At 35.8% G+C, this 58,828-nt stretch overlaps 3 protein-coding genes across 12 annotated transcripts; 1 reads left to right on the top strand and 2 right to left on the bottom strand.

Moving 5' to 3' along the window:
• Positions 1-19,760: 19,760 nt before the first annotated feature.
• On the top strand, positions 19,761-33,497 carry LOC112706493 (phosphatidylinositol 4-kinase alpha 1). Its single transcript, XM_025757823.3, has 26 exons — positions 19,761-20,974; positions 21,140-21,481; positions 21,590-21,751; positions 22,096-22,266; positions 22,399-22,557; positions 22,656-22,783; positions 23,054-23,360; positions 23,471-23,639; positions 23,905-24,122; positions 24,703-24,861; positions 24,959-25,141; positions 25,708-26,250; positions 26,359-26,718; positions 27,497-27,711; positions 28,471-28,636; positions 28,808-28,944; positions 29,049-29,199; positions 29,542-29,808; positions 30,178-30,255; positions 30,461-30,505; positions 30,753-30,925; positions 31,012-31,207; positions 31,649-31,789; positions 32,261-32,469; positions 32,709-32,870; positions 32,966-33,497. The coding sequence occupies exons 1-26, from the start codon at positions 20,075-20,077 to the stop codon at positions 33,222-33,224; spliced, it is 6,000 nt and encodes a 1,999-aa protein (XP_025613608.1). The 5' UTR covers positions 19,761-20,074; the 3' UTR covers positions 33,225-33,497.
• Positions 33,498-33,873: 376 nt separating this feature from the next.
• LOC112706492 (polyol transporter 5) lies at positions 33,874-36,160 on the bottom strand. Its single transcript, XM_025757822.3, has 2 exons — positions 35,807-36,160; positions 33,874-35,625 (listed from the first exon to the last, which is right to left on the bottom strand). The coding sequence occupies exons 1-2, from the start codon at positions 35,940-35,942 to the stop codon at positions 34,232-34,234; spliced, it is 1,530 nt and encodes a 509-aa protein (XP_025613607.1). The 5' UTR covers positions 35,943-36,160; the 3' UTR covers positions 33,874-34,231.
• Positions 36,161-39,871: 3,711 nt separating this feature from the next.
• On the bottom strand, positions 39,872-45,006 carry LOC112706490 (uncharacterized). Of its 10 annotated transcripts, none has more exons than XM_025757816.3 (8): positions 44,694-45,006; positions 44,564-44,619; positions 43,895-43,977; positions 42,806-42,898; positions 41,518-41,610; positions 41,309-41,413; positions 40,795-41,196; positions 39,872-40,094 (listed from the first exon to the last, which is right to left on the bottom strand). In XM_025757816.3, the coding sequence occupies exons 5-8, from the start codon at positions 41,554-41,556 to the stop codon at positions 40,077-40,079; spliced, it is 564 nt and encodes a 187-aa protein (XP_025613601.1). In that variant the 5' UTR covers positions 41,557-41,610; positions 42,806-42,898; positions 43,895-43,977; positions 44,564-44,619; positions 44,694-45,006; the 3' UTR covers positions 39,872-40,076. The 10 variants fall into 10 exon arrangements, 6 of the variants coding, with proteins under 6 accessions (XP_025613601.1, XP_072056961.1, XP_025613603.1 ...); XM_072200860.1 differs by having other exon boundaries at positions 39,872-40,091; XM_025757818.3 differs by having other exon boundaries at positions 43,888-43,977; positions 44,694-44,993.
• Between the last annotated feature and the right edge of the window lie 13,822 nt (positions 45,007-58,828).

Genomic DNA, 58,828 nt, shown 5'->3' with positions numbered 1-58,828 from the left:
CACAATTCTCTGTAGAGGACCTAACAGAAATCTTCAAAGAAGAAGAACACATGGCAGCCGAAAACAACAACAATGCCTATAATGCAAGGAAGGTCCTGGGTGACTTTACTGCACCTACTCCCGACTTCTATGGGAGAAGCATCTCTATCCCTGCCATTGGAGCAAACAACTTTGAGCTTAAGCCTCAATTAGTTTCTCTAATGCAACAGAATTGCAAGTTCCATGGACTTCCATTGGAAGATCCTCATCAGTTTTTAGCTGAATTCTTGCAAATCTGTGACACTATCAAGACTAATGGGGTTGACCCTGAGGTCTACAGACGTATGCTATTCCCTTTTGCTGTAAGAGATAGAGCTAGAACATGGTTGGACTCACAACCTAAAGAAAGCCTGAACTCTTGGGAAAAGCTAGTCAATGCCTTCGTGGCAAAGTTCTTTCCACCTCAAAAATTGAGTAAGCTTAGAGTGGAAGTCCAAACCTTCATACAGAAGGAAGGAGAATCCCTCTATGAAGCTTGGGAAAGATACAAACAATTAATCAGAAAGTGTCCCTCTGACATGCTTTCTGAATGGAGCATCATAGGTATTTTCTATGATGGCCTGTCTGAGATGTCCAAGATGTCTTTGGATAGCTTTGCTGGAGGATCTCTTCATCTGAAGAAGACACCTACAGAAGCTCAAGAACTAATTGAAATGGTTGCAAATAACCAATTCATGTACACTTCTGAAAGGAATCCTGTGAACAATGGGTCTAATCAGAAGAAAGGAGTTCTTGAGATTGATACTCTGAATGCCATATTGGCTCAGAACAAAATATTGACTCAGCAAGTCAATATGATTTCTCAAAGTCTGTCTGGAATGCAAATACACCAGGTAGTACTAAGGAGGCTTCATCTGAAGAAGAAGCTTATGATCCTGAGAACCCTTCAATGGAAGAGGTGAATTACATGGGAGAACCCTATGGAAACACCTATAATCCTTCATGGAGAAATCATCCAAATCTCTCATGGAAGGATCAACAGAGACCTCAACAAGGTTTCAACAATAATAATGGTGGAAGAAACAGGTTTAGCAATGGCAAGCCTTTTCCATCATCTTCTCAGCAACAGACAGAGAGTTCTAAGCAGAACACCTCTGACTTAGCAACCATGGTCTCTGATCTAATCAAAACCACTCAAAGTTTCATGACTGAAACAAGGTCCTCCATTAGAAATTTGGAGGCACAAGTGGGTCAGCTGAGTAAGAAAATTACTGAACTCCCTCCTAGTACTCTTCCAAGCAATACAGAAGAAAATCCAAAAGGAGAGTGCAAGGCCATCAACATGGCCGAATTTAGAGAGGAGGGAGAGGCAGTGAATGCCACTGAGGAAGACCTCAATGGACGTCCACTGACCTCCAATGAGTTCCCCAATGAGGAGCCATGGGAATCTGAGGCTCAAAATGAGACCATAGAGATTCCATTGGACCTACTTCTGCCATTCATGACCTCTGATGAGTACTCTTCCTCTGAAGAGGATGAGTATGTCACTGAAGAGCAAGTTGCTAAATACCTTAGAGCAATCATGAAGCTAAATGACAAGTTATTTGGAAATGAGACTTGGGATGATGAACCACCTTTGCTCACCAAAGAACTGGATGACTTGTCTAGGCAGAAACTGCCTCAAAAGAGACAGGATCCTGGGAAGTTTTCAATACCTTGTACTATAGGCACCATGACCTTCAAGAAGGCCTTGTGTGACCTAGGGTCAAGTGTAAACCTCATGCCTCTCTCTGTAACGGAGAAGCTAGGGATCTTTGAGGTGCAAGCTGCAAAAATCTCACTAGAGATGGCAGACAATTCAAGAAAACAAGCCCATGGACTTGTAGAGGATGTTCTGGTAAAGGTTGAAGACCATTACATCCCTGTTGATTTCATAGTCCTAGAGACTGGGAAGTGCATGGATGAATTCATCATCCTTGGCAGACCCTTCCTAGCCACAGCAAGGGCTGTGATTGATGTTGATAGAGGAGAATTGATCATTCAAGTGAATGAAGAATCCTTTATGTTTAAGGCTCAAGGATATCCCTCTGTCACCATGGAGAGGAAGCATGAAGAGCTTCTCTCAAAATAGAGTCAAACAGAGCCCCCGCAGTCAAACTCTAAGTTTGGTGTTGGGAGGCCACAACCAACTTCTAAGTTTGGTGTTGAACCCCCACATGCAAACTCTAAGTTTGGTGTTGGGAGGTTCCAACATTGCTCTGAGTATCTGTGAGGCTCCATGAGAGCCCTCTGTCAAGCTACTGACATTAAAGAAGCGCTTGTTGGGAGGCAACCTGCTATATTTTATCTATTTTCCTTTGTTATTTTATGTTTTCTGTAGGTTGATGATCATGAGAAGTCACAAAATCAATTGAAAAAGCAAAAACAGAATATAAAACAGAAAGAAAAACAGCACACCCTGGAGGAAGATCCTGCTGGCGTTTAAACGCCAGTAAGGCTAGCAGATGGGCTTTTAACGCCCAGTCTGGCACCATTCTGGGCGTTTAACGCCAGAAAGGGGCACCAGGCTGGCGTTAAACGCCAAAAAGGGCAAGAAGTTGGCGTTAAACGCCAGAAAGGGGCACCAGCCCGGCGTTTAACGCCAGAATTGGCACAAAGAGCAATTTTGCTCGCCACTTGGTGCAGGGATGACTTTTCCTTGACACCTCAGGATCTGTGGACCCCACAGGATCCCTACCTACCCCACCACTCTCTCTCTCTTCTTCACCAATCACCTCAACACCTCTTCCCCAAAAACCCTTCACCTATCAAATCCCATCTTTCTCTTCACCACTCACATCCATCCTTCATAAAACCCCACCTACCCCACCATTCAAATTCAAACCACTTTCCCTCCCATACCCACCCATACATGACCGAACCATAACCCCCCCACTCCTATATAAACCCTTCTTCACTCTTTCATTTTCACACAACCTAAACACTACTTCTCCCCCCTTTGGCCGAACCACAAGGTCATCTCCATCTCCTCTCTTTCTTCTTCTTCTACTCTCTTCTTTCTCTTTTGCTCGAGGACGAGCAAACCTTTTAAGTTTGGTGTGGTAAAAGCATTGCTTTTATTTTTCCATAACCATTTATGGCATCCAAGGCCGGAGAAACCTCTAGAAAGAGGAAAGGGAAGGCAAAAGCTTCCACCTCCGAGTCATGGGAGATGGAGAGATTCATCTCAAGGGTGCATCAAGATCACTTCTACGAAGTTGTGGCCTTGAAGAAGGTGATCCCCGAGGTCCCTTTCAAACTCAAAAAGAGTGAATATCTGGAGATCCAACATGAGATCCGAAGAAGAGGTAGGGAAGTTCTTACCAACCCCATTCAACAAGTCGGAATCTTAATGGTTCAAGAGTTCTATGCCAATGCATGGATCACCAAGAACCATGATCAAAGTGTGAACCCGGACCCATTGGAGAAGAAATAGAAGTTCATGAGGTGATATCCCAAGAACTTTATAAGGTGGCGGACAAGTCCTCTACCTTGGCAAGGTTAGCCTTTCCTCATCTCATTTGTCACCTCTGTTATTCAATTGGAGTTGACATAGAGGGAGACATCCCCATTGATGAGGACAAGCCCATCACTAAGAAGAGGATGGAGCAAACAAGAGACCCTTCTCATCATCAAATCCCTGAGATGCCTCAAGGGATGCACTTTCCTCCACAAAACTATTGGGAGCAACTAAACACCTCCCTAGGAGAATTGAGTTCCAACATGGGACAACTAAGGGTGGAGCACCAAGAACACTCCGTCCTCCTCCATGAAATTAGAGAAGATCAAAGAATCATGAGAGATGAGCAACAAAGACAAGGAAGAGATATTGAGGAGCTCAAGCACTCCATAGGATCTTCAAGAGGAAGAACAAGCCGCCATCACTAAGGTGGACCCGTTCTTTAATTTCCTTGTTCTTTATTTTTTCTGTTTTTCGAAAAAAAATCATGCTTATGTTTATCTATGTTTGTGTCTTGTGATCATTAGTGTCTTAGTGTCTATGCCTTAAAGTTATGAATGTCCTATGAATCCATCACCTCTCTTGAATGAAAAATGTTCTTAATTGAAAAAGAGAATAATTGCATGAATTTTGAGTTTTATAACAGATTAATTATTGTGATGTGGTGGCAATACTTTTGTTTTCTAAATGTATGCTTAAACAGTGCATATGTCTTTTGAATTTGTGGTTCATGAATGTTGGCTCTTGAAAGAATGATGAAAAAGGAGACATGTTACTGAGGATCTAAAAAATCATAAAAATGATTCTTGAAGCAAGAAAAAGCAGTAAAAAAAAGGAGAAAAACGAAAAAAAGGGAGAAAGAGAAAAAGAAAGAAAAAGAAAGAAATAAAGTTGTGATCCAAGGCAAAAAGAGTGTGCTTAAGAACCCTGGACACCTCTAATTGGGGACTCTAGCAAAACTAAGTCACAATCTGAAAAGGTTCACCCAATTATGTGTCTGTGGCATGTATGTATCTGGTGGTAATACTGGAAGACAAAGTGCTTTGGGCCACGGCCAAGACTCAATAAGTGGTTGTGTTCAAGAATCATCATATTTAACTAGGAGAATCAATAACACTATCTGGATTTTGAGTTCCTAAAGAAGCCAATCATTCTGAATTTCAAAGGATAGAGTGAGATGCCAAAACTGTTCAGAGGCAAAAAGCTAAAAGCCCCGCTCATCTAATTAATACTGATCTTCATAGATGTTTTTGGAATTCATTGCATATTCTCTTCTTTTTATCTTATTTGATTTTCAGTTGCTTGAGGACAAGCAACAATTTAAGTTTGGTGTTGTGATGAGCGGATAATTTATACGCTTTTTGGCATTATTTTTACTATGTTTTTAGTATGATCTAGTTGGTTTTTAGTATATTTTTATTATTTTTTAGTTAAAATTCACTTTTCTGGACTTTACTATGAGTTTGTGTGTTTTTCTGTGATTTCAGGTATTTTCTGGCTGAAATTGAGGGACTTGAGCAAAAATCTGATTTAGAGACTAAAAAGGACTGCAGATGCTGTTGGATTCTGACCTCCCTGCACTCGAAGTGAATTTTCTGGAGCTACAGAAGCCCAATTGGCGCGCTCTTAACGGCGTTGGAAAGTATACATCCTGGGCTTTCCAGCAATATATGATAGTCCATACTTTGCCCAAGATTTGATGGCCCAAACCGGCATTCAAAGTCACCATCAGAATTCCCAGCGTTAAACGCTGGAACTGGCACAAGGATGGGAGTTAAACGCCAAAACTGGCACAAAAGCTGGCGTTTAACTCCAAGAAGAGTCTCTACACGAAAAATGCTTCAATGCTCAGCCCAAGCACACACCAAGTGGGCCCGGAAGTAGATTTTTATGTCATTTACTCATCTCTGTAAACCCTAGGCTACTAGTTCTCTATAAATAAGACCTGTTGCTATTGTATTTTCATCTTGGCTCTTCTGGTTCCCTCTCTGGGGCCGAGGCCAATGATCACTTTTGTTCTTATGTATTTTCAACGGTGGAGTTTCTACACACCATAGATTAAGGTGTGGAGCTCTGCTGTACCTCGAGTATTAATGCAATTACTATTGTTCTTCTATTCAATTCCGCTTGTTCTTGTTCTAAGATATCACTTGTTCTTCAACTTGATGAATGTGATGATCCGTTACACTCATCATCATTCTCACCTATGAACGTGTGCCTGACAACCACCTCCGTTCTACCTTAGATTGGGTGGATATCTCTTGGATTCTTTAACCGGAATCTTCGTGGTATAAGCTAGAACTGATGGCGGCATTCAAGAGAATCCGGAAGGTCTAAACCTTGTCTGTGGTATTCTGAGTAGGATTCAATGATTGAATGACTGTGACGAGCTTCAAACTCCTGAGGGCTGGGCGTTAGTGACAGACGCAAAAGAATCATTGGATTCTATTCCGACCTGATTGAGAACCGACAGATGGATAGTCGTGCCGTGACAGGGTGCGTTGAACATTTCCACTGAGAGGATGGGAGGTAGCCACTGACAACGGTGAAACCCTTGCATACAACTTGCCATGGAAAGGAGTAAGAAAGATTGGATAAAGACAGTAGGAAAGCAGAGAGACGGAAGGAACACAGCATCTCCATACGCTTATCTGAAATTCCCACTAATGAATTACATAAGTATCTCTATCTTTATCTTTATGTTTTATTCATCATTCATAATCATTTGAGTTTGCCTGACTAAGATTTACAAGGTGACCATAGCTTGCTTTATACCAACAATCTCTGTGGGATCGACCCTTACTCGCGTAAGGTTTATTACTTGGACGACCCAGTACACTTGCTGGTTAGTTGTGAGAAGTTGTGATAAAGAGTTGAGATTACAATTGTGCGTACCATGTTGATGGCGCCATTGATGATCCCAATTTCGTGCACCAGTGCCTATGGCACAAGGTATTGAGAACTTCCCAGGATCTTGTCTCTTTTGAGGTAATTTCTGCCTAGACAAGTCATCCAGTTCTTTGGTGAGCAAAGGGGGTTCATCCTCCCAAGTCTCATTACCAAATAACTTGTCATTTAGCTTCATGATTACTCCAAGGTATTTAGCAACTTGCTCTTCAGTGACATACTCATCCTTTTCAGAGGAAGAATACTCATCAGAGCTCATGAATGGCATAAGTAAGTCCAATGGAATCTCTATGGTCTCATTATGAGCCTCAGATTCCCATGGTTCCTCATTAGGGAACTCATTGGAGGCCAGTGGACGTCCATTGAGGTCTTCCTCAGTGGCGTTCACTGCCTCTCCCTCCTCTCCAAATTCGACCATGTTGATGGCCTTGCACTCTCCTTTTGGATTTTCTTCTGTATTGCTTGGAAGAGTACTAGGAGGGAGTTCAGTAATTTTCTTGCTCAGCTATCCCACTTGTGCCTCCAATTTTCTAATGGAGGACCTTGTTTCAGTCATGAAACTTTGAGTGGTTTTGATTAGATCAGAGACCATGGTTGCTAAGTCAGAGTGGTTCTGCTTAGAATTCTCTGTCTGTTGCTGAGAAGATGATGGAAAAGGCTTGCCATTGCTAAACCTGTTTCTTCCACCATTATTATTGTTGAAACTTTGTTGAGGTCTCTGTTGATCCTTCCATGAAAGATTTGGGTGATTTCTCCATGAAGGATTATAGGTGTTTCCATAGGGTTCTCCCATGTAATTCACCTCTTCCATTGAAGGGTTCTCAGGATCATAAGCTTCTTCTTCAGAAGAAGCGTCCTTAGTACTGCCTGGTGCATTTTGCATTCCAGACAGACTTTGAGAAATCATATTGACTTGCTAAGTCAATATTTTGTTCTGAGCCAATATGGCATTCAGAGTATCAATCTCAAGAACTCCTTTCTTCTGATTAGCCCCATTGTTCACAGGATTCCTTTCAGAAGTGTACATGAATTGGTTATTTGCAACCATTTCAATTAGTTCTTGAGCTTCTGTAGGCGTCTTCTTCAGATGAAGAGATCCTCCAGCAGAGCTATCCAAAGACATCTTGGATAGTTCAGACAGACCATCATAGAAAATACCTATGATGCTCCATTCAGAAAGCATGTCAGAGGGACACTTTCTGATCAATTGTTTGTATCTTTCCCAAGCTTCATAGAGGGATTCTCCTTCCTTCTGTCTGAAGGTTTGGACTTCCACTCTAAGCTTACTCAATTTTTGAGGTGGAAAGAACTTTGCCAAGAAGGCATTGACTAGCTTTTCCCAAGAGTTCAGGCTTTCTTTAGGTTGTGAGTCCAACCATGTCCTAGCTCTGTCTCTTACAGCAAAAGGGAATAGCATAAGTCTGTAGACCTCAGGGTCAACCCCATTAGTCTTGACAGTGTCACAGATTTGCAAGAATTCAGCTAAAAACTGATGAGGATCTTCCAATGGAAGTCCATGGAACTTGCAATTCTGTTGCATTAGAGAAACTAATTGAGGCTTAAGCTCAAAGTAGTTTGCTCCAATGGCAGGGATAGAGATGCTTCTCCCATAGAAGTCGGGAGTAGGTGCAGTAGAGTCACCCAGCACCTTCCTTGCATTGTTGGCATTGTTGTTGTTTTCGGCTGCCATGTCTTCTTCTTTGAAGATTTCTGTTAGGTCCTCTACAGAGAATTGTGCTTTAGCTTCTCTTAGCTTTCGCTTCAAGGTCCTTTTAGGTTCAGGGTCAGCCTCAACAAGAATACTTTTGTCTTTGCTCCTGCTCATATGAAAGAGAAGAGAACAAGAAAATATGGAATCCTCTATGTCACAGTATAGAGATTCCTTGAGGTGTTAGAGGAAAAGAAAAATAGAAGGCAGAAGTAGAAGAATTCGAACTTATCAATGAAAGATGGAGTTCGAATTGTGCATTGAGGAGTAGTGTTAGTCCATAAATAGAAAGATGTGAGAAGAGGGGAAGAAATTTTCGAAAATATTAAAAAGATTTTAAAAACATTTTGAAAAACACTAATTGATTTTCGAAAACCAAGAGTGGAAAAGAAATCAAGTGATTTTTGAAAAAGATTTTGAAATTAGAAATCAAAAAGATATGATTGAAAACTATTTTGAAAAAAATGTGATTAAAAAGATATGATTGAAAAGTTATGGTTTTGAAAATATTTGATTGAGAAGATATGATTTGAAAAACAATTTAAAAAGATTTGATTTTAAAAATTAATGACTTGGCTAACAAGAAAAGATATGATTCAGACATTAAACCTTTCTCAACGGAAAAGGCAACATACTTGAATTGTTGAATCAAATCACTAATTGTTAGCAAGTATGTTTGAAAATGGAAAGAAATTGATTTTGAAAAAGATTTGATTGAAAAGATATGATTTGAAAAAGATTTGATTTTGAAAAATTTTGAAAACTTGAAAAAAAAATTGCATTGAAAACAGAATCTTCCCTCTTGTGCCATCCTGGCGTTAAACGCCCAGAATGGTGCACATTCTGGTGTTTAACCCCAAAACACTACCCTTTTGGGCGTTAAACGCCCAGCCAGGCACCCTAGCAAGGCGTTTAAATGCCAGTTTGCCTTTCTCACTGGGTGTTTTGAACGCCCAGCTTTTTCTGTGTAGTTCCTCTGCTGTATGTTCTGAATCTTCAATTCTCTGTATTATTGACTTGAAAAGACACACATTAAAAATATTTTTGGATTTTTTTAATAATGAGGAATAATCAAAATGCAACTAAAATCAAATAACAATGCATGCAAGACACCAAACTTAGTAGTTTGTATACTACTGACACTAACAAAATGAGAATGCATATGAGAAACACAAAACACTCAAGTCAAGAGAATTTAAAGATCAGAGTAATGAAATTATCAAGAACATCTTGAAGATCACTTAAGACACATGGATGAATGCAAGAAAAATAGAAACATGCAATTGACACCAAACTTAACATGAGACACTAGACTCAACAAGAGATATACAATATTTTTGGTTTTTTTTTTATGATTTTGTAATTTTTTTTTGGATTTTTTTGAAAATTAAGTGGAAAAGGAAAATAAAGGTATCAAAATTCTTAATGAGAATTCTAGGAATCATTGCAATGCTAGTCTAAGACTCCGGTCGAGGAATTAGACATGGCTTCATAGCCAGCCAAGCTTTCAAAGAAAGCTCCGGTCCAAAACACTAGACATGGCCAATGGCCAGCCAAGCCTTAGCAGATCATTGCTCCAACAGCAAGATTGATAGAAATCAACAAGCTCTTGTGATGATAAGTTGAAACCTTGGTCCAATAAAATTAGACATGGCTTCACAGCTAGCCAGACTTCAACAGATCATCATGAAACTCTAGAATTCATTCATAAGAATTCTGAAGAAAAATGCCTAATCTAAGCAACAAGATGAACCGTCAGTTGTCCAAACTCAAACAATCCCCGGCAACGGCGCTAAAAACTTGGTGCTGTTGCCGGATCAAAAATTTGGCACTGATGTTACCGGACCAAAAGCTTGCCGAAAACTCGAACAATCCCCGGCAACGGCGCCAAAAACTTGGTGGGTGAAATTATGATCATCAATGGCGCCATCAACATGGTACGCACAATTGTAATCTCAACTCTTTATCACAACTTCGCACAACTAACCAGCAAGTGTACTGGGTCGTCCAAGTAATAAACCTTACGCGAGTAAGGGTCGATCCCACGGAGATTGTTGGTATGAAGCAAGCTATGGTCACCTTGTAAATCTCAGTCAGGCAGATTCAAATGGTTATGGATGATATACGAATAAAGCATAAAATAAAGATAGAGATACTTATGTAATTCATTGGTGAGAATTTCAGATAAGCGTATGGAGATGTTTTGTCCATTCCGTCTCTCTGCTTTCCTACTGTCTTCATCCAATCCTTCTTACTCCTTTCCATGGCAAGCCGTATGTAGGGTTTCACTGTTGTCAGTGGCTACCTCCCATCCTCTCAGTGAAAATGTTCAACGCACCCTGTCACGGCACGGCTATTCATCTGTCGGTTCTCAATCAGGTTGGAATAGAATCCAGTGATTCTTTTGCGTCTGTCACTAACGCCCAGCCTTCAGGAGTTTGAAGCTCGTCACAGTCATTCAATCATTGAATCCTACTCAGAATACCACAGACAAGGTTTAGACCTTCCGGATTCTCTTGAATGCAGCCATCAATTCTAGCTTATACCACGAAGATTCCGGTTAAAGAATCCAAGAGATATCCACTCAATCTAAGGTAGAACGGAGGTGGTTGTTAGGCACACGTTCATAGGTGAGAATGATGATGAGTGTCACGGATCATCACATTCATCAAGTTGAAGAACAAGTGATATCTTAGAACAAGAACAAGTTGAATTGAATAGAAGAACAATAGTAATTGCATTAATACTCGAGGTACAGCAGAGCTCCACACCTTAATCTATGGTGTGTAGAAACTCCACCGTTGAAAATACATAAGAACAAGGTCTAGGCATGGCCGTGAGGCCAGCCTCCCAATGATCTAAGATAGCATAAGAATAAAGATAGCTACCAAGATGATAATACAATAGCAAAAGGTCTTATTTATAAAGACTAGTAGCCTAAGGTTTACAAAAATGAGTAAATGACATAAAAATCCACTTCCGGGCCCACTTGGTGTGTGCTTGGGCTGAGCATTGAAGCATTTTCGTGTAGAGACTCTTCTTGGAGTTAAACGCCAGCTTTTGTGCTAGTTTGGGCGTTTAACTCCCATTCTTGTGCCAGTTCCGGCGTTTAACGCCGGGCAGTTTTGAGCTGATTTGGAACGCCGGTTTGGGCCATCAAATCTCGAGTAAAGTATGGACTATTATCCATTGCTGGAAAGCCCGGGATGTCTACCTTTCAACGCCGTTGAGAGCGCGCCAATTGGACTTCTGTAGCTCCAGAAAATCCACTTCGAGTGCAGGGAGGTCAGAATTCAACAGCATCTGCAGTCCTTTTTAGTCTCTGAATCAGATTTTTGCTCAAGTCCCTCAATTTCAGCAAGAAAATACCTGAAATCACAGAAAAACACACAAACTCATAGTAAAGTCCAGAAAAGTGAATTTTAACTAAAAACTAGTAAAAATATACTAAAAACTAACTAAAACATACTAAAAACATACTAAAAACAATGCCAAAAAACGTATAAATTATCCGCTCATCAGAGGTACTATAACAAAATAAACAAAATATAACACTCGAATCATCATCCACTCTGTCACCATCTGAAAACTCACGGAGGTGGGTTGAGACTGGTATCTGAAAAACAACAACATATGGTATGAGAACCAGGATTTCTCAGTATGATAATAGTGCCCAATAGATAAGATGTACGGTTCTAGGAAGCCAAATGCAATTCTAGAATTTCAAACCGATATAAAGTAATTCCACTTATAATTAAATCCTAAACTATAAAAGGCTATCTAATTTAAGGATTTTCTAATCTACAAAACATCGATGTCCACAACCTTCACCAACCTATCCTCCCTGCGATCCCGTCGCCACCGCCTACCAAGCCTCCTCAATCCTAGCAGAAAACACAAATAGGTGCAAGCAAGTAAAGCACAAGTAATTCAATTAGCAATTAAACATGTTATACAAGTTGGCACAATGCTAGTAAACAAAGCAAACAAACACATAAGAATGCACATGATGAATGCATGTCCTATTGGTCGTGATATCACTTGTCGGTTTAACTGCCAACCCGACAAATCCCCTTGGGATGTCGCCCTTTTGTCACAAATATATAATTGCGCCTTGGGATATTGTGCCCTAGCACACTCTTGTTACCAGAAAGGATATGAACGGAAACACTGCCTCAGACCTCACATCTCAACATAAGCGGGATTAACCACCATCCTTATGTTGGCACCGCAACCTTGACAAGTGGGATTAACCACCGCCCTTGCCAGGCGTATAGCGACTTACCAATCATAGTATATTAGAATATATATCCAATTCAGTGGTCACCTCTCATTCTCATCAGTTTCAACAACCTTAATCTTTCATTCTTTTCAACTTAGTATCAATGCAACACTCTGCCAATTCACTCTAGTTATTCCATCCATAGAACTTTCCAAGCCTAAGTCACTGTCTCTAATCTCATAACAAAAAATTATTCAACTAAGTCCACTCATCATACTCTCCCTTGTCCCAAAGCCTAAATTCTAGCTATGGGATCCTACACAGAAGTTAAGAGATTTAGAAAGTTAGAGGAACACTTCAAAACTCAAAAATCACATTTTCAGCAAAACAGAGGTCATGCGTACTCATGTCTATTTCCGCGTAGCATGAGTGTCAAATAGGTAATGTCGATTATGCGTGCATCATCCGCATACGCGAGCACTTGAAATAGAAAAGTAAAAAGCTAGTGTCAATGGAAACAAGAGTCAACTAACTACCCAAGAATTTCCACTAAATGTCAGACATTATGACTCTAGTATCCTAGGAACTCAAATCCCAAGCCAAGGTGTGAAAATCTACTCAAAATTACCAAGTGGCATTTTCACAAACACTTGGTGGGCATGAAAGCAAAACATGAGAAATTGCAAAGGAAAATGAAAATTATATTCAAACTATTCACAATATCAACAATAGACAATCAACCAAGCATAGAGAAAGCATAAAACACTAAATTCATCAATCAAAACTTCAAGATACTAAAATTGCATATATAAACAAAGTAACTTGAACCATAAGAAAATAAAAGCAAAAGTAGTGTAATTAAAGAAAAGATTTAGAGTACTTACAATAAAGATGAGCAAAATCAAAGATCAAAGCTTGCTATAAAATATACAATGAACCCTAATTAAAAACCCTAAGAGAACACTCCCTAATCTACACTACTCCTACTTCTAATGCAAATTCTACCTAAAAGAAAAGTGTCTTAAGCTAAAAGTGAGCTCCTTTCATTCCATCTCGGTAATAAGCAATTGAAATTCCAAATTCCTATACACAATAGTAACAGAACTCATAATGCAATAGGTGATAATTCATAGGATAAAAAGAAAATAAAAAACAAAGATAATAAGAACAAATAAAAGGTACTCCTAAAACTAGCAAAAACAAGCAATCAATCAAAAACAAACTATTCGCATATTCACATATTAACAATAGCCAACAACATAGCACCATTGCAACTCCTTGGAAATGGCGCCAAAAATTTGATATGAGAAGATTTATGACAATTCAGATTTTAGACAGAATAACTTCCGTTGCAAGTATAGTCCGAACCGGCAATGGATCCTTTCAATTAAATTTTAATTTCAAAGAATGTCACAATCAAAACATAATAACCAGGAGTTTTTAAGTCCCGGGTCGTCTTCCCTAGAAGTTGCAATAAAATATTCATATTATTGGCTATAGGGGAAATATGGGTTTGATGGCATAAGACAAGAAGTGTAAATAGCAAGAAAATAAAGATGCATATAAGTAATTAAATGAAAAACAATTAAAGCAATAAAAAGGAAATTAAATTGCAAAAAGAGCTCTTGGCAAGAATGGGGAATTAAGGCTTCCTATGTTAGTTATGGACCACAAGCATGGTGATTTTGTAGAATTAATCCCAATTAGTCAATCATAACATCAAGGATTAGTCAAAAGGGCATAATTGATCTCAATCCACAAGTCCTAGTCAACTCTATTAATGGAAGGCTTAGAGTTAGTGAAAACCAAATCAATTAACAATCCTCACACAATGTGGAATGAACATCCACCACTCAAGTTCACCCCATTACCCAATTTCCCAATCAAGAGTGTAAAAAACTAGGCAAAAATCCAACCAAGTATTTTATCAAACACTTGGAAGGTATAAAAAGAAAGCATGGTAAAATAACAAGAAATAATAAATTCTACAACTACCAAACAAGGAAATTAAGAATAGCAACTCAATTCAACAATAAAAGAGCATGAAACATAAATTGCATTAAATCGAAATCAAAATAACAAGAGTGTTCACCAACATACAAAGTTGCCAAAATGAGAAATTAACAAGATAAACTAAGAAAATTAAGACAATAGAACAAAGAAAAGTAGAAGAAACTAGATGAAAACAAGAATTAAAAAGGGGAATTACAAAGAAATTAAGCTATAAACCCTAATTTCTAGAGAGAAGGGGGAGCTTCTCTCTTTAGAAAATGACCTACATGATGCTAAACTAACCCTAATTTCTCCCCCCTTTCACATGGAATCATGGCCCTTTGATATAGCATTGAATCATCTTTAGAAGGTCCAAAACTAAGCTCTAGAGGCCCAGAAATCGCCTCCAGCAATTTGCATTAAGTGAGTCACGTGTTGGAACTTGTGCGTACACACAGACGTGTGCGTACGCATACTTGCTGATTTTCTTTTTGTGCGTACGCACAGATTGTCGTGCGTACGCACACATGCTGTTGTGCTTCTGGTGCGTATGCGTAGTAGGTTGTGCGTATGCACACTCCAGTGTGTGCTTCTCCTTTGCTGTTGTGCTTCTGGTGCGTACGCGTAGTAGGTTGTGCGTATGCACACTCCAGTGTGTGCTTCTCCTTTGTTTTTTTCATGTTTTCTCCCTCTTGCATGCTCTTCTTCCATCTTTACCAAACCATTCCTACCTTATACACCTGAAATTACTCACAAACAACATCAAGGTATCGAATGAAATGTAAATGGAATAAAATTGACTAAATTAAGCATAAAAGAGCAAATTTTCACAATTAGACATAATTTAGAGAGAAAACACAAAAGTATGCTATTTGGATGAATAAATGTGGATTTATATGATGAAATCTACTCAAATCAAACCAAAATTTATCATCAAATATGGATTCATCATTCATCAATAATCATCATCAAAAGCATATATTACCATTCATTCTATATCATTACCACAACCTCGATCATACAAATTCATTCCACAATCAATCCTCATTAATATTCACACATCATACATATTTGCAATTCTCAATAACAATTCAATCATTCATGCAAATTCAACCTATCTTAGGGCAATTAGCCTAAGTCTCACGCAACATTATATATTAACTAAAGAAAACTGAAACCATACCTTGGCCAATTTTCTCCAAGCTTGAAACACCAAAACTCAGCCTCCAAGCTTAATCCAAATACTCCAAATAGCCAAATCAACTCCAATAAACACCAATTCTCAATCTAATATCATATAATTCATCACAATCAATACTAAAGTTTATAAAATAGACAAACTACAAGGGTATAGAGCTTTCTTACCTTACCCACTGTGGATTGGGGTAAAATCCAACAATTACCTAATGCTAAATATCACCTAAACAACCAAAATCACAAAATCTACTCAATCACCATAGCAAAAAATGCGAAAATATAGGGAAGATTGAACTGAAAAAGAAATTGAAAGTTTCTTACTATTTTGTTCAGATGAAATCAAAGAGCTCGACGAGAGCTTCACATGACGGTAAATGGCATGCCAATTGGAGCTCTGAAACGCAAGTTATGATTGATTTAGTGTTGAAGTGAATAGTAAAATCCTCTTTCAAATCTCAGCTACACTCTTCCTTCTCAAAGTGATGAAATGAGGTTGAGTTGTCTCTTTAGTGAATTTATATATATTAGATTTGAGCCCAACTTAACTCCGGTCCAACCGATTTGCATTTTTAGTTTGTTTAGCCTAATCTCGGGCCAAACCTTTTAGAATAAGTGTCAGAATTTTTATTTTAAATATTTTTCCAAGTATTTGGCTAGTTTTATTTTCTCATACATTGTACTGGATAAACTTAACCCAATATTGCTAGCTAAATTTCTGGTATCCATTTTTACATAATTTTTTCTAAAAAATTACATTTTTCCTCTCAGAAAATTCAATGGAATCTAAATCTCCTCTTTAAAATTTTAAATTAACATTTCTAAATTTTCTATTCTATTGAATTATCTATTTTAATCAAACGTCGTTAAATTTCGGTTCTTATAGATAATATAATATAATACATCATAATAATACTATTTATTTATAAGAGTTTGAATTTTAAAAATAATTTCTCTCTACCATGCCATCGGAATCTTGTTTGCTTTATGTTTTATGATTTTTAGTTTGTCATGCCATGTGAATAAATAAAAAAAGATCAGCGTATAATGTTTTTATTGTCATTATGTATCATAGTTGTCAGAATCGAACCGGCGATCGAACCGGTCAGGTTACTGGGTCACTGGGTCACTGGTTGAACCGGTTAACCCGGTCCCACATAAGTAAAACGTATAAAATAGCTAAAAACTTAAAAATTAACAGTTAAAAAATATATCTCCAATAACATCATAATAAACATTAAGTCTCAAATCCTAAAAATAAGTAGTAATACGAAAATAAACATAAAATTTAGTACTATTAGTCTATTACATGAACAACTTAATTTAACACAATGAAAATAACAATTCATGGATTATATCCAAGGAGTAACTTCAAAGTCTGGATATCTTTCTTCATCTGACAAATCTGGAGCTACATCCTGATTGGTTTCATTCTGATTTGCATTTTCCACAGAAGTATTATTAGCTTCACCATCATCTCGATCATCTTCCAGATTCAATTTATCTAGCATTTCAATAATGTTTCACAAATCATAATCAATAATAAGGCAAAACATTTGGTTAAAGCATCACAAAATCATCCCTAACAACAACATACCCAAATCATCTAAAGCTGATTGAAGAGACATATTTGCAAGATCATTTCATAAAGCATCAACTTCTTCAGGAGTTAAAAATGGTGGTGAATCTTCCATTATCCATTCCGAATGATCCTCAAATGCATCAAGACAAATTGGATCATAACTTTACTTTCTCATTCGGTTCCTATATTATCAATTAACTTGATTATTCTTATTATGACTAAAAATTTAAAATAATGCCTTCAAGAAAGAATAATAAAAAGTACCTTTGTTGTAGCCTTAAGTTGTAATGAACATAAACAAGATCATTAAGCTTTTGATGCCTCAATATCTCCACCTTTTCCAGCCAAATGAAGCTTAACCCGGTTAATTCCTCCACCCCTAATAAGCTTCTCGCAATAAATACATACCAGAGTAGTTTTTCCTTTATCCAAAACTTGTTTACAATGGCCCCATGCAGGATCAATTTTTCCTTTGTTACTATTTTTTTAGGTTCCAATTGTTGGATCAGGAGTTGATCCTTGTTCCTGAGAAGTTGGTGTTTCTGATGGTGTATTTGATGAAGCCATCCTAAATTCCTAATCAACCAGGATCCAGGACTAAATGACTAATCTCCAAGAATAATACACAACAATTCACTAAGGCACTAACTACTAAGAATAATATACAACAACAACCAGCAATGGATAATCAAGTAATCAACAAATGAACAAACTGAACAGAAACAAAAAATATATCAAGAAACAAGACAGATCAAACAGAAAAATATGTGGTCTTATTCATGTTCTCATCTGCCTGCATACAAAAATCAAACAGAAATCAAAGTATCAAACATATGTGAACAACCAACAATCTAAATTCTAACAGAAATCAAACAGAAACCAACATACATAATCAATCTACAATAATCAATTAACTTCACAAAATTAAAAAATTAAAAATACTTACCTGGACGGCTGGACCCTCGACCTGAAGGGATGGAACGACGAGCAGAGAAGAGGGCGACCGGAGCAACGAGTAGAGAAGAGCAGAGAAGAGCAGAGAAGAGCGACGAGCAGTAGGTGACGATGGACCGTGGACGTGCTTCTGCCTTCTTGGCGGTGGTGAGTGGCGCATTGCTCTGGATGCGGTGGTGAGGTGAGTGCCGCGCTGGTTGAAGCTGAACGGGGCGACGAGGTGGCTGAGTGAGTGGCACACCTCTCTATCTCTCAGCTCTCAGCTCTCATGGAGTCATGGTGCATGGTGATGATGGTCTCTCAAACTGTTTGGGAATGGGAAGGGAAAGTGGGAAACAGGGGATGGAGGCTAGGGTTACAGCGTTTCAGTAGCAGCTTTTGTTTTTTTTTTTTAATAAAGAAACAACGTCGTTTTCAGCGCAGAAAAAAAAATTTCGAACCGGTCCGGGTTAAACGAAACCCACCAGTTCACCAGTTCTGATCAAACCCGGCCGGTTCAGTACGGGTCTTTCTGGTTCGACTCCTTGTCCGGTTAAATGCCTCACTCGGACCAGTTATGGCACCGGTTCACCAATTTTCCAGTCCACCCAGCCGGGTCGGTCCAGTTCTGACAACACTGTTATGTATTATCTTATTATGCTAAATTTATTCTCTTTCGTAACACATTATGAAATTCTACTAACTTAAATTCTCTTTTAGAAAATAGTATATAACTTTTAAAATAAAATTTAAATAAAGATATTTAAAAATAAATATTATTAAAAAAATATTTTTTAACCACTATATTTAGTCAAATATGACAATTAAATAAATAAAAATATTATTTGTACATTAAAATTAATCACTAAAATTAGTTATTATGTATATATAAATATATATAGTTTAATTTATTTTTAATATATATTTTTTATTTTAATGTATATGTTATACTAATAATTAATTTTAGTATCAAATTTTAGTGTATACTTAAAGCTAGTTTAATTTAAAAAATGGTAAAATTTTATTTTTTTAGACTTTTAAATTATGAAAAGTCATATTAATGTTATTTGGTGCCATTTTTAAAAGATGATTTTAGATTTCTAAAAAATTATTTAAGAATTTTTAAAAAAATAAGAAATATGACTTCTCTTATTCTTAAAAGTTCGTTTATCACTGTAATTTATTAAAATACATATTTTTATGACTGAAAATTTAAACACCAAACAACTTATTTATAAATTATTTTTAATATAAATACTTATATTTTAAAGTTTTTAAAAACATTTAATTAAATTGTTTTTTGAAATTAGGCCTTAACATGATTGTTGAGTGAAATAAGCTTAATTAAATTAATTTTATCATGACCCGATTTGTTTGAGCGTTATTTTCGTAAAAATTTTTTTAAATGGTATTTTTTTAAAATTTTTTTATAAAAATAAAAATAATTTTATGTTTAAATATTTCATATAAAATTTTTTTATCTATTAATTCTATTTAAATAAAATAAAATAAATTTTTTTATTTATTTATTATATAAAAAATATATTTTAAAAAATAAAAAATATAAATTTTAACTTTTAAAAAAATATTTTTTTATTTTTTTAATATTTTTACTTTTATTATTAAAAATTCGTCGAACACCGAAAAAAAATTTTTTAACGAAAAGGAAAAAATGAGCACGCGCGACAAGACACTGGTTGTGGTTCCAACATTTATTTGTAGTCCTAGTCATCACAAAAATAATAATAAAAAAATGGTAGAAGAAGCCAAAACCCGAATCTAAAAAAGATAAAAAAAAAAAAACAAACAGAAGAGCGCCTACATACAGAGAAAGAAATAAAGAAAGGCAATGGCATTGCATTGGAAATGAGCGGAACAAGAGCAACGGACTAACGTTACGATGCTGCAACCACCTCCTTAGAGCTGAGTCACCGACACAGACAAAGAAACAGGCACGAAGCGAATGCGCAGCAACAAGCCTCGTGTGCTTGTCAACCACATTTTCCCCTATCTCCCGAAATTGCATCTGCCCCTTCAATCGTCGTTCTTGTTGCGGTAATGGAGGCCCTGATCGAGCTATGCGACCTGATTGCGCAGAACCCGGTGCAATTCTCCGACAAGCTATCGTGGATATGCGACAAATGCCCGCCGCCGGACTACCTGTCGACGGGATCTCCTAGGGTTTCGCGCTCCCACCTCAATGCCGTCCTCGCCGTCGCACGCTTCCTCTCAAAATGTCCCAATTGCTCCGATCTGCGCCCTAAATCCGTCACTCTCGAGTTCCTTCGCTCCATTTCATGTTCCTTCACTCAATCCTTTTGGCCCCAACCCTTCTCCCAAGATACCGTTGCCTCCTTCTACCTCGATTTCATCGCCTATGTCTCCAAGGCCGCGGAATTGTCCCCTGGTTTCGCCGACGAGGTTGCTGAATTCTTCGGGGAGGTGATCCTCTCGGCGATCGATGATTCCGGCGAACACCACTCTGCCATTGCTAGGGCCTTCTTGGTCGCGGTGTCACAGAACTTCATTCCGATATCCGAATCCGATGCTAATGCATTGGCGACTTGTTTGATCGAGCGGTTTACAGCCTCCATGGAGGGTGTTTCTGGAAACTCCGAGAGTTCTTCGGCTCAGAGCTCTCCGATGAATGTGAACCACAAAAGTCACGGTGGTAGTCCCGGGAGCAACAATGGTGTGTCGAACGGTGGAAACCATATTTGGAGGAGTAATGCTGATCAATTAGCATTGAATTTGGGTTTGAATGATGGTGGAGGTGGTTCGAGTGGGCAACAAGTTGCTTCCTTTGAGGAGGAGTCTGTGGAAAGCTTGGAAAGACAAGAAATTGCTTTTAAAGTGATTGCTCTCTTGTTGGAGAAGCTTCGCGTTGATGCTGGCCTTTTGGAGCAGGTTAGGTTAATTGGGAAGAAGCAGATACAATCTATGTCTGTGTTTCTGAAGGTATACTCTTTCTGTGCTTGATTATGTTTAAAACATTGTTTTCTTTGTTGTTACTTGGTTTACTTAGTATGTTTAAGTTCAATACTTCAATGGGTGTGGCAAGGCCTTAAAATTTAGATTGGTCTGTAGAGGGAACCTTGTTTTGTAATTTGCTGGTTCTTGCAGATAAGGAAGAGGGAGTGGCATGAACAGGGTTCACTCCTAAAAGCTAGAATCAATACAAAATTATTAGTATATAAAGCAGCAGTGCGGCTGCAAATCAAGTGCCTCTCCGTATTGGATTCGGATGCAAGGTCTGTCAAGAGATTGGTTTACGAAGCTGTTGCGATATTGATAGATGCTGCTGAGGCATGCTTACTGTCTGGATGGCGGAAGTTGAGAACATGTGAGGACCTCTTCAGTTCCTTGCTTATGGGGGTAACACAAATTGCTATTGCCAGAGGAGGTCAGCCCCTGCGAATCTTGCTTATTCGCCTAAAACCGATTGTTCTCAATGTTTGTGCTCAGGTGCTGTTCCATCTTTTATCCTATCAAACTCGCATTCCAATTGATTTCAAAAAGTTTGTTTTAATGCCCCCCCTTTTTTCTCTCTCTCCCGAAATATGACTGTCACAGGCTGATACGTGGAGTAACAGCCAAGGGGTCATGTTTGAGAGTGTCACGAAGGCTAGCTGTCAGATTATTGAATCCTGCTGGAATAATGAGCGGGCTCCGGTGGACACATACATCATGGGGTTAGCTGCAAGCATACGCGAACGCAATGATTATGACGAACAGGTTCTTATATTATTATGCATGTTTACGTATCTTTTAGAAACTAAATGCTTTGTCGATATATTGATGTACAAGGACAAGTTGATTTGGCATTTCATACATTTTCATATTTTATGGAGTTCAATGTATTTCAGTATTTGTGCTTTTTGATACCTAATTGTTCTGTGTTAAATCATGTTTCTTTCATAGACTGTATTCAAATAATTTCCATTGATACATTAAGTTTACTGTTTTTTTTGGATATTGTATCTTGTGTTCCAAAAATATTGACATCCGTCTAAGTTCAAGCATGTAAATTTCTTATGTGTTAAATCATTTGCTTGCTTATGGAATCTTGTTGCTATCAGGACAACAGAGAGAAACCTGGAGTTCCTGTTGTACAGCTTAATGTTATACGCCTGTTTGCTGAACTAAGTGTTGTAGTCAACAAATCTGAGCTGGTAGACGTGATATTACCTCTTTTTATCGAAAGCTTAGAAGAGGGTGATGCTTCAACTCCAAGTTTATTGAGACTCCGAGTATGGATCTTTGTCGCGGAGCAATATGAATTTTGTCAATATATTGTGACCATATGTTATCACACATTATCTGTGAATCCCTTCACTTTTACTCTACAAATCTTATGTTGTGCTTTGTTGCCACCCTTGCAGCTTCTAGATGCTGTATCTCAAATGGCCAGTTTAGGTTTTGAGAAGTCTTACCGTGAGACGGTAGTTTTGATGACAAGAAGCTACTTGAGTAAACTTACCAGTGTGGGATCAGTTGAAAGCAAAACAGAGGCATCTGAATCTACCACTGAACGAGTTGAAGTAAGTAATCTTTCTAGATATTAATAAGACATGTTAAATTTGATTTACTCATTGAAATTCAATATCAAAGGATGCTCACTAGTTGAATTACATTCTAGACTTTACCTGCAGGATTTCTTCGCATTGCTAATGGACTTACTAGCGATAAATTGCGTTCAGATTTCCGCCATCGGTTGCTCTCCCTCTGCTCTGATGTTGGTTTAGCCGCTGAGTCCAAAAGTGGAAGGTATGCCTTTTTCTATGCAGGTCACAACGTATACAATAATGCAGAATTTTGTTGATAATTTGGTTTATTTGATGAATTTTGAGGTGGTCAAGCTAGATCTGTGTCAACGATCTCATTGCAGACGTGATACATGATAGGGTGCAATGGTGCCGTTTGATCCATGTTGCCAATCCCCCCCTAGTGGGATAAGGCTTTGTTTGCTGTTTGTTATTAATGAATTATGATTTCTCAAGATTTTAAATCTGATTATTTTCAGTTTATATGCTACAGGAGTGGACCAGATTTCCTGGGTCCTCTGCTCCCTGCAGTTGCTGTGATGTGTTCTGATTTTGATCCCACACTAAATGTGGAGCCATCACTTTTAAAACTGTTTCGTAACCTCTGGTTCTATGTTGCTCTCTTTGGTCTAGCACCTCCAATACAAAAGACTCCGCAAGTCACAAAGGCAGTTTCTAGTACCATGAACAGTGTGGGAAGCATGGGTACAACTGCTCTTCAAGCCATAAATGGACCATATATGTGGAATGAGGAGTGGTCTTCTGCTGTGCAGCGAATTGCTCAGGGTACTCCTCCACTAGTAAGTTTTCCTGAAAGATCTTTTAAGATTTTGGGCAAACAACTTCATTTATCAAATAGTACATGTATTTGCTTGTAGTTTTACTTTTATATTTTTCTATTTCTGTCCAGGTTGTTAGCTCAGTGAAATGGCTTGAGGACGAGCTGGAACTAAATGCTCTGCATAACCCAGGCAGTCGTCGGGGAAGTGGTAATGAAAAAGCTGCTCTTGTGCAGAGAGCTGCTCTTTCTGCAGCTTTAGGAGGGAGGGTTGATCTCCCAGCAATGACCACAATCTCAGGTGGATTGAATTTAATTTATGTTAATATCCTAAATCTTGAATTGCTAACTTGCTCACATTCGTAGACAATTGCTGCTTCTTTGGTAAAATTTATGCCTTTTTTGGCTTTGATATTATGTAAATTGAAATATATATTGTGGTTTCTGATTTTCTGTTTTGGTTGGAATTTATGCCCTTGCTCCTTCGTGACTCTTGTGCTCACTGTACATCACTTCAGCCTATCCTGATTACTCTGTTAATTTACTTTACTTCAATTATTTTGCAGGTGTGAAGGCTACTTATCTTCTCGCTGTAGATTCTCTTGAGATCATTCGCTTCAGTAGCAATGGTGGAATTCTAAATGGTGGTACCACAATGGATGCTGCTAGAAGTGCCTTTACCTGTGTCTTTGAATATCTCAAGACTCCAAACCTAATGCCTGCTGTTTTCCAGTGTTTAACTGCAATTGTTCACAGGGCCTTCGAAACAGCTGTCTCATGGCTAGTAGGTTTTACTTTCTTTGACAGTTTAGTTGATCAAACTTTTGCAAATAGATTTGCTGATTGGAAATAGGTTCAACTAAATTGTGTTTAACCATCTAATATTCCCCTTTGTGTACACTAATGGGCGGGCCACTTGGCCTCAACCCAAGGACATAGCAAGGAAGCATTTTCTCATTGATAGTAGCTATTATTATCCTAATATATACCTATGTATAAACTGGTACTATGTTTCTATCTACAAGTTTTGAGGTCTATGGTTTTTGCATGTGGATGATGTTGCTTTCGTAGCATTAATATGGAGAGACTATCATTTACGTTCCTTCTTGTTGTATTAGTATATATATTCAGGGTATTTCCTTTAGCTCGTTTAACGGAAAAAAAAATCAACAAAGGTCTGTCTGGTTAACTTGTTTTATGTACTCATCAGTGTAAAATCATACTCTCATTGAGAGAACTTGTGACTAAAGAAGTGATTTTTCTCCAAAATTTAATCTGTTCTAAACATTTACATTTATTGGGACATATGTGGTGTCATTTGTGTTTCTGCACTATATGTTGTGATGTTGATTGGTATGCTTCAGGAAGATCGAGTGTCTGAAATAGGCCATGAGGCTGATGCCCGAGACTCAATACTTACAGTGCATACCTGCTTTCTAGTCAAAAGTCTGTCCCAGAGGGAGGATCATATAAGAGAGATTGCAGAGAACTTGTTAACTCAAATTAGTGATAAATTTCCACAGGTGAATTTAACACTATATGTGGTGTTTGTCTAAAATTTGGTTCTTTGCACTTTCTTGTGGTGTCCAGCATATTTAAGATTAGAACTACATCTTCCAGGTTTTGTGGGATGCAACCTGCTTAGACTCAATGCTATTTTCATTTCAAGAGGACTCTTCTTCTACTGTCATCAATGATCCTGCTTGGACAACAACAGTCCGTTCCTTATATCAGAGAATTGTTCGCGAATGGATAATTAAATCACTTGCAAATGCTCCGTGCACTAGTCAGGGCCTTCTTCAGGTTGACATGCTCTGTTCCATTGAAAAAATTTATTTTATTTTTCTAGTGTATTCTTTTCCCTTCACCTTTTGTCTCAACATTTAGGTACTTGCTCCTAAGGGGATAATATGTTGCTTCTTGCATTTGATGTTTTTTGTTTTTGCATAAATATTCAATTTCTGTTTGCATGTGCCATTGGATATTTCTCTGGGATGAGCATCTTCGACTAATCTAAACAAGAAAATAAATATTTTAAATCGTTCTAGGTATAATTGTATAAACTTCTCCTTCATAACTCTGTTTATTACCCTTGTTTTCAATTGTATCTTCGTTTTTTTGGCACTTCACATGTGGTTCAAATATGGCTGTGCTTCCGGTTCTAGTTAACTTGAATTCTGAATTTTGTCCCAAAATTTGTGGGTGCAAAGGTTCTTTTGATCCTTATATGTATTCCTGTTTGATTGTTACTACTTGCTACTCAATATATCTTTCTGTTTGCATTATATATTGGTGGCATTGTTGCCCTATCTTTTTTCCACCTTAAATGCCTCACAGTTTTTCCCCCATGTCTGTATATTCCACACCAGGATAAACTTTGTAAAGCAAACACATGGCAAAGAGCACAACCGACAATTGATGTTGTTTTACTTTTGTCTGAGGTACGAATTGGCACGGGGAAAAGTGACAGCTGGCCAATACAAATAGCAAGTATTCCTGCAGTCGTGGCTGCTGCTGCTGCAGCTTCAGGTGCAAACTTAAGAGCATCTGAGTCTTTCAATTTAGAGGTTATTAATTCAGGTCAGTGCAACCAGGCTGCAGCAACAGTTAAGTGCAACCATGCTGGAGAGATAGCTGGTATGAGAAGGCTGTATAACAGCATGGGTGGGTTTCAAACCAACGCTCCTCCTCCTACTGGTTCTGGTTTTGGCCTTGGACTTCAAAGAATTATATCTGGCGCATTTCCTCAACAACCACTAGCTGAGGATGACACATTCAATGGAATGTTGCTTGGTAAGTTTGTGCGCCTACTACAACAGTTTGTCAATGTAGCAGAGAAAGGGGGGGAGGTGGTTAGGTCCGAATTTCGTGAAACTTGCTCACAGGCTACCGTACTGCTCTTGTCAAATTTGGTAAACCCATTTCACTCTTGATTGTAGTAATTGTAATTTTTTTGGGGTCTGTGTTCATGTGTACCTTTTGTGGCCTTGTCTGAGTTTTGTTTTTTTCTTATGGACAAGAGTTCTGGATCCAAATCAAACATGGAGGGCTTCTCGCAACTTCTTCGTCTTCTTTGCTGGTGTCCTGCTTATATTTCCACCCATGATGCAATGGAGACTGGTGTTTTCATTTGGACATGGTTGGTATCTGCTGCGCCTCAGCTTGGACCTCTTGTCCTTGCTGAGCTTGTTGATGCATGGTTATGGACAATCGACACCAAGCGGGGCCTTTTTGCAGCTGGAGAAAGGTATTCTGGGCCTTATGCAAAACTGAAGCCTCATCTATCCCCTGGGGAGCCTGAAATGCTGCCAGGGAATGATCCTGTTGAGCAGATAATCGCTCATCGATTGTGGCTTGGCTTTCTAATTGATCGATTTGAGGTTAGGAAGTTGCTCATCATTTTTTGTTAGCTTACATTTTGTTTCCTTCTGCTTATTGTCCAAGTATCGTTATGATTCATAGTTTGTTTTTTCGTTTGCTATGATCTTAAGTCATTGTAATTGTACCATGTTTCGATATTCATATTGTATAACAAAATTTTTCATTATTTCCACCACCTTCTAAATCTTCTATGCTTGTTTAAATTGTTATCGGTGAATTGTCTGGTTTGAGTACTGTAGTATTTGCCTTGGGTATTGCTTTTCACATGATTGCTAGGTGATAATAATCAAAAGCCATTAGTTGAAGAATCTGTCTGGATTGTATTAAGTTATGTTTTGATCGAAACTATATTTAAATGGATGTAATTAAACATGAAATTTTGCTAGGTTGGATCTTTGGTTCCTCTATAAGCTACTGGATTTTTTGAGTAAAAGATTATGTTCTGCTTGTTCGATATGTACATTGAATTCCAGAATCCATTTGTGAATGACCCATTATATGAAGGTATTCAGTTCTTGATCAGTAGGCCATCTATGGTATAATATTATTGTTCTTCTTATTCTTATTGTTATTATTATAATTTTATGGGTATTAAATTGCTCATAATTGTTAAGCTGCCATTGTTTTTGTTCTGATTGGCTAATCACCTATTAACTTGAGTAGCGTTATTCTTTACTATTTTAAACATTGAACTATTTTTAGCTTTAAAAGTTGCAAATATGTTACTAATTTTATATTTTCATTTCCCTGAATCACTATTTGTGTTGTCTATTATAGGCAGTTCGTCACCAAAGTGTGGAGCAACTCTTACTTTTTGGTAGGATGTTGCAGGGGACAACAAAGCTTCCGTGGAATTTTTCACGGCATCCTGCTGCCACTGGTGCATTTTTCACTCTCATGCTTCTGGGGCTTAAATATTGCTCATGTCAGTTTCAAGGCAATCTGCAAAAATTTCAAATAGGGCTTCAGCTGCTTGAAGATAGGATTTATCGGTAAGGGTCTTTTGTAATTTATCTTGTCACTCTTGCTACATTTATCCTTATTCTTTTTCTTTACCTAAGCTGAAAGTTCCCTTTACCTTTGTGCTTAGTTTTATTTGTTCATTATTTTCCATGGGAACTACATGTAAGTTACATAGTGATCATCTAAACCAATATCTATCCCATGTTTTACCCCAAAACACATTATTTGGGCTACTTATTTAGATGATAAAAATTTTTAGCGTGCTAATATGCTTCTGAGGACTTAGCTGGATGAGTTGAAACAAGTTAAGTCACAGACCACATCTGCTTTACTCAACACAGTCTGAATCTGCCACTTAAATTTTTATGCCAAACGTTGCCATGTTCTAAGTTTTATGTTAATGAATCAATAAGCATTAAAGTTTCCACTCATGTTATGTATTAATTCAATTCATGAATGTTATTTGGAACTCATTGTGTGCTTAATTTATTGTCAGTTGACACTATTCTGCTGAGTACTTGGCCCTGCTATTTATTTATTTATTTCCAGCAACTAAGTGAGATGAACAATATAAATAGTCAATTCTTTTGCAGTATTTCTTTACTTTACTCTTTTATACTGTAGAATAACAAGAAACAAGCTTCACCAAAGTCACATAGAAAATCGTTATATCTTAGTATTGTTAAATCTGCAATTAGCTCCATATTTGGTGTTTAAAGTTGCATTAGCTGAATTACAATATGTTCAGTTTCTTTGGACAAATTGAAATTTCCATCTGGTGCATGCAGGGCCTCTTTGGGTTGGTTTTCTCAGGAGCCTGAGTGGTATGAGACAAACTATACAAATTTTGCTCAGTGCGAGGCTCTGTCTGTTTCTCTATTTGTTCAGTATCTTTCAAATATGAAAGCCGATGCTGTTCAATTTAGTTCAAAAGGAAATGGCCAAGAAAATGTGGTAATAGTTCTTCACTTAGTATTGGCATCTACTTATGCATTTATTGTTCACTTCTGACTTCAAAATCCTGTCTTTTTTGTTATTGATCTTCTTTATCAAGTTGGTTTTAACCTTCTCTAGTGACTTGCAAAAAAATTTTCAGCATTTAGTCTGATATTTACATGTGTGTAGAGTGACCAATATCATCCTGTTTGGGGCCAAATGGAGAACTATGCTGTTGGCAGAGAAAAAAGGAGACAATTACTGTTAATGCTATGTCAACACGAGGCTGATAGGCTTGAGGTCTGGGCACAGCCGACAAACACAAAGTATATATAGCACACTTATGTATCCTTTTTTACTACATGAACTTCATCACGTCTTTTGTTTTTCTCCTTCCCTGAGTTTATGAATACCTGTCATGTGCTTTCAGGGAAATTATTTTGCGACCCAAAATTAGCTCAGATAAATGGATAGAACATACCAGAACTGCCTTTTCTGTGGATCCTAAGATTGCTTTATCATTGGCCTTGAGGTTTCCGACCAATTCATCTGTGAAGACTGAAGTAACTCAGCTGGTTCAGGTATGTTTCTTATCATGAGAATTGGGAGTTTGAAGTCCTCACAGTTGAGTGTGTGCCTAATGGAAATTGATTTTCATTGGCCAAAATTTAAATATTCTCAGGGTTGATCATTACCTATATTTTCTTGATGTTGGGCAGTGGAATTTAGCATTGGATTTATGGTAGAAAGTGTTTGATTGAAGGGTTATTCTAAGTACATAACTGCAAGAGTTTTCTGCTAGTAATATGATGTGTTATGTAATTTTCTATAATTTCTCATGTTGAAAGTATTTTGATCCCAGCTACTGTCATGGTTATTCTATGTTCATCATCCTGCAAGTTATGACATGCCTCTCTTTGCAGGCACATATACTGGACGTGCGCAGCATGCCTGAAGCACTACCTTACTTCATCACCCCCAAGGCTGTGGATGATAATTCAGTGCTTTTGCAACAATTGCCTCATTGGGCTCCTTGTTCTATTACGCAAGCTCTGGAGTTCCTTTCTCCAGCATATAAGGGACATCCTCGGGTCATGGCATATGTTCTAAGGGTTCTAGAATCCTATCCTCCTGAACGAGTAACCTTTTTTATGCCGCAGTTGGTGCAGTCTTTGCGACATGATGATGGGGTTAGATATTTTCCAAAGCTTAATTTCATGATTTATTCCCTAAAGATGTGCTTCTGTTGTACTATGTGCCACTTAAACCCAACACATCTATTTCTTCTTTCTCCATTTCAAATGTACACCTTATGCCTTTCCTCAATTCTGTATTTGTCACTAAATATTTTGGTGTATTATTTCAATTCATTTGCTCAAATCAAAGTTCCATTTTGAGTGAAGCCTCTTCTCATACTTTTTTTAAAGTGAAGATTTATTAACTTTTTCTCAAGTTTATTCTGTATTAAGTGTAAATAATTTTTGCCAAAAGTGACCTTTTTAATGGTGAATTTTAGTGTATGGTTACTTGGTAACTGGTTGAATAATTCTTATATGCAGAAATTAGTAGAAGGGTATTTGCTTAGAGCTGCCCAAAGAAGTGACATTTTCGCCCATATTCTTATTTGGCATTTACAGGTATAATATATGATTGTTACGTATTTTGGTTTGATGAAAGTGGCTATTATTTATTTTAACTTCAATTTTGTTGCGCACATTACTGTTGTTAATTTTGTGTTCCTTACATTGAATTATAGCTCCTTTTTCGTTGATGGATGAATTAATTAAAAGTTCTTTTTTATTTAAATAAATAGCTAAGCACATAAGGCTTCTTTTTGGGCAGGGTGAGACTGTGCCTGAGCCAGGAAATAATCCTACCAGTGGGAAGGTATATTAAAGCAAATTCCATTATCTCCAGTATAGTTATTGCTATAATATTCTGCTTAAAAATGGCATTAATTTATAACACAGATCCATGTAAAGTACTAGATATTTCCCGAGCACTGAGTATTTAAACCAGATTTATCCTTTCTCGATTGGCTCAAAGTTTTGCAAGAATGCTTATTTTTTATTTTAGAGTCTATTGTGTGTTTGCAAATCATCCTTAATAGTCTGTATCTGTTTTTTTATTTCAGAATGGATCATTCCTAGAGCTGCTGCCTGCCGTAAGGCAACGTATAATTGATGGTTTCAGTCCAAAAGCTCTAGACATTTTTACAAGAGAGTTTGATTTCTTTGACAAGGTTACATCCATATCCGGTGTACTATTTCCACTCCCTAAGGAAGAACGCCGAGCTGGTATCCGAAGGTATGGACAGAACCTGAAAGCATAATTTTTTTGTGAATTCTTAAGTTCAATTTTACTGTTTGATTGAAGTTAATGCTTCTGTTTAGGGAATTGGAGAAAATTGAATTGAACGGTGAAGACCTTTATCTACCAACAGCTCCTAACAAGCTTGTTGTGGGTATTCGAGTAGATAGTGGTATCCCATTACAGTCGGCTGCAAAAGTCCCAATCATGATAACATTTAATGTAGTTGATCGAGATGGGGACAGAAATGATGTAAAGCCACAAGCTTGCATTTTTAAGGTTAGCTGGTCTGATGATACTCCAGACAATAACACCATTTCTTCGTTGGTCCTATTATGAACTCTATATTCTTAAAGTTTCAAGTATTATGTTTTTACTTTGTTATCTTGCCAACACAACTGCAAAACATTGTCATAACTCATAAGTACTTAGCTGATTAGCTTTATGATAATAATTCTTATCTGATATGGCTCATCTGTATGTGTGTATAATATTGGTTATATTTTGATGATGGAATAATCAAACACTAAAGTTATTTTTTCCCTATGATACGTTTATAAGTTGTCAAAGCAAAATGCTTCTGTAAAATAATCACTCTGTGCCTTTGACAAATATTTATTACCCGACAACTATATTTGCATGTCTACTATATTTTCTCAAGCATTTCTTGTCAGCAGTGCTTTAATTGCATCTGGGATGACTGAGTTCTCTTTATTGAAGGTTGGAGATGATTGCAGACAAGATGTTCTTGCCCTTCAAGTAATAGCGCTTCTTAGAGATATATTTCAAGCTGTTGGATTAAATCTTTATCTGTTTCCTTATGGTGTTCTTCCTACTGGTCCAGAGAGAGGTATAATAGAGGTGAGTTTATTCATAATTTTGTTGATGATGCTGAGAATTCAGTGACATCTGGTAATTCAGTGAGTGTTTTTCTAGATCAGGAGTTAATATTGACCGAGACTAACACAAAATATACTGTAGTAGACAGATGTGTACTCACACTAGAGATGATTTGAGATAAATGAAACATTTGTTGAGTGATTGTTCTCGATTTCTGTAACAAATCATCTACATATTGTTTGGTGTTTAGATCAATCATTTAAGAGATTCCCAAGGTTAAGTTTGTTTGTCTTAAAAAAAATAAATAAATACTGCTTGTTTTTCCTACAAATTCCAACTTCAAATCATTATCATTAGTCAAACCAACCAAATGGGATAGCAATCAAGAATTAGGAATGAAGGCAATGTAAGTTATTTCTCATGTCACAAAAGAAATATTTTCTGGACTGTAGACTCACTGAAGTCCTAATTCTGTTTTTTTATTATTGTCAGGTTGTGCCTAATACACGCAGTAGAAGTCAGATGGGAGAAACAACCGATGGGGGTTTGCTTGAGATATTTCAGCAAGATTATGGGCCTGTTGGATCTGCCAGTTTTGAGGCTGCACGCCAGAACTTTATCATTAGCAGTGCTGGTTATGCTGTTGCTAGTCTTTTGCTTCAACCAAAGGATAGGCATAATGGGAATCTTCTCTTCGACAAGTAAGATAGATTTGTGTTTTGTCAATTACCAACACTATCAGCAAATCTGGTAGTTGTTGCTGATTGATTTGAACTAAGCTTAATCACCTTGAAACTTTGAATGTTGTCTTTGTTTGACCTCACATTTCATTCCTTTACTTACTTTCTCAGCTCTTGCCTCCTTTGCGTTCTTCTCTTACTGCATGTATCATATATTCATAAATTGGTAGCTAAGTCCGTTGCTAATATGTATGATGCAGTGTTGGTAGGCTAGTCCATATCGACTTTGGTTTCATCCTGGAAACTTCCCCCGGTGGGAATATGCGCTTCGAGAGTGCACATTTTAAGCTGAGCCATGAGATGACACAATTACTAGACCCATCAGGTGTTATGAAGAGTGATACGTGGACCCAGTTTTTAAGGTAGTGATGGTTCTCCCTAATCCTTTTAAACTCATTCTATATATCAAAAACTAATCATTGATCATTGTTTCACCCATTACTATACATGTATCTAGTCTATGTGTAAAGGGATACCTAGCTGCACGTCGTCATATGGAGGGGATCATTACTACGGTGGCATTGATGCTAGACAGCGGGTTACCCTGCTTCAGCAGGGGTGACCCGATTGGCAATCTGCGAAAGAGATTTCATCCAGAGATGAGTGAGCGTGAGGCAGCCAATTTCATGACCCATGTCTGTAAAGATGCTTATAACAAGTGGACTACTGCTGGCTATGACTTGATACAGTACCTCCAGCAAGGCATTGAGAAGTGATGATAACATAATATAGAATTGACCTAACGTGTACATGCTTGCTTGTAATTTATTTTACATTCATTGTTGTCTTGTGCTTTTATTTTTCCTTTTTGAGGAATTTTCATGGTTATAGTATTCAGAAGGAATAGTATAAAATGGCAGGTGAAGGTTTCTTGTTTTCGTTTTTCTCCTTGTTTCTTGTTTCTTATTTTTGCCGGTTTTGTTGTGATGTAAAATACAGCTTTGTAATCTTGTTTATTAATGGTAAATACGATTCATTGTATTGGCGAATACATGCTCCCCCGCACCCTCTTGTTTCAACGCCTGGGGAAAAACAAAGAAATGAAAGTTTAGTTACTCTTTTTTTATATGTATATTGAGTATAGACTATGCTACGCTGAGTACCAAAATCAATCATCAAAATTAGTTACTAAGATAAAATATATGTTAGAATATAAATATATATTAAAAATAAATTAAATTATATATGTATTTATATACAAATATATTAGTAGTTGATTTTAGTATTCAAATAATTTATATGTATTTTATATATTCGCATGAGTGGCATTAATACATTGAGAATTGAAGTTATAATCACATGCATATTATTCAAGTCTCTAATTAGATCACTTTGGTGGTTTAGTGAGCCATAATATATCGAAAATGCAAGTAAAAGCAGTGTTGGCATCATTGACTATATTCACATAAGAGGTTAAAACACAGACCGTTTCTTTATCTCAGAAACTAGAAACTAGAAACTAGAAAGGGATATCGTATTCCTTCGCATACATAACATGCGTTGTTAACTGATGTGGCTCAATCATCGTTTATTCTTTATCTCAGAAACTAGAAACTAGAAAGGTATATCGTATTCCTTCGCACACATAACATGCGTTGCTAACTGATGTGGCTCAATCGTCGTTTAACATTTGAAAAGCCAATCTAAGACAAAGGAATAAGGTGCGTATGCCTTGTTGGATCTTATCAGATTGCCTCCAACAGTTCGATTCGGTCACTGGCTCCTAATTGGCCAATTGAATTTGGTCACTATCGTTGTGCTTGGACTTTGCCCAGAAATGACCAAAAGAGCCTTCCATTTCTTCAAGGGTCTTGCCCTGTGTTTCGGGTAGCATTGTATAGAAGAAGATCCATCCAATTGTTGCAAGTGCAGCAAAGAGGAAGAAGGCCCCACCAATGGTTATTCCCTTAGAGAGGGACAAAAAGGTCATTGAGATAACGCCACTTGTGACCCTGTTCACCACAACTCCCATGGCCGAACCCTGAGCGCGCAGCCTCAGTGGGAAGATCTCAGAGCTATAAACCCATGCAATGGGCCCCGCTCCGATAGAGAACACTGCCACGTAGGACAAGGCGCTTGCGATGCTCAATCCAACGGCCCACATTTGCTTTTTATTGGACCGGTCATCGATGGTGAGGCTTGTGGCGAGCGTGAAAAGCGAGATTATCATACCGCCCGAACTGGTCAGCAATAACGGCCGACGCCCCACCCGATCCAACAAGAACGTAGCAACTAAGATGAATACCGTCTTCGTGAATCCAACGGCCACCGTTGCAAGAAGCTTCTCCGTATCTGAATCGATCCCAGCCTTCTGAAAAATGGTTGGTCCGTACAAAACGACTGCGTCTATTCCCGAAGCTTGTTGAAAGAAGTGAATCCCGAGCGCCGCGATGAGGATGTGGCGCACCGCCGGCGTAGGATATAGGAATAGCTCTTTCCAGACGCCTCCACCATCTCTTTTCTTGGTGACGTGAACGTCGTCGTCGTCGCATGATTCGGGTATTCCGGCTGCGGCTTTGATCTCGGCTAACCTGAGCTGAGCCTCTTCAGGGGAGTCGGAGGTTCTGTTGAGAACGTTGCGTGCGTCGGCGATTCGGCCTCTGATGATGAGCCAGCGAGGTGATTCCGGCATGGCTAAGACTCCGACGGCCAGGATCACGGATGGAATAGAACCGATTCCCAACATGAGTCGCCATCCCAAGTGCAGTGGAAGCTTGGAAAATGCATAGTTTGAAATGTAGCCTAGTAATATCCCTCCGTTGATGAACACCTCAGGGAAGGAGGTGAGGAAGCCACGAGAAGACGCGGGGGCAACTTCGGCAGCGTAGACAGGAGCAATCATGAGGGCGTAGCCGATGCCGATTCCGGCGACAAAGCGGCTGAACATGAGAAAGGGATAATTGGGGGAGAATCCCATGAGTAGGGCTCCAGTGAAGAAGATGGCTCCGGCTAGCACAATGGTGTATCGCCTTCCGAGCCAGTCAGAGGTTCTGCCAGCAAGGCATGATCCTACTAGAGAGTAGAGGTTTATTATTCCCATCAGTATCTCTATTTGCACGTCTGAGATTTTGAGGTCTCTCTTTATGTATATCACTGCTCCACTCATCACCCCTACGTCTGCAACCATCACATGCACGATCAGATATTAGTTTAGTCTTAAAGATTGGATTACTGGCACGAAATTGATTTTGATAAATGAAGGCCGTTAGATATTAATTTACTGACGGTTTTTAACTACCATCAGATGTCAAATACTAGGAGATTCATACACCTGCACTCATCAGTCATCACTACTTACCATAACCAAGTAAGATGGAAGTCATGGAAGCCAATATTGCACAGGCGAAAGCATACTTGTTCCTCTTTATTGGCTTCTTCACAGGATCGAGATCCTCCACCGCTTTCTGCGTTACTGCTATGCCCTTTGCCTCCATATATATCTTCAATTAGATTAGAGAAGCTAATAGCGGTGTGAGTTTGAGTGAGTATGAGCTTATAATAAGCTAAAGCATCCATGCATGCCTTATATAGACCAAGTTAAAGTCTTACATTACATCACCGTCGTCCCTACGTACGTGTATCATATGTGATCTCTTTCATTATGTTTTATTTGTCGGCCGGTTAGGTAGACGACAGAGAGTCTCAATAACGTAAACAACGAGGTGAAAATTTGGTCAAATAAAATTAAAAAAAAATACTCTACCTAAATTATTCAACCAAAAAATTCTATTCAATAATTTAAAAATTTAATTATTCGTATATATAATAAATTAAACATTCTATATTTTAATTATATTTAATTAAACACATTTCAATCAAATATCCATCTTCATAAGAATTAAAATAATTATCTACATATCTACTAAAATAATCATTCGACTAAGAATTAAAATAATCATTCGCATACTTACTAAAATAACCCAAAGAATTAGCGTACCAGATCATAAATAACGAGTTCATGCTAGACGAAAATCCTAAACTGAATCTGGCATCGTTTGTGATGATGTGGATAGAACCTGAGTACGACAAGCTCATCATAACCGGAGCCATTTAACAAAAACCACGTTGACATGGATATATATGGTAAAGGGGTGCAAAAACGGCGCCATTAATAAGGTTGGAAGAGAATCTGGTGCGGCAGTGAGGGGGTGACGGTGTCAAGAGTTTTGCGACGACGACGATGATCACTGCGGGAGAGATCGACACCAGTAAGGGGTGCAAAACGGCGTCACTAACAGGGTTGGAGGAAAACCTAGAGCAGAAGTGTCAAGATCTTTGTGGTGATGACAATGACGGTTGCGAGAGAGATCAACGCTGTTAAGAGAGGTGGTGGAATGCAAAACGTACAATATGTGAATGTATAACCATAGGTACAGTGGTTTAGGTGCTAATTCTAATTTTTTTAAATTTTTAAATTTTATAATAATTATTTAATTAATTAAGAATTTAAATTTAAATTTTAAATTTACCTTTTCTTTTTAAATCATTGTTTACGTTATTTATTATATACATTTTTTTATAATTTTCTTTTTTCTACTTTTATAAAAATATTATAAAATATCTTTAGGCAAAAAAAATTATAAATCACAAATTTAATATGTTTAAAATTTAATTAAATATCTACAAATTTACAATGGTATCTTAATGTAGAGATATCTTTATGGTAACAATTACTTTACCTTATTTTAACTCTCATTGATGCAGTTAATTAAGTATGATATTCAACTATTCATGATCAGATCCATGCGATGTGGTGGCTCCCATTGCCCTAAAATGATAGATACAAGTGTTGTCCCTATCGTTGATATGGATTAGTGGTCATGGAATTGACTATTACCCTCTCAAAGGCATGAGCTCTTAGCATGGCCGATTCAATGTCGATTCAGTCAATCCACCACACCACTAATAATAGCCTAATATCTAATAACTAACATGCCATTAATTTATTTTCGTCACGTACTTTTTCTTCTTTATGATAATTGCTCCTAAAACTCTTAACAAGTGCGTGTTAAAATTCTATTACAGTTTCTCAAATTTATGTACTCCTGATTTAAAATGAGTGAAATTATTTTTCTATAAAATTTTGATATGTCTAGATTGTTCCTCTAAAATTTTAGAATTTTTTGATACGTGGTTTGGGAGATATGATTTTTAAAAAATGATCATTTTCTGCAGAAATATTGTTGTCCGAATTCTGGAACAAAAATTTCAAAATCACATATCTCAATACTCTGAAACTATTTGGAGGTGAAACCAAAGAGGGGTGAAATATTAGGATGTCTAGTATTTTATGTCCAAATTTAAAAAAAATTTGAGTTTTATAGAGAAAGTTGTGCTTTCTGGAAGTAGGGTTGTTCACTGTTGTGACAGCATCCTTTCCTTAAAACAAAACCATATTTCAAGAGGCATAACTTTTTCTAGAAAAGTGAAAATTCTCTGAGACTTGAACTGGGTGAAATATGGGTAATTCTAGTTCAACCACACCAAAATTTAGGAGAATCCAACAAAAGATGGATTTTATATGATTTTTATAAATTGGTTACTGCTTGCTATTTTTCTGAAGTGTACCAAATAAGTACTTAGTAATTTTTTGAAGGGTGCATAGAATTTAAACTGTATTTTTTAGTTACAATCTTGTAGTCTAACCACAATTTATTATTGATTTGCTTCGAGCAGGTGAGGTAGGGAGCAATCATGATGATTCCATTGTTGATTTTATTAGAGGAAACATGAATTCAGAGGAAGCTTCACAAATTCTTAGAAAAATTACAAGGTCTTTAGCTTCATCTTCTGCACAAAATTTTGCTTCATCTTTAGTTAAATTTTGTTTGTTTTCTATTTCTTTTTGGTCTTTAGTTTCATCCTATATTATTATTAGTTAACTGGTTTCAATTTTGTTCCTTGGGTTTGAGTTTCTTCTCCAAAATTCCTGGTTGAATCATGGATAAGAGCATGTTAGCTGGTTTGGAATCACTTCTAGAAGCTGATCAGCAAAGAAGGACATCCATGATGGAATAGGTTTAAATTTGTGACAGGTACCTCCTCTTCACTCTATCTGTTAACTAATTTAATGTGTTTTGATTTGAGCTTTATGTTCCTAAAATTCTAAGTTAGGTCAACACAAATAGTTTCAAACCTTTGTGGTGCTTGTTGTTCTGAAGTCATAGCCAAGTTCTCTATTAAACCAATGTAACCACTTTTGAATGTTGCATCTGAACGTTAAGGGAACAACATTTTTAATTACTTAGAATGGTTGAAGAATTAAAAAAAGAAACAAAGACAACTAAAGTAATTTCAAGATTCATTTTCTCACATGGTGAAGCATTTTTATTAATCATATGTGTTTGAAGTTGTTCTGTAGAAAATTATATCTCTGATAAGCTTCTTATGTAATTTTTGTTCACTACAAAAAAAAAGGTCTATGGTCACGGTGAAAAACCGTGACCATAGCTAGTGAAAAGGGTGACCATAGGTCTATGGTCACGGTTTTTGACCTATGGTCACGGTTTTTCTGCCGTGGCCTATTCTCTCGTGGCCATAGACCTATGGTCACGGTTTTTTTATCTATGGTCACGGTTTCTATGGCCACGGTTGTAATGTTCAAATTCTGGCACTTTAGGCCACATTTTTTTACCGTGACCATAGGTTAATCTATGGTCACGCGATAAAACCGTGACCATAGCCCATCTATGGTCACGGTTTTGGCCGTGACCATAGCCTCTATGGTCACTCCACCCAAAAGCGTGACCATAGCCATATCTATGGTCACGGTTTTGGCCGTGACCATAGCCTCTATGGTCACTCAACCAAAAACCGTGACCATAGCCATATCTATGGTCACGGTTTTGACCGTGACCATAGCCTCTATGGTCACCCCTTCTCAAAACCGTGACCATAGCCTTATCTATGGTCACGGTTTTGGCCGTGACCATAGCCTCTATGGTCACTCTACCTAAAACCGTAACCATAGCCATATCTATGGTCACGGTTTTGACCGTGACCATAGCCTCTATGGTCACCCCTTCCCAAAACCGTGACGATAGCCTTATTTATGGTCACAGTTTTGGCCGTGACCATAGCCTCTATGGTCACCCCACATGAAAACCGTGACCATAGCCTTATCTATGGTCACGGTTTTTTACCGTGACCATAGCGCCTATGGTCACCCCGCATTAAAATAGTGACCATAACCTTATCTATAGTCACTGTTTTCACCGTGGCCATAGCTTATCTATGGTCACCCCTCCTTAAAACGGTGGCCATAACTTATCTATGGTAACCTGTTTTATTTTATAAATTTTTTTTAAAGCATAATCACATTCTAAAATGATGATAATCACAAAATAAATCTAAGAATGAGAAATTCAATAAATGTAAATCATAAGTTTCATTAAAAAGTAGATATCCATTACAACACTAATCAAAATAGAGTGTAATTTATCCATTACATGTATTATCGAATAAAATCTCTTATCAAAATGTAAAGAAGACATCAAAATAATACATTTAGAAAACCAAAATCATTATAAGACCCATCCCATCTTATATTTGTATTGAACATATTTTCTTCACATCATATCCTCCTGCTAGCAAAAGAAATAAAGAAGTTAAAACAGAACAAAAATATTTTTGATGATGCATGCAGTGCAGTTGAGTAATGAATATGGAGCACAAGTTAAGTAAGTCAATCAGTATGAAAATTTCAACCACTAAATAACAAGGAGCATTTGCATGTGGTTTTGAGCCATTTGGTAATGTTTATATGTTTTTAATCTATCTTTGAGTGGAACTTCAACTCCCCTGTTGAAGTCGCTTAAAACTGAAAAAAATCCAGCACAAAGAAACAACCACAACCAAAATAAAAGCTTAAAAAACAAGGTAATACCGAAATACTATTATTAGCTTCCAACCCATCAAACAAATCAAGTAATCAACACCAGCGAAACAGAAAAACCAGATTGAGTGTGAAATCAATAGACAAAGTAAATTTTAAAATAATAATAATACTGATTGCTATATATTACTGAGTACTAATTCAATGCTGATTGCTACCCCTTCACCTTCATGTATTATTATTGCTTTATCTAATTTTCTATACCTTCTGAAGAGAAATAATGGTAGGTTATGCATCTTAGTTCGTAATTAGTTTCTTACCCTTCTATTCAATACGTGCTCATGGAGCCAATTAGCCAATAAAATCAACAATAAAATTAACATCAACAACAATCAGGTACTATTAAGCAATCAGCCACTATTAATTTAACTACTCATTTTGACAGTACTTACTTCCATATCTTTTGACACATGGTTCAATCCCAGTGAAGGAGGAATGCTTCGCCTCGCATCATTTGGTGCACTACTTGCATCAGGCGGAGATTGTTGGGCAGCTTCTATCATTACTTGCACTTGTTCCGCACTCATACCAGGATTAACTTGTTGCAACACCGTTTTGATCAAGCTTGTTAAACCATCCAACTTGGAAGTCAAGTTATTTTGATTTCTTTCCATAGTTGAAACCACTTCAGCATGTTGTTGTTGCATTTGTCGGATTTGCTTATCCTTTTTAAGAGAGGATTTTGTGACTGATCGACCATAGAAACGAACCCTACCATGTCTCTCTTTTCCAAACACCATTTGAAGCGCTTCATCATCACTGTATCCAGCTTGCTTCAAATTTTGAAGATGTTCCTATTACACAGAAGGAAAATTGTAATAAGTTCATGTGCCCATATGCTGAAAATAAAAAAAATGATTTACACATTTCTTTTAGTGTACATTTCTACTAAACTAAACAACTCACAATCGTCTCTTGTGTTCCCGAGTCAGTTTCTCCTTTCTTGTTAGTACGAGTTACAACAAACATCTCAGACTGTGATGGATCTTCATTGCCCTCTTTTTTTGCACGCTACAAAGAAACCATCAAGGTTACTCGAAGTCAACACAGATGAAGTCAACATAGACGACATGAAAGATGTAAAGATACTTAAATGCGAAGTACAAATATGATACCAATTCAGCGCGTACTAATTCAAAACTAACTGGTCCCATTCGATGATTCCATTTTTGTTTGGATCTATTTTCACGATTTTTGTCAGAAATAACCTACATATTGTTGCAATACAAAAATACATAAAGTTAGTTAAATACACAATACCATTAAAACCATCACTTGCCAAACCAAGCCTCAAGTTCCGAAGTTCTTTTGAGAAGTTTGGGTACCGAGTGTCCAAGTTCTTCCATGCTTGGCCATCAGCAGGGTGCCTTATGCAATCGTCTTTCAAACGCTGCTCATCATGCCACCTCAACGCCTCTGCTGTGTTTGGGCACATAAAAAGCCTTTTAAGCCTTGGTATTAAAGGAAAGTATCTTAAGGTCTTCGCAGCAACCTTATGAACTTTATTCGGAAGCGCAAAGTCATCTTCCTTGCCATCCATAGTAGGAGTCTGATTATATCGAGACTCTCCACAGATATGGCAAACTGAGTCATTTATGTACTCATTCCGATACAGCATGCAGTCATTAGGACATGCATCAATCTTTTCATAGTCAAGACCCAAGTCTTTAATCATATTCTTAGTTTTATTAAAAGAAGTGGGAATGTTCAAATCAGGTCTAGCTTCTTTCAATAACTCCAAGAGGGAGGTAAAAGAAGTGTTACTCCAACCATGCAGACACTTCAAGTGGTAAAGACGGATGATAAACGATAGTCTCGAAAATCCAGTAGTACAATTCGGAGATAATTCTTGACTTGCTTCATCTACGAGCTTATAAAATCTCTTCGCATCTTCATTTAACCCATTGTTCCCCTCTTCAATATTTGTCATATTTCCGAATGCATCACGCAGTAACCCGTCAATATCATCAATGCCCCCTCGATCATCCATGTCACTGTTTACAACTGTTGGAATTACCGATTCCCCATGATTAATCCATCGTTTATAACCTTCGACAAACCCATAGCAAATAAGATGCTCATGTACGTCTTCTCGTTCACGCCAATAAGTGTTTCCACACTTTGCACAAGGACATTGGATTTCTTTTCCAACCGGTTTTCCAATTACGAAGGCAAACTCTAAAAAATTATTTACACCAACTATGTACTCGTTCTCAAATCTTGGTAAATCCATCCAATCTTTTGACAAAACATGATTAAACCTAAGAATGCAAATATCTGAACTTACTAAACATGATCTAATAAGTCAATTATAGAGACAATCTAGCTACCATATATCTGCTTACTACCCTAGTTAAATGTGCTATCAAATTATTATATATGGCAATTACGAGATAAACTTACTGCTTAGTTCCTTCATTTTGAGATGCCATATGAAGTTGTTATAAACGGTGCCGCAGCAACTTCTGTTGTCTTTACCAGTACGAAAAAATTATCCTGTACACAAAACAAAGTCAAAATAATCACCTCTAAATTAAATCAATCCAGTAGCATAACAAGATCACTAATCACTAATCACAACTCACAAATCACTTGTCATAAATTCAAAATTCAAAACACTCAGTGCCATAAGTCTATAACAAAACTGCAGCTTAACAAGTCACTAATCAACATTTTATTATTACTTTATTTATTTTGTGTAAACTATCTACTAGAGTGTGCATCTAAAAATATTTTCAAGCTTACAAAAATTTTAAAAGTTGAAAGTAATGCTAATATTAAGAATCGTTTTTTTCTTTTTGGGTTTTGGAGAATAAAGTTATTTGTAAGAAGGCTATTATAAGAAATCTCCAATTTGAAGGCCATGTTATCCACGGTGACTGTGGCCTATCTACACAATATATATATATATATATATATATATATAAAAGGCTATTATAATAAGAGTTCTCCAATTTGAAGGCCATGTTATCCACGGTGACTGTGGCCAATTTACACAATATATATATATATATATATATATATATATATATATATATATATATATATATATATATATTTTTTTTTTTTTTCTTTTGCAGAACTTGGGTCTAGTGAACTTGGGTCTAGTGACCTGGATTCAAATTCAATTGTAGCCTTTGAAAAATAAAAAATCATTTAGTTGGAACTATGATATGGGCTTTATGCTAGAAATGTATCATTTAGTCTTAAGAATCAAACACAAAAATTAGTATTTTTATATTAAAGTCAATTTATAAGTATTTTTTTTTCATTCAACTCACTCATGGAAGGGGTTCACTCAATGGACATAATTGAAACCAAAAACATTGAAACTTAACTAAATGATCGTATGAACATAAATTTTTTATTCCTGCTCACTGTACAAATACATATGTAAACTACTATTGACAAGAGTTTAAATACAAGTAAGAATATCATTAGCTATTGATTTGAATATGGGAAAAATAAAAGTTCATTAACCATACATCTAACCTCCAATATTCCAGGGAAGCAAAAAGAGAGAAGATCCAGGCATTTAAGCGGCCACTTTTTTATGGAGGATAGAAAAATAAGACCTGAAAAAATTTGAATATGACTGTTAAAAGGTACTCAGAATCATAGATAGTTAAAGAAAAAAATTGGTATAAGATAAATTGAACTAGGATTGAGACATTGAACACATTGGTAGAAGGCTTGGTATAAGAGTTTAAATGCAAGCAAGAATTTGAATGCGTACGTCAGACCAGGGATCAAAAACAAATCTACAACTTGGATTTGGAACAAGGACAATAATGTTAAAGGAATAGGCAAATTAAAGGCTTGGTGAAGAACTTGCTACTGAATTTGACAAGTCTAAAAGCCACCCTGCTGCTTTGGCAAAACACAAGTATGGAGTGGCAAAATGGGAACTCTCAAAAGCTTGCTTATCAAGAGAATATTTACTCATGAAACGCAATTCCTTTACCTATATCTTCAAATTTTGCCAAGTATGTCTTAACATTATTATTCGAGTTTTATAATTAAGTTTCAAATCCATTACTAATTAATGAACTGAAATGCACCGAGATTCATGAAATCAGTAGCTCAAGGTGCCAAGAACCATGTGAAATCAGCACAACAGAAGGCTAATAGCAACAATTTTATTTCATATATGGCTCGTACCTAATGAGATTCGTGGAAGTGATTCGGGGAGCCTTGATTGCAGCACGTAAATCCCTCTTCGCAATCCAAAAAGAAGATTATCAGGAAAATAAATTAACAAAATCTAAAACGGAAAAGGGAAACGGCGTACCAAGCAGCAATGAGAACTGAGACACCGATGGAGACGCCGATGGCGACGACGGAGAAGGTGTAAGGAGAGATCTTAACGAGCGCAGTACCCCAAGAGCGGACGCCACGCCACTAACCTTCGACGAACGGAGAAGCCAAGGAAGATAAAGACGATGTCCTTAGAGCTTGGGACGGCGGCGGCGCCAACAAGCTTCGGACGGCGGCGACAATGGGGGCTAGGGTTATGAATTGGGGAAAGAAAGAAGGGGGGTTGTTTCAATTTCCTTAAGTTCACGCGGTTCTATTTCCTTCAGTTTCCCACTGTAGCATAGCTTAAGAAAATGAGTTTATTTTAATTTTTTTAAATTAAGATAATAAAATTGATATATTATATATAATGAGCCTTATATTTTTATTTTTTACAAATTTATTTTATCTAACATACCAAGAATTAATTTATCATACGCATTTAAATAAACAAATAAAATTAACCACTCAAATAATTTAAATTAATTACGATATGATGAATCTTTTATTTTAATATTCTACAATCATTTTAAAAAGTTTTAAATTATTTTTTAATTTAAAATTATTAATAGTATTCAACCTAATTTTATATTTATAAAATTAGATATAAAATTTTAATATTTAAAGTAAATTATATAAAATTATTATTAGTTTTTAATTATTAAAACTTTTTAATTTTAAAAAGAAAAAAATTTAAAATAATAAAAAATACTTAAAAATTTTAATTAATTAAAACTCAAATGATTAAAACTATGACTATAGACTCCTTTAGATCACTCCCAAAACCGTGACCATAAACCCTTTTAGGCCACCCTTCCGAAAAACTGTGACCATAGATCCTTTTTGGTCACTGTAAAAAATCGTGACCATAGACACCTTTAGGCTACCCCCAAAACCGTGACCATAGACCCTTTTAGGTCACCCTTCCGAAAAACCGTGACCATAGACCCTTTTTGGTCACTGTAAATAACCGTGACCATAGACACCTTTAGGCCACCCTCCAAAACTGTGACCATAGACCCTTTTAGGCCACCCTTAAAACCGTGACCATAGACCGCTTTAGGTCACCCCCCAAAACCGTGACCATAGACCCTTTTAGGTCACTCTTTTTGAAAAACCGTGACCATAGACTCTTTTAGGCCACCCCCAAAAACCGTGACCATAGACACTTTTAGGCCACCCACCAAAATCGTGACCATAGACCCTTTTAGGCCACCCCCCAAAACCGTGACCATAGACCCTTTTAGGTCACCCCTTTTTAAAAAACCGTGACCATAGCCCCTTTTTGGTCACTGTAAAAAATCGTGACCATAGACCCCTTTAGGTCACCTCAAAAACCGTGACCATAGACCCTTTTAGGCCACCCCCCAAAACCGTGACCATAGACCCCTTTAGGCCACCCCCGAAAACCGTGACCATAGACCCTTTTAGGTTACCCTTTTTTGAAAAACCGTGACCATAGTCCCCTTTTGGTCACTGTAAAAAACCGTGACCATAGACCCCTTTAGGTCACCCCTCAAAACCGTGACCATAGACCCTTTTAGGGCACCATTTTTTAAAAAACCGTGACCATAGGTACTCTATGGTCACCCTTTCCAAAAACACCGTGACCATAGCTTTTTTTTTTTGGTCACCCTAAAAAACCGTGACCATAGAGGGTCTATGGTCACGGTTTTTTACCGTGACCAAAAAAACCGTGACCATAGACCCAAAATGTTGTAGTGGTTTGTGTAGATTCAAACTGCATTTTGAGCGGACAAAATCAGGAGAACTCCTCCAATACCACAAGATGAGATGAGAGCAGGAATGAGCTACTTCCACGATAAATGAAGAACATAGGGATAAATGAGCAGGTAATCAGAGAGTGACTGCTAAAGTGATAAGGGATGTTTTTTTACTAGCTAGAATGATGGCTGCTAATTTGTATTATTCCCAGATAAAAGATCTTATGTTTGAAGTAATTTATTTTTAGAAAAACAAATTTTATTTTTAGAGAAATAATTTATTATTCCCAAATAGAAGATTTTATGGCTACTAATTTATTATGGCAACCTAAATCTTGTTTAAGGATAATTTTTATTATTTAAAGAATAATTACATAGTATTATTATGTATTTATTTTTATTTTATAATGTTTCACTAATTTAATTAAAAATATAGGATTATATATATAATTATATTTTTAAATATTAGGTTTTAGAAAGAAATTATTAATATATATATATATATATATATATATATATATATATATATATATATAGAGAGAGAGAGAGAGAGAGAGAGAGAAAAAAAACAATAAGAGACCTAAGGCTACACTTATATACAGTAGCTATAGTATATAAAAAAAAATAAAGGACCTAAGGCTACACTTATAAAAAGTAGCAATGGTATACAATATGGCTACGCTTTACAGGTGATGCAGTAGCATTGAAAAGCGTAGTCTATTCTGGCAAAAATGGAAGCTGAAAAGCGTAGCCTTTGGTCCTGGACAGCATCACTTGAAAAGCGCACCCTATTTCCAAACGCCAAAAGGGTAGCCCTTGGTGCAGAAAAGCGTAGCCTTTGAGAATAGGCAACGGCCGAATAGGAATCACCCAAAAAGTGTAGCAAAAGCGTAGCCGTAGCCTAAGGCATCATTTTTTTTCACTTTTGGCTACACTTTTCAAGTGTACCTAAATGGGTGTTTTTCTTGTAGTGCCTTCAACTTGAATCAGCAAGAGAGAGAGAGAGAGAGAAGATTGGAGAAGATGAAGTTTCATCTTCGAATGTATTAGTGTTGTGTGAATGGGATTTTTAATATATTTAATCTGATTAATCATGTTTTTTTTATTTTATGTTAATTTAACTAATTAAAATTAATGAATTTCAGTTATTTTAATTCTTGCAACTTTTTATTTTAATAATGTATTTCAATTAATGCATTAATACAATTTTAATATTTATATGTCATTACTAATAATCTCATTTTAAAGTGATGTTTTATCCCAATATATATAATGTTTAATTGTAAAAAATCTACTATTTTTTTATACGATTAGATTAGACATATTTATATTCAATTTGTTTGATTACTTAATTAGAATTAGTTATATTAAAAGATTAGATTAAGATTATGGTAGAATAATTATATTGTTATTAATTAATTATATTAAAATATTAAGATTATGATAGATTATCATTATTTTATTACTTGTTATTTTGATATTAATTTAGATATTTAGTTTTTTTATTATTATTTTTATTCTTTTATTCTATGTGTTTATTTTGATAAATCTTGCTAAATTAAACAAGGTATTATATATTTTCTTTTTATTCCTCTTTTATACACATATAAAATTTATTAAATTATTTCTCTTCTGTCTAATAATTTTGTTTCTCTTCTATTTATATTTCTTTCGTTCAATATTTTATTAATTTTTATTTTTATAAATTTTACTTTATCTTATATATTTATTCTTATTACACCTAACATGTTTTATTTATGTGTAATATACATTCTTATATATGTTATAGAAATATGATTTTATTCTATTAACTTGCCAAATTTTTTTGAAAAATCTAAAGTTAAAGCACAAAAATATATTTATAGATATTTTATTTTTTGACTAAAAAATGTAATATTTTTTTGTCATATTTGTTGAAATCCTAAATTAAATATGAATAACAATTTTTGAAATAGAATAAATATATTTTAAATTTTTTACATCTAAAAGCAATATTCTATCAATGTTATAATTATTTAGATAGATAAATAATAGTGAATATAAAATTATTTAGGATGGATAGAACTAAGTATATCTTTTTATTGAAAATATAAATTAAAAAATATGGGCAAAACGCCAAAATAAGCCAATAGCATACACTAATTTCACAATTCAGCCAAAATGAAAAATGTTACAAGGTTCCACCAAAAGCACCATTCTATATAGTTCGAATTAGTGCAATTCAAATTACAAATTCATAATAATTCGAATCACACTTATTCAAATTACACATACGCACACAAGTACTAATTCAAATCAAACTGATTTGAATTACACACATAATAATTTGAATCAAGCTGATTCGAATTACACACACTATTATAGAATTCACAAAATTATTGAATCTCGTCGTAAGTCTCATAAAAATACTCAGAGGATCCTTATCAGTGAACTTCACAACAGATTGTATTTTTCTCTTAATCGTCCCCCTGTAATGTACCAACACTACAAAACTCTCCTCGCTAGCCATTTAGTTTGACTCAAATGAACCCAATTCACGTTCACACCATATTTATACACGTCTGGGGCTTCTTAATTCGAAACAGCCCAATTCGAATTACGTACATATGATTCGAATCAGATACATTTGAACTGTAATCAGAATTCATCACCATGTAATTCGAATCAGATAGATTCAAACTCCCCAAGACTAATTCGAATTGAGGTGATTTGAACTTCTCCTTGCATGGTTCGAATCAGTATGATTCGAACTATTCACATTACAAACTTCCTCACTAATTTGAACGTGCTTGATTCGAATTACTAAACTTTTTAGTTCGAAAGGGTTTGATTCAAATTATATAGAGATATGCTTTTGGTGATCTATGTCTTATTTTTTTGTTTGGCTTAATCACGTAAATTCTCATGCAAACTGGCTTAATATTGCCATTTGCCCTAAAAATATTATATTTAATTCTCAATACTCAACCTCTCATTGAACCATTGTATGTTTAAAAGATTTTTGAAGAAATAAAATAATTTTAGGATATAATTTTTTTTAAAAAGTAATTAATTCAAGAGCTATAAGGTTTTTTGTGAAGGGGTAGGCGGCGATGGGCTCAACAACAATAATGACAAGAGCTATGAAGTTTTTTGTGGAGAAGCTGAGAAGAAGAAGATTTTGGATGAGGATGACTGAAACTCTCTTACATGGCTATAGAGTATGGACTGAATATGTGAATAACTGCATATGTGATATGAGGCAAATCCTAATTCCTAAAAATTGTTTATATGTATATATCCGTGACGGATATACTCTAAACTCGACCATGCCCTGTCCTAAGCAAATCTGTCCTGACTCGGGTCAAATTATTATCCGTAGTTAAATTATATTATGGATGTACACTACAATCACTCACAAAATTAATTATTAATATAAAATATATATTAAAATATAAAATATACACTAAAAATAAATTAAATTTTATTTATATATTATATATAAATACGTAATAATTAATTTTAATAACTAATTCTAATATATAAATAATATTTTTATTATATTATATTATCTTACAAAGCATATGTAAATAGAATTAATTGCATGTATTTTGAATACAACATTGATTCATAATATGTTCAACAATTAATATGTTCTAAGAAAAAAGTTAATTTTACAGTATTTATTATTTAGTGTTTAATTTTTATATATTTGAATTAAATATTAATTATTTAATTTTTTTAATATTTAGATACTAAATTTTTAAACATTATAAATTTCACTAAAAAATAAAATAAAATAAAATAGATGTATATTCTTTTAAGTCATCAGAAGCTAACACATGGATAGTTTTTGGGTGGCTGGTGGGTATTTGTGCGTGCCCCCAGGCAGGGGGACCAAAAACCCAATATAGAGATGTACATAGCATTGTAACAAACATATGTGAGCGAAATCAAAGACTTCAAATCCAAGTTATATCATATCATATAAGATCTAGTGCAGAGTGAGAGTAGCGGCTTAATTATTTGACTTCTTTTATGGTACGTAAAAGACAGGGAATCTTATTAGCTTGTGTATGTGTTGATCTCTACTTACCTTAGCTTTGACCATGTGGCGGCTTTGGCAACCAGTGATAGTGGTGGTGGTGGTGGTGGTGGTGGTGATGATGATGATGATGTACTACTGAATGGTAATCGATCACCATTATTCACACCATATATGTACTGGGTGGACCACACTTCTCTAACATTATATTGACAGCTTTACCAAAAGTGTTTGGACGCAAACCCCTTTTGCTGATTCATGATAATCACTTTCAACAATCAAGGAATTTTGGATTATATATATCAACTAATTCTCCTACTTCCTCTATCTAATCTTCCTTTTTGCTGAGTGGACTAGAACTAACTATGCATATAACTATGAATCCGTATATATATCTATCTCTGTAGACCACGATTATGAAGTTGCAGAATTTGTGGATCATTTTTTACATAAGTTGCATGGAAAATATGTAAGAGTCGCTGCACTAATGTTACGTTGTACCATGCTATATATTATACGTGTCGACATTATGATATATGTACTATGAACTATCAACAACCAAAGGTCCACATCTTTTTTTTCTTTTTTGGGAAGGATGAGTGTGACATGAATTTTATTTAAAATTTAGTAATTTTATAAGTAGTAGATTATGGTAATTAAATCTATATTTTACCAGTCTTTTGGAAATTTGGGTGGATTGAACCTGAATACATAGCAATATGTATGATGTGACAAACATAAGTTTCAATTCAATTCTAATCAAGATTTTAAAAACTCTAAATCAGTCATTAAATCGTTTTAGTTATTAATTTATTAATTTATTGGTCTAACCAATTTAATTATAGTTCAATATGAAGAATCGTGTTATAATAAATAATAAATAAAAAAAATATAAATAAACATACTAAAATATAATTATACTCTAATATATATTTTAAAACGTCATCCAAATTTAAAGCACCACGTCAATTAAAGTCTTATAATATTAAGCTCAAAATCAAATAACAAAAAATATCTAAAATGAAATGCCAACATAAAAATTTGTTATCAGTCATTAAAGTTTATACAAAGATTTGCTATAGATTCACTACATTATGATCATCTTTATCTTTATTTTCACTTATTAAATTAACATACTATTGAATAATTTAACACTCATGAGTCATTATATCACTATTGAATACATTAAAATAGTCACAAAAAACAAAAAAAATTCATTAAATTAACTAAACCAATAACAAGTATTGGGTAATCTACCCATTTAATTAATTGAGTTAATTTAATTCATATATTTTTTCGTTGAATTAAAAACAAAGATGACCAATTTATTTCTTCCCTCACAAAAGCTTATCATAATGATCAAATAAAAATTGATCATGCTTCGACAGCAGTAATGCGACAAACTTTTAACAAAAATTTTAGCATAATTTTAATAAAAATTAACAAGGTTTTTAACTGATCACAATTTTAGTAAGATTTCAACATAATTTATACACATATTAACAAACTTTTTCTAAAGATTAACAAGAAAAAATAAAAAAAAAGGCACAACAGTGATCTAATCATTCATGATTCAATCAAAAGCAAGAAAACAAAGCAAAAAAAAAAAAAAAAACGAAGAACAAAGAAAGATAAATAAAAAAAAAAAGTCATTGTCTTCGTTCTGAGTAAAGGGGTAGAAGTGCGATAGAGACGAAGACCAAGCAACGAGCACGACAACGAATGACAGCAGAAGCGTGGCTGAGAAAACCAAGAGAAGACGGCAGATGATGAGCTCGAGGAAGAAGCTGCAATTGGTGAATGTGAAGATGGGTTGGAAACTTCAGACTCGACGCCTAAACGAAGGTAGTGATGATGAGCATGACGGACGACAATAGAAGAGCTACTGAGTAGACAAAGACCAGCGACTGACGACGAGCTCGAGGAATAAGCTACAATTGTTGAATGAGGAAGAAGCATGAGGGACTGGATGAAGATGGCTAAAGCACGATGAACAGCGGCAGTGAGTCTCACTCCTTATGACGATGTGGGAGGCTCACTACAAGAAAAATGTTGAATACCATCGAATTTACCGTTAGACATTAGCGGCAAGATTTCTGTTGGATTTACTGGTGGTAATGTCGCCGAATTTGTAGGGTCTAGTAATTATCGGCGGATTTTGGGATCCACAGTAAATCCACCGGTAATATTTAGAAGGAAACAAGAACAAAATGGCGTGTTCTTTATCAGCGAATTTTTCTGACGGTACAGCTAATTAGTGAAATGATGCGTTTTGGTGACCCGTAAAGTTTTACCTCCAGAAAAGTTCGATGATAACTAGGACGTAAATTCAAAAGGCTAACCATTTTCCCGTCATTCAGATTCACTCCCTCTCTCACTAAACCACCAAAACCAGCATCTGCTTCCCTCTCCCCAAAACCACTATCTGCTGCCGCCGACACTACCACCACCACAGCCCCTTCTCCATCGCCGTCAGCCCACCTACCCCCGAGACCCCTTCAATCTTCTTCTTCTCCTCTTCTCTCCTTACCTTCACCATTAACCTTCTTTGTTCTCTGAACCGTCGTGCCGCACCACAAAGCCACCTCGCCGCTCCTCAGCTTTGCCTTTCTAGTGTCTGCTCGACATTGCCACCACCACCGCCACTGCCCAGCTTCTCCTCTTCGAATCAATTCTATCTCTGCAACAATAGGTAACAGATTCAAATGTGAATATTAAAAATAGAAGATTGTATGCTTAATGTTGATGCATGTTAAATTTTGATTCGATTATACTTTGTTTTGTTTTCTGAAATCTCTATATGAGGTTGAAATATTTTGTTGTAAATTAAAAAAATTGTCAAAAAATATTTGTTTTCTATTTAATTGTTTTTTTTCTTTCTCTTATAAAAACCTGGTTAGATGATGTATATGATGAGTATGGAGACTGCATTTTTATACGTATTTGAAGATGTCTGAATTTAAGTTTATAAATATGCTGAGATTTTGTTGATTGTTGAATTTGTTTTTCTTATTTGATTTTGAATTTGAACTTTGAATTTCAACTTTGAAAAGTGTTTCGATTATCGAACTGAATTGCTGAACATTGTTGCTGGAGTTGTTTGACACAGTGAGGCGGCAGTAGCCAATGCCACTCCACCATCAGCCATCGTACAGTTGCGCATTTGGCCTGATGGTGGCACAAGTAAGTATCATGCTCAATGCTCATGTCTTTCCTATTTATTGTTTTCTAGTTTTATTGATTACGATTCGTGTTGTTGAGATTTTTTGAAAATTATTTCCTAGTTAGTGGATTTAAGTTGATTTGGAATGCTGCTAGTTATTGTTTTCTAGTTTTATTGTTTATGATTCATGTTGTTGTTGGGATTTCCTGAAAATTGATTCCTATTTCGTGGATTTAGGTTGATTTGGAATTGATACATGGTCAGGAGGGCATTTTTGTCATTTTAGAGCTAAGGGGCAGAATGGTAATCTCGTCACATTAAAAGATTTAAATTAAATACTAGAAGAATTGTACCATGCTAGTCTTGGATATCAAGAAGACCAAGAGTCCATCTAAAAAAATAGTGGTGCTGAAATGACGACAACTCATAAGACCCATTGGGCTAAGCCAGGACAATAAGAAGCTCAATAAAGCTTTTCAAATTCAATGGGAGATATAATTTATTATTAATTTTTGAAAGTTTATGCCTTTATTTTAGTTTGTTTTGTTATTAGAGTTTGTTGGAAGATTTGGTTTACTTTTGATTTGTTGAGTAGTATTTTTAGAAATTTTAAATTTAAATCAAATTTGATCAAATCTAATTTAAATTAGTTATCATATCTTTAGGATTTTAAAATTTAAATCAAATTTGATCTAATCCAATAAGATCAAATCTGATTTAAATTAGCTATCTTATTTTTAGGAGATTTAAGTTAAATTTTCTTATCTTATCTTTTAGTTAGTTTGTTAGCGGCCTATTTAAACACCTTTGGTGAGACAATTTACACAACTTTTGATGAATAAAATTTTCTTAGTGCTTTATGCACGTTTTTTTATTGTGTAATTAATTGAGGTGAATGATTTGCTTCGCTTGTTGCATGAAGAAAATTAAAAGATCCAACACTACGGTGATTCTGCATGGTGGTTTCTTTCAATTTTCATCCCTTTGATCTAGGTTGTCAAGGACAGGTCCTTTGAAGGTCTAGTACGGAATCCCTTTCGGTGACCTAAGTTGCTAAGAACAGGTTTTTTAGAGGTCTAGTAGAAAACCCTTATCTATCCTTTTATGTTTTTGCTGTGTCTTTTGTAATAGCCTCACTATCAGAATGTCACACTTCCAGCTATGCCACTCTGATAGCTAGGGTATTATGACGACTTCTATACTTAATAAAAATACAATATGAGCCTTTAACTCGAATATCGAATCGCTATTTCTTTGAGAAATCGAAATTTTTTTTATTTGATAACAAGTATGCATATAAATATACACAAAACTTCTTATACAAGTAACTTACAAATGTTACATACATATATATCATACAGCTCCTATCCCTCTTACAAAATTATAATGACAGGCGAGAGAAAACTATGACGAATATATGTACAAATAGAAATAGTACAGCTAAGGACTTATCAAAAAAACCTCATTAGCTTCCTCAGCCGTCCTAAAAAGAGAAGTCTACAGGGGAGTGAGAACATCGTCCTCGAAAGGGTTCTCAATAAGGGGTTCTTAAGAATTATCGTAAGAAGATATTTTATATAAAACTATTTTCAGAACGCAGTGATTATCAGTTTATTATTCAAATCTAAAATTCGTATTTTGCTTACAAAAATTTCAATAAAATAACATTTTAACTAAAACTTACCACTGATTCAATCATTCATGGCCTCCAGCCCAAACATAAGCAATCAAGGCCTCCAGCCCAATATATAATCAAATCTCGGTCTCTGGTCCAAATCAAATCACCTCGGCCTCCGAACTAATTCAAAACAATTCACCATTGAAACTCAATCTCAAATAGAGTCAATCATAAACACAAACAAATTTAAGACAAACACATATAAAGAATAGTTACAGCAAGTATCACAGTTACCAGTTGAACAAAATTCGTCAAATAGGCAAACCAAAATACTTAAGCACACCCAAACAAAGCATACAAATGCAACATAGTGCATTCCTGTCCTACTGGTCGTGAGCTCATGTGTCGATTACTTTGGTAGAACTCGAAACATCCGGTAGTTAACTCAGATATCGTTCTCTTGAAAACTGGTAACTGGTATAGTAACACGATCTTCACTTGGTGGGCGGTAAACCACCTCGATCCCCACCATCTGCAGGCGGTAAACCTCCCCGATCCTCATAGATATTTTTAATTGGAAAACAACAAATCGTACGTGGCCGGTACAGAACCACGATCCCCACTACTTGTGAGTGGTACACCACCACGATCCTCATAGATATCACGACACTGAGAAAGCGGTACACCACCATGATCCTTGCCAGGTCAAAATTTACATTCAAAACCATATCTTTCTTAAAATCTTGATCCAAAGCAAGTGGGACTAAGCCACAACCATTGCGTACTGCCCAGGTATTTCAAATTTCAAAACTCTTTTAAGAACAATTCTGATCCATTTCTCTTTCATAAAAAACTTCTTTTCACCCAAATAAGAATCTCAAATCAACCTCATAATAAATCATCTTTTCATAACAAAAACAAAATCAAATATTATGATTCTTAAACCAAAGTTTCCTTTAAATTACACTTCAAACAAAGTCCCCAAGTTTTATAAAATTTTTGACAGCATCTTCTCTAAAACTTGAACTTTTGCCATTCTTCAAGGGTCCCAACCAAACCGTTTCTCATCCTCTTTTCAACCATTTCTGATAACTCAAACTAATTCTAGTATAAAAAATAATTTTCAAATCTCAATTCATTACCAACAATTCAAACCAATTTCCAATGTCAAAATCATTTTCAATTCTCAAAATCATTTTCGATAAATCAACAAAACTCATTCCCAATATCTCAAATCGTTTTAAATGCCGAATCATTTTAAATATTAAATTAACTCCAAACTAATAAAATTATTTTACATAGTATTTAATCAAACCAAATTTCCAACTCAATAATCAGAAACAGTCACAATCCAATCATCATCATAATAAACTTAAACCAAGTATAAAATCCAACCAAACATCTTCAATCAATCAATAAACCATTCAAACTAGCATTTACATTCATTCAAGGCAACTCAGTTTAATTCATAAGACTTATGAAATCATAAATATATATTTTTGATATTAATATCAACTTAAAACAATTCTTGATAGTAAATTGAGTTTAAAAATCTCTCCTACCTCAGCTCATTGAAACTTGCAAAACCAAACGCGCTAAAAAAATTCTTTTCTCTCAACTCGCACTCAACACTAGCCGCAACCACAGCTCCACTATATCCACAGCCACAACAGCAACTTAAAATCACCAACATGCAATAATCAGGATTCGATCCTAAAGCACTATCGTTGCACGAACCTTAAAAATGTATAACGAAATCAACGATTTAAGGAGTATTCAGAGCAAAGATAACTTACTATACCCAAAAGTACTAAGTACAACACAGCCGCAACCCCAAAGTTGATTCTGATGACCTGAGCGACGGCGGTTAGTTCGGGGATGGTGGCTGGCCCTAGTAGCGGCGTGGTAAAACAGCGGTGGCAGGAACCAGCTTAGCCTCAGACCTCTCTCCTTCTTCCTTGCGCGTTGTTCCTCTCGCGTCGGGATCCCCTTCCCAGTAACTCCAACGGCGGCAGCGGCGGCTGGAACGAACGGTGATGATGACGAACCAGGCGGAGCATAGCAATGACAAGACATAGCGACGGTGACAGGATCAACTTCTTCCTCCTCAATTCGCTTTTCCAACAGTGGTGGCAGTCTCCACGGCGACGGTAGCGAGGCGCAATGGCAACGGCGCGAAATAGCGCCCCTTCCTTCTCTTCTCTCACGCTAGCTTCGACGGTTCAACAGTGACGGAGGTGCGAATGAGCTCTCCTTCTCCTCTTGTCATGTGGCAAGGATGGTGGTGGTCTCCCTTTTCCCCGCCGGCGACTTCTTCTCCCTCTTCTCCCTTTCTTTTTCCCGCGGTGCTTAGCTTCCTTCTCTCTTCTCTCTGCGTTTTCTCAAAAAGGGGAGGGTTCTAGGATTTTTAATTAGGAATTTGGGGGATTAGGTTTAGGGTTTGTGATTTTCAATTTGGGAGTTAGGGTTAGAATATAGGAATTTTATAAAAGAATTTGGATAGAATAAATATTTTGATAAAATTGAAGTGTAGAATAATAATTTTAAAACCAAATGTACTCTATTAAAAATATTTTAAGAACACTATTTATCGTAGAGTTCAAATAATTATTTCTATTTTAAATTATGAAATAAACATATTAACTATATTTTATAAAATACAGTTTAAACTCAAAATATCTGTTATCTAAATTATATCATATAACTTTTTATCATTTTTCCATCACCAGAATTTTAATTTCAAGTTATATAAAATAACCAATTATAAAAATCACACAAGAATATTAATTTGCTTAACTCCAAATATTCATAAAACTAATTTAGTTACTCTTAATAGATTATTTTATAAAAATAAAAACTCGAAATAAATCATAAATTATTCATAATAAAAATTACTTAAATTAAATTATATAATTTTTTTTTTATTTTTTAATTACTGAAATTATGTTAATATTCAATTATAATAAAAATTATATAAAAGTTCTAATTAATTTAAACTTCATTTATCATGAAACTCTATTTAATTACCTTTTGTAAAATAATTTTCTTAAAATAAAATTCTCAAAAAATTTAATAAACTACAAATAACTAATTATTTGATTTTTTACAAATTTGGGTTGTTACATTCTATCTACCTTATACAAATTTTTGTCCTAAAAAATTGTTATAATAAAATAAATTCAAACTTAGATAAAAAAATAGAATTTATAAATAGAAGCATAGACATTGTCAAAGATGAATATTTAAATGGATTCAAATAAACAATTAAACTTGCAGGTAAATAAAGATATACATGAATAATAAGATAAGGTTGAAAAGTAAGTAAGTTATATGCTGATGAGGAAATTCAAAACAAGGAATTTGTAATACCCGATGTTTAAAAATTAAATAATTAATTATTTATAAGTTATTATATTATATTGAGATTTTATTTTTAAAAAAATTATTTTTAACAAAAATAATTAAATAAAATTTTATAATTATTGAAATTTAATTTAATTATAATTTATTTTATTAGTTTAAATTTTTTATTAGAAGTTATCTTGATAAGCCAAATAAAATTTATTATTATTATTATTATTATTAAAATTAAAAAAAAGAA

The sequence above is a fragment of the Arachis hypogaea genome, chromosome 8 (assembly GCF_003086295.3).
Source record: "Arachis hypogaea cultivar Tifrunner chromosome 8, arahy.Tifrunner.gnm2.J5K5, whole genome shotgun sequence".
NCBI lineage: Eukaryota > Viridiplantae > Streptophyta > Magnoliopsida > Fabales > Fabaceae > Arachis > Arachis hypogaea.
This window is presented reverse-complemented; position numbering and strand designations above follow the sequence as displayed.

Coding starts and splice junctions, on each gene's coding strand:
- LOC112706493 (XM_025757823.3), top strand. CDS start 20,075: ATGGAGGCCCTGATCGAGCTATGCGACCTGATTGCGCAGAACCCGGTG. Junction 30,926..31,011: donor CGCCGAGCTGGTATCCGAAG/GTATGGACAGAA, acceptor GCTTCTGTTTAG/GGAATTGGAGAAAATTGAAT. Junction 32,470..32,708: donor GGGAATCTTCTCTTCGACAA/GTAAGATAGATT, acceptor TGTATGATGCAG/TGTTGGTAGGCTAGTCCATA.
- LOC112706492 (XM_025757822.3), bottom strand. CDS start 35,942: ATGGAGGCAAAGGGCATAGCAGTAACGCAGAAAGCGGTGGAGGATCTC. Junction 35,626..35,806: donor TTCCATCTTACTTGGTTATG/GTAAGTAGTGAT, acceptor TGATGGTTGCAG/ACGTAGGGGTGATGAGTGGA.
- LOC112706490 (XM_072200858.1), bottom strand. CDS start 41,748: ATGGAAGAACTTGGACACTCG. Junction 41,611..41,727: donor TGGAAGAACTTGGACACTCG/GTACCCAAACTT, acceptor AACAATATGTAG/GTTATTTCTGACAAAAATCG. Junction 41,197..41,308: donor CGGGAACACAAGAGACGATT/GTGAGTTGTTTA, acceptor TCTGTGTAATAG/GAACATCTTCAAAATTTGAA.